This window comes from Oncorhynchus tshawytscha, linkage group LG10 (genome assembly GCF_018296145.1).
Source record: "Oncorhynchus tshawytscha isolate Ot180627B linkage group LG10, Otsh_v2.0, whole genome shotgun sequence".
In the NCBI taxonomy this organism is placed as follows: Eukaryota; Metazoa; Chordata; class Actinopteri; order Salmoniformes; family Salmonidae; genus Oncorhynchus; species Oncorhynchus tshawytscha.
In genome coordinates, this window is record NC_056438.1 from 49,733,241 (window position 1) to 49,789,565 (window position 56,325).

Here is a 56,325-nt window from a genome sequence, read left to right on the forward strand (position 1 = left end):
AAAAGTCAAGATTAGAAAAGAAAGAAAAGTAGACCAGTGTCAACTATGTTCATGATTTATTTGCTGCTGAACAGGGTTATTATGCTAAAAGTCATGCTATTTAAAACCCAATTGTTATAGCATCATATCTGGTCCTCTGGGATCAAAATGACCTCAATAGGAATATTCTGACAGAGTGCGTTATGCAATGTATTCAATTTAGGAAATGAGAAATGAGGGTCAAGGTGGTTTCCTTTTGCAGAATATAAAGCAATTAATCAGTCTTAAACCCTTTGGACAAATTCTACACTTTGGGACAGGAATAAGACACAGCGGGATATATTATATCGTGCCAGAACAGTACTGGTCAATTCTACTCTGTAAGCTCTATTGAGAATGACAATATAATTTGTATCTATTGAGAAATACGTTATTGGTTTACTATTTGCCGATAGAAAAAAACAAAAAACCTAGCCAGTAAAGGACTTTCAAATTCCAAAGGGAGGTTCACATGAAATATTTGACACCAATATTACATAAACCTTATATTTTCCAAGGATATTGTCAATCTGTTGTCTTTGAAAAAAGAAATGCAAAAAATGAACCTGTAATCTCTGAGGTAAAACAAATCTGGAAAACTAGATCACAGTCTAATAATGAAATGCTGACTAGCACTTTCTTCACCTCAAAAACATCAGGATCATAATATCTGTCCCTAACAGTAACCCCTCTGAAAAGCTCTCCGCCGCTCCCGCCTCTCACGGGGAGTAGTGTTTTCACTACCACTCCCTGTTTCCTTCATCTTCACCCCAGGCAGAAATATAATTCTGACCTTCCTGCCCCCCCCCCTTACACCGTTGTGAAATGCTGTGCTGGAAAAGGTGCTCCAAATGAGATTTGCACAGGCACTTGACTCATCCAATCCAAGCTTACTCTGTAGTTGTGGGGGTGGGGACCCTGTGGGCTGCTGGTGCTTACAGAGAGTTGTGAAACTCTTAGCTGCTTGCACTGCGCTACAGACAGACAGACAGACAGACAGACAGACAGACAGACAGACAGACAGACAGACAGACAGACAGACAGACAGACAGACAGACAGACAGACAGACAGACAGACAGACAGACACAGAGAGACAGAGACACAGAGACAGAGACAGAGACAGAGAGACAGAGACAGAGAGAGAGAGAGAGAGAGAGAGAGAGAGAGAGAGAGAGAGAGAGAGAGAGACTATGTGATGATGGACTGAGCCCCCCCTTCACTAGTATTTGGAGCTGAACCACTGTACCAGCCAATACTGCAACACCTGACTGAAGACAGGCTCTCAAAGTCACTGGCATCTGACAGAAAACCCTCCCTACCACACAAAGAAAGGAAGGAAGAAAACAACAATAAGAAGACAGATAAGAACAAAAGCCAGAGTGTGACTTCAAATCAAAGCAAGTGTGTTAAGTGAGAAGACTTGTTCCATCCTGCCACAGCAATGGCAGACAGTGTGATTGAGGAGTCAGACTACTACCCTGGGAAGGATGAATTGGACTGGGGATATCAAGAAGGTAAGAGATTTGGAGCTTTTAGTATACACTTTGTTTCCTTTCACTCTTTTTGTCGCGCGAAACAGAGCTCAGAAAAATAACATGTTCTTCCCCATTTTGGCACCAAACACATGCATTGATATGGGAATGCAGTACTCTCTTCACAGATATAAACAGATATATACTCTTCTCTCTGTTTCTCTCTCTCTCTCTCTCTCTCTCTCTCACACATACAGTAGGTAAAGAACTTAAAGAAGGTAGGGTCATTTGATCAATGCACTCCTTTTTGGGGTAACTTGATCATGCAAATTAGCTGTCTAGAACTGAACTTGAGATTCTGGAGTCACACCAATGATTTGGTATTCTAAGAGAGTAGTGGTCTAGCTACCATGCTTTCATGGTTTTGAGCTTTACCAGCTCCTGTCCAGGGCTCCATTGTGTGCTTTGTGTGTCTCAAATTTGCCTCTGGGCTCTTAGGGTAATAGTCAAGGTTTCCAGTAACTGGGAAAAGAACACGAGAGATTGTAACATCTAAGTCAAGAGCTGACCTTTTAGTGACTCTAATAGTCATATTGTCATTGGTGTTGACTTGAGAAAACATTTGTTTATCTTGTTGGTAGGGGATAAAGTCATCGGGACTTGTCTGTAGCGGTAACACATTAGCCGCTTCATTTACTAACTCCTGGCCTGGCTTCAGAAAGCATGTCTTTTGTGCTATGTGCTCCCTCTGCGATTCAAAGCCATGGTTTCATCATCTTAATTACAAGGCTAAGTACGTGTGTCGGAGGTCAGACAGTTCAGAGTGGGTCTGTATTTAGATTGGGTCATGAATGTATGAAGGGAGAGCTTTGATCCCGTTTATGTCCCTCATCATGGGACTAGAGGGAGAGAAACTGTAGAATCAAATCAAGTGTATTTGTCACTTGCGCCGAATACAACAGGACCTTACAGTGAAATGCTTACTTACAGGCTCTAACCAATAGTGCAAAAAAGGTATTAGGTGAACAATAGGTAGGTAAAGAAATACAAACAACAGTAAAAAAGACAGGCTATATACAGTAGTGAGGCTATAACAGTAGCGAGGCTACATACAGTAGTGAGGCTATAACAGTAGCGAGGCTATATACAGACACCGGTTAGTCAGGCTGATTGAGGTAGTATGTACATGTAGATATGGTTAAAGTGACTATGCATATATGATGAACAGAGAGTAGGAGCAGCGTAAAAGTGGGGTTGGTGGGTGGTGGGACACAATGCAGATAGCCCGGTTCGCCAATGTGCGGGAGCAGTGGTTGGTCGGCCCAGTTGAGGTAGTATCTACATGAGTGTATACAGTGGGGCAAAAAAGTATTTAGTCAGCCACCAATTGTGCAAGTTCTCCCACTTAAAAAGATGAGAGAAGCCTGTAATTTTCATCATAGGTACACTTCAACTATGACAGACAAAATGAGAAAAATAATCCAGAAAATCACATTGTAGGATGTTTAGTGAATTTATTTGCAAATTATGGTGGAAAATAAGTATTTGCTGGTAAATTGGATACGTTGTAGTAACATCGTTGTGTGATAGACGGGATACTCTGTCTGTTCCTTCCCAACCCTCGTTTGCATCTGCTGTTGCTAACTCAAAGGCTAGGAGGTATCACTTCTGTAGTGAATAAGAGTTCAAAGTTCATACCATTCACAACCGAAGCTCAAGCTGATGTTGGCTTCGTTCTGTAGTTATTATCTGAACCATTCTGACATCGGACCGTCGTCCTCACGTCCTCGGAAGGAGGTTATATTGTCGTCAAGGCATTATATAGGAAGGGAGAGGAGGGCGTGTTTGAAAAGTTTTATAGCCTATGTCCCTTCACAGGGGTGGGCCACTGATTGAGCAGAGCCCTATCTTATGAAAACCCAAATCTCACATTTTAGAAGCTAAAATCACATTTCATCCCATCACAAATCATTTCATATTCAAACATTTAAATTTGAACAACAATTCCATGTGAATCCGATAACTCTGATGTGTAGACTTTCCACTGTAGAGTTTATGTCATCTTATCATTGATGAGTATGTCTCAGATGTCCACCGAACTGACATCATATTCATTAAGTACCACCGCATATGTTCAATTGGTCAGATTACCAGAATATAGTTCATTTCCCCCCACCTTCTGATGTTCCCAGAATCTCTATGTTAACCAAGGGTTTTGCAAATATAACATCAGTAGGGTAGAGAGAGGAAAAAGGGGGAAAGAGGTATTTATGACTGTCATAAACCTACCCCCAGGCCAACGTCATGACAACACCAAGGAACTTGAAGCTCTCAACCTGCTCCACTACAGCCCTTCGATGAGAACGGGGGCATGCTCAGTCCTACTTTTCCTGTAGTCCACAATCATCTCCTTTGTCTTGGTTAAGTTGAGGGATAGGTTGTTATTCTGGCATCACCTGGCCAGGTCTCTGGCCTCCTCCCTATAGGCTGTCTCGTCATTGTTGGTGATCAGGCCTACCACTGTTGTGTCGTCTGCAAACTTAATGATGGTGTTGGAGTCATGCCTGGCCATGCAATCGTGGATGAACAGGGAGTACAGGAGGGGACTGAGCATGCACCCATGGAGAGCTCCAGTGTTGAGGATCAGCGTGGCAGATGTGTTGCTACCTACCCTCACCACCTGGGGGCAGCCTGTCAGGAAGTCCAGGATCCAGTTGCAGAGGGAGGTGTTTAGTCCCAGGATCAGCTTAGTGATGAGCTTTGAGGGTACTATGGTGTTGAACGCTGAGCTGTAGTCAATGAATAGCATTCTCACATAAGTGTTCCTTTTGTCCAGGTGGGATAGGGCAGTGTGGAGTGCAATAGAGATTGCATCACCTGTGGATCTGTTTGGGCAGTATGCAAATTGAAGTGGGTCCAGGGTTTCTGGGATAATGGTGTTGATATGAGCCATTACCAACCTTTCAAAGCACTTCATGGCTACGGATGTGAGTGCTACGGGTCTGTAGTCATTTAGGCAGGTTGCTTTTGTGTTCTTGGGCACAGGGACTATGGTGGTCTGCTTGAAACATGTTGGTATTACAGACTGAATCAGGAACATGTTGAAAATGTCAGTGAATACACCTGCCAGTTGGTCAGCACATGCCCGGAGCACACGTCTTGGTAATCCGTCTGGCCCCGCAGCCTTGTGTATGTTGACCTGTTTAAAGGTCTTACTCACGTCGGCTACGGAGAGTGTGAACACACAGTCGTCCGGAACAGCTGATGCTCTCATGAATGCCTTAGTGTTGCTTGCCTAGAAGCGAGCATAGAAGTGATTTAGCTGGTCTGGTAGGCTCGTGTCACTGGGCAGCTCGCAGCTGTGCTTCCCTTTGTAGTCTGTAATAGTTTGCAAGAAGGGTGTGTCCCTGACAGATTTGATCTCCTCTGATTCGATTAATTGCATTTTGCACTCTCTCTGCACATACAGCAGTGATATGAAATAACTATGAAATAATTCAGGGCATGGTATGGAAAGACCAGAGACCAGAGACAGCTAGCTAACAGAGTGCTCTTACAGAGTGTGAAAAGATGTGAGAATTTGATAATGAGGATTTTTTTCACAAACCATTTACACACAGAATGGAGAGATGTGGGACTAACAGTGTGTAATAAATAGAGGGGAAAAAGAGAGGAAAGAAAGTGTGAGAGGTGGGAAGAAGCACAAACTAGAGCGTCCTTGTGTCCCTCTGGTGACAGTTATTCTTGATACTGACTGCTCAGCGCAGTGACACTGAGGAATTGGTGAACTCTTTAACTCCAGTGTGTGTGGTTGCGTGTGCATGCGTGTGTCGCTGTGTGTGTGTGTGTGTGCATGTGCACACATTAGTGCGTCCTCACTTATACACTTTGTTTATACTGCTTGTGTATTCAAAGGCTGGATTTACACTACACTAGACATACTCCATCACCACTTTGTGACTTCACCACACACTGCATGAAGGCCTCTGCATGGAGATCTCAGTGCATGCCAGAGCCCAGAAGTTGTAACTTTACGCAAGCATCAGTGACGTTGAGTGTAAGTCTAAGTTGTGCGTGTGTTCAGGTGTAGAGTGGGGTTTGCTGTTCCCTGATGCCAATGGGGAGTACCAGTCACCCATCAACCTGAACTCCCGTGAGGCGCGTTATGACCCCTTGCTCCTGAACGTGGGGCTAACACCCAACTACGTTGTGTGTCGGGACTGTGAGGTCATCAACGATGGACACACCGTACGCATCATGCTGAGGTCCAAATCAGGTGCAGAACACACATCCAAAAAGTTCATTTAACATTACCATGGTGCACAAAAACAATTCATGGGTGGAATTTTTGTCAACCCTCCACTATAGTAATGATCTTGAATGCACTTTTTCAACGATATTAGCCGTGACCCCTGAAAGTTGAGTCAATGACTGTGTGCTGCAAGGGACATACACATACACTTCAGAGTTTAATCAGAATTCAAGCCTACGTTCAAAACGCAAGATCATCTGATGTGGTCTGCATTTCCTGTGTCTGCTCTCCCATGATGCTCTGGGTTTCCTGTCTGCAGTGGTAACTGGTGGACCGTTGCAAATTGATCATGAGTACGAGCTGCATGAGGTGCGCTTCCACTGGGGCAAAGAGAACCAGCGGGGCTCAGAACACACAGTCAACTTTAAGGCCTTCCCCATGGAGGTATGGGTCTCGGCCAAACATACACACACACGCACACGCACACGCACACACACACACACTGTCCGCTTCAAGGCCCTGACCATGTGTATTTAAGTTGGAGGCCACTGTTACAAATCAAATCAAATTTTATTTGTCACATACACATGTTTAGCAGATATTGTTGCGGGTGTAGCGAAATGCTTGTGCTTCTAGTTCTGACAGTTCAGCAATATCTAACAAGTAATATCTAACAATTTCACAACATATACCCAATACACACAAATCTAAGTAAAGGAATGGAATTAAGAATATATAAATATTTGGACGAGCAATATCAGAGCGGCATAGACTAAGATACAGTAGAAAAGTACAGAATGCAGTATATACAGTTGAAGTCGGAGGTTTACATACACTTATGATGGAATCATTACAACTCGTTTTTCAACCACTCCACAAATAGTTTTGGCATGTCGGTTAGGACATCTACTTTGTGCATGACACAGGTAATTTTTCCAACAATTGTTTACAGACAGATTATTTCACTTATAATTCACTGTATCACATTTCCAGTGGGTCAGTTGTTTACATGCACTAAGTTGACTGTACCTTTAAACATCTTGGAAAATTCCAGAAAATTATGTCATGGCTTTAAAAGCTTCTAATAGGCTAATTGACATCATTTGAGTCAATTGGAGATGTACCCGTGGATGTATTTCAAGGCCTTCGGTCTCAACGTAGACTTTGATCTGAAGCCATTCTTGTAATTATTGTGACTTTTGCCATTGTAATTGTTTGTAAGCTTGTGTAGTCTAAAATGAATCTATGATCGTATGCTATCCAATTGTTTTTTGTATGCTGTTCTTTGTATGCCATTTTAATATTTGAGAATTAACCAATGATATTAGACCACACTTGGCCATGATTACAGACACCTGTGTGTCTTTGAACACTATATAAACGAGTCATCCCGCAGTGTTTGTGATTATACCCTGATGAAGACAGCTTGGCTGTCGCAACATTGGACATTACATTTTTGCATCTGAGCTCCTAGTGTGCGGCTCTCCTTTATTTTCAAGTTTTCTACTCCGCTAGCCAGCACCTTGCCTAAATAGGTGTGCATTTATTTTTCTTCTAGGTTGTATTTCAAGGCGTACCTTCAAACTCAGTGCCTCTTTGCTTGACATCATGGGAAAAATCAAAAGAAATCAGCCAAGACCTCAGAAAAAAAATTGGAGACCTCCACAAGTCTGATTCATCATTGGGAGCAAGGAACCACGCTCATCTGCACAAACAATAGTACACAAGTATAAACACCATGGTACCACGCAGCCGTCATACTGCTCAGTAAGGAGACGCGTTCTGTCTCCTAGAGATGAATGTACTTTGGTGCGAAAGTGCAAATCAACAACAGCAAATGACATTGTGAAGATACTGGAGGAAACAGTTACAAAAGTATCTATATCCACAGTAAAACAAGTCCTATATAGACATAACCTGAAAGACCGCTCAGCAAGGAAGAAGCCACTGCTCCAAAACCGCCATAAAATAGCCAGACTATGGTTTGCAACTGCACATGGGGACAAAGATCGTACTTTTTGGAGAAATGTCCTCTGGTCTGATGAAACAAAAATAGAACTGTTTGGCCATGATGACAATCAGTATGTTTGAAGGAAAAAGGAGGAGGCTTGCAACCCATTGAACACCATCCCAACTGTGAAGCATGGGGATGGCAGCATCATGTTGTGGGGGTGCTTTGCTGCAGGAGGGACTGGTGTGCTTCAAAAATAGATGGCATCATGAGGAAGGGAAAATTATGTGGATATATTGGAGCATCTCAAGACATCAGTCAGGAAGTTAAAGCTTGTTCGCAAATGGGTCTTCCAAATGGACAATGACCACAAGCATACTTCCAAAGTTGTGGCAAAATGGCTTAAGGACAACAAAGTCAAGGTATTGGAGCGGGCATCACAAAGCACTGACCTCAATCCCATAGGAAATTTGTGGGCAGAACTGAAAAAGTGTGTGCGAGCAAGGTGGCCTAGAAACCTAACTCTGTTACATCAAATCAAATCAAATGTATTTATATAGCCCTTCGTACATCAGCTTATATCTCAAAGTGCTGTACATAAACCCAACCTAAAACCCCAAACAGCAAGCAATGCAGGTGTAGAAGCACGGTGGCTAGGAAAAACTCTCTAGAAAGGCCAAAACCTAGGAAGAAACCTAGAGAGGAACCAGGTTATGTGGGGTGGCCAGTCCTCTTCTGGCTGTGCCGGGTGGAGATTATAACAGAACATGGCCAAGATGTTCAAATGTTCCTAAATTACCAGCATGGTCCAATAATAATAAGGCAGAACAGTTGAAACTGGAGCAGCAGCACGGCCAGGTGGACTGGGGACAGCAAGGAGTCATCATGTCAGGCAGTCCTGAGGCATGGTCCTAGGGCTCAGGTCCTCAGAGAGAGAGAAAGAAAGATAGAAAGAGAGAATTAGAGAGAGCACACTTAAATTCACACAGGACACCGAATAGGACAGGAGAAGTACTCCAGATATAACAAACTGACCCTAGCCCCCCGACACATAAACTACTGCAGCATAAATACTGGAGGCTGAGACAGGAGGGGTCAGGAGACACTGTAGCCCCATCCGAGGACATCCCCGGACAGGGCCAAACAGGAAGGATATAACCCCACCCACTTTGCCAAAGCACAGCCCCCACACCACTAGAGGGATATCTTCAACCACCAACTTACCATCCTGAGACAAGGCTGAGTATAGCCCACAAAGATCTCCGCCACGGCACAACCCAAGGGGGAGGCGCCAGCACAGACAGGATGATCACATCAGTGACTCAACCCACTCAGGTGATGCACTCCTCCCAGGGACGGTATGAGAGAGCCCCAGTAAAGCCAGTGATTCAGGCCCTGTAATAGGGTTAGAGGCAGAGAATCCCAGTAGAAAGAGGGGAACCGGCCAGGCAGAGACAGCAAGAGCGGTTCGTTGCTCCAGAGCCTTTCCGTTCACCTTCCCACTCCTGGGCCAGACTACACTCAATCATATGACCCACTGAAGAGATGAGTCTTCAGTAAAGACTTAGGTTGAGACCGAGTTTGCGTCTCTGACATGGGTAGGCAGACCGTTCCATAAAAATGGAGCTCTATAGGAGAAAGCCCTGCCTCCAGCTGTTTGCTTAGAAATTCTAGGGACAATTAGGAGGCCTGCGTCTTGTGACCGTAGCATACGTGTAGGTATGTACGGCAGGACCAAATCAGAGAGATAGGTATGAGCAAGCCCATGTAATGCTTTGTAAGTTAGCAGTAAAACCTTGAAATCAGCCCTTGCTTTGACAGGAAGCCAGTGTAGGGAGGATAGCACTGGAGTAATATGATAAAATTTTTGGGGGGTTCTAGTCAGGATTCTAGCAGCCGTATTTAGCACTAACTGAAGTTTATTTAGTGCTTTATCCGGCTAGCCGGAAAGTAGAGCATTGCAGTAGTCTAACCTAGAAGTGACAAAAGCATGGATTAATTTTTCTGCATCATTTTTGGACAGAAATGTTCTGATTTTTGCAATGTTACATAGATGGAAAAAAGCTGTCCTTGAAATGGTCTTGATATGTTCTTCAAAAGAGAGATCAGGGTCCAGAGTAACGCCGAGGTCCTTCACAGTTTTATTTGAGACGACTGTACAACCATTAAGATTAATTGTCAGATTCAACAGAAGATCTCTTTGTTTCTTGGGACCTAGAACAAGCATTTCTGTTTTGTCCGAGTTTAAAAGTAGAAAGTTTGCAGCCATCCACTTCCTTATGTCTGAAACACATGCTTCTAGCGAGGGCAATTTTGGGGCTTCACCATGTTTCATTGAAATGTACAGCTGTGTGTCATCCGCATAGCAGTGAAAGTTAACATTATGTATTCGAATGACATCCCCAAGAGGTAAAATATATAGTGAAAACAATAGTGGGCCCAAAATGGAACCTTGAGGAACACCGAAATTTACAGTTGATTTGTCAGAGGACAAACCATTCACAGAGACAAACTGATATCTTTCCGACAGATAAGATCTAAACCAGGCCAGAGCTTGTCCGTGTAGACCAATTTGGGTTTCCAATCTCTCCAAAAGAATGTAGTGATCGATGGTATCAAAAGCAGCACTAAGGTCTAGGAGCACGAGGACAGATGCAGAGCCTCAGTCTGATGCCATTAAAAGGTCATTTACCACCTTCACAAGTGCAGTCTCAGTGCTATGATGGGGTCTAAAACCAGACTGAAGCATTTCGTATACATTGTTTGTCTTCAGGAAGGCAGTGAGTTGCTGCACAACAGCCTTTTCTAAAAATTTTGAGAGGAATGGAAGATTCGATATAGGCAGATAGTTTTTTATATTTTCTGGGTCAAGGTTTGGCTTTTTCAAGAGAGGCTTTATTACTGCCACTTTTAGTGAGTTTGGTACACATCCGGTGGATAGAGAGCCGTTTATTATGTTCAACATAGGAGGGCCAAGCACAGGAAGCAGCTCTTTCAGTAGTTTAGTTGGAATAGGGTCCAGTATGCAGCTTGAAGGTTTAGAAGCCATGATTATTTTCATCATTGTGTCAAGAGATATAGTACTAAAACACTTGAGCGTCTCTCTTGATCCTAGGTCCTGGCAGAGTTGTGCAGACTCAGGACAACTGAGCTTTGAAGGAATACGCAGATTTAAAGAGGAGTCCGTAATTTGCTTTCTAATAATCATGATCTTATCCTCAAAGAAGTTCATGAATTTATCACTGCTAAAGTGAAAGCCATCCTCTCTTGGGGAATGCTGCTTTTTAGTTAGCTTTGCGACAGTATCAAAAAGGAATTTCGGATTGTTCTTATTTTCCTCAATTAAGTTAGAAAAATAGGATGATCGAGCAGCAGTAAGGGCTCTTCGGTACTGCACGGTACTGTCTTTCCAAGCTAGTCGGAAGACTTCCAGTTTGGTGTGGCGCCATTTCCGTTCCAATTTTACACCAGCTCTGTCAGGAGCAATGGGCCAAAATTCACCCAACTTATTGCGGGAAGCTTGTGGAAGTCTACGCGAAATGTTGGACCCAAGTTAATCAATTTAAAGGCAATGCTACCAAATACCAATTGAGTGCATGTAAACTTCTGACCCACTGGGAATGTGATGAAAGAAATAAAAGCTGAAATAAATCATTCTCTCTACTATTATTCTGACATTTCACATTCTTAAAATAAAGTGGTGATCCTAACTGACCTAAACAGGGAATTGTTACGTGGATTAAAAGTCAGGAATTGTGAAAAACTGAGTTTAGGTGTATGTAAACTTCTGACTTCAACTGTACATATGAAATGAGTAACGCAAGTTATGTAAACATTATTAAAGTGACTAGTGTTCCATTTATTAAAGTGCACAATGATTTCAGTCTGTGTATGTAGGCATCAGCCTCTCTGTGCTAGTGATGGCTATTTAACAGTCTGATGGCCTTGAGAACGAGGGACTTGTTATGTTCACATAAAAACAGGTTACTTCGGGTCAGGGCTTTTAAAGCTCATTACTTTGTTTCATATATTTACACATCACTCAGGCCATTGACCCGTTTGAAAGGGCCTGAAGAGGTTATGCCACTGGTGGTTTGGCTTTAAAAGCTTTCCTCTCTATCAAAGGTGTTTTGTGCTCTAATTTCAAACTGTAGAGTGCCCTTACGTCCCTTACACCTGCTCTGTCTCGGCCCTGTCTTCTGCAGCCTCCCTCTGCCCATCGTTCTTTCATTTACTTTCTTTCATTTTCTTTCATTTTCTATCTTTACCTGAATATCTTTCTTTCTTTACTTTCTTTGGTTAATATTTTTTTGTGATCAGCTCCACTATAATATGGTACAATACAATACATGTGCTTCCCCCCCAGCTCCATCTGATCCACTGGAACACAACCTTGTTCAACAGTGTGGAGGAAGCCCTGGGTAAGAAGAACGGAGTTCTCATCATCGCTCTGTTTGTGCAGGTATTGTTTGCTTTGGTCTCAGTCTATAGTCACATGAGAATCCCCTCTTCTCATGCTCTGTATGGTTTTGTTAGGCACTTGGATTTTTTATTACTGTATTTTGTACCATATCATATTCATATCAGCTTTGACACTAAATATACTTTTTTTATTGTACTGAGAAAAAACACCACATTGAAATAACCATGATAACGTTTGACTGATATGAACTAGCTTGAGGCAATGACTGAATATATGAATGGTCAAACACTTAGTGGTGTAAAGTGTAAAGTAAAAATATTTTCGAAGTACTACTTAAGTATTTTGGGTACTTTACTTTACAATTTATATTTTTGACAATTTTTACTTCACTTCATTCTTTAAAAGGACCCCCCCCCCATTTTAATCTAAAATGACATACCCAAATCTAACTGTCTGTAGGTCCTGAGGCAAGGATATGCATATTCTTGATACCATTTGAAACACTTTGACGTTTGTGGAAATATGAAATTAGTGTAGTAGAATATAACACATTAGATCTGGTAAAGCATAATACACTGATCCCGTAGAGGTTAAGATAATATGTACTTTTTACTCCCATACATTTTCTCTGACACCCAAAAGTCCTTGTTACACTTTGAATGCTTAGCAGGACAGGAAAATTGTTTAATTCACACACTTATCAAGAGAACACGTTGTCATCCCTACTGCCTCTGATCAGGCGGACTTACAAAACACAAATGCTTCGGTTGTGAATGATGTCTAAGTGTTGGAGTGTATCCTTAAATAAATAATACTAATACCAATACTAATAATAATAAATACAATTGTGCAGTCTGGTTTGGGATACTTTGGGATTTTGGCAATAAAGCCCTTTATTTACTTCCCCAGAGTCAGATTAACTTGTGAATACCATTCGTATGTCTCTGCGAGCGATTTGAAGGAAGTTGCTAACTAGCACTAGCACAATTGCTAACTAGTGTTAGAACTAGATACCCATAGACTTCCAGTCATTGAGCTAATGTTAGTTAGCACTGGCTCGTGAAACTAACTCTACCTTCCTTCATACAGGACACAGAGACATAAAAATGGTAACCAGAAGTTCATCTGACTCCGGGGAAGTAGATAATGGACCTAATTGCCCAAATCTCAAAGTATCCCTTTAATATAAGGAATTTGAAAGTATTTATTGCATTTACTTTTGACACTTAAGTATATTTTAGCATTGAGTTTGACTTTTCATAAGTATATTTAAAGCCAGATACTTCTAGACTTTTACTGAAGTAGTATTTTACTGGGTGACTTTCACTTTTAGTTAGTCATTTTTATTAAAGTATCTTTACTTTTACTCATGTATGATAATTGAGTACTTTTCCACCATTTTCACATCCTTTCAGGAGGCTCCAAACATGTCAACAGCACCCTGTTAAGATGTGTTAACATCATAACATTACATTGATCTGTTAGGACCATCTTTCATGACTTCTTTTTGACTTGATGCCATTGACATTGTTTCCTTCAGATAGGGAAGGAGCATCTGGGGTTGAAGGCCATAACAGAAGTGCTGCAGGACCTACAATACAAGGTAAGATCTTGGCACCCACATTGTTGACCAAGTCATCTTGTTATGGTGATGATGTTATGGTTATGAGTTGTCATGGTGATGAGAGGGAAGAGGTTATGAGAAATTACTGACATGACCTAAGGGGGTAGATACCCAATGCTTAACTGAGAGATCGAGGAAGACAGACAGTACATAGACAATCAAACTTGGCAGTTAACAGAAAATCAGTGGAGGTGCAACGATTGGAGCAGGCAGAAATTGATTAATGTATTGATTTTTCAATTAAACCTGATGCAATCAATGCTCCAGATTGACTTGAAACCGTCTGAAACATTTCAGATTAGACAGGTGAAGTGTTGATGCAGAATGTGAAGAAGGAGCTCCAGTAGTAAAGACGATCTGCAATAATACAGTCATGACAAACATGGTGGCGAAATAAACAGTGCATTACAAACGAAGCAGGTCAACAAATATTTGAGTGTGTTGACCTATCTGTACAGGGGAAGACCAAGATCATACCGTGCTTCAATCCCAACACACTACTTCCTGGTGAGTCCTTCTTCTAATTGTGTATGATTCCTGCTTGCGTGTATGGTGTGACACAATATTGGATGAGGACATGGTATGTGTTTGTTACTCCCTCCAGACCCTCTCCTGAGAGATTACTGGGTGTATGAGGGCTCCCTGACCACCCCTCCATGTAGTGAGAGCGTCACCTGGATCCTGTACCGCTACCCACTCACCATCTCACAGTTACAGGTAGGCCATCTCACACAATGGTCTGGCTCAATTAATCAATCAAATGTATTTTATACAGCCCATTTTACATCAGCAGTTTTCACAAAGTGATTTACAGATACCCATCCTAAAACCCCAAAGAGCAAGCATTGCATATGCAGAAGCACAATGGCTAGGGAAAACTCCCTACCCTGTTGAAAACCCCAACTGTAGACCAGCAGAATTTTCAAGCTGGTCAGTGCTGGTCTGACCAGTATGGTCCAGCTGGCCGAACAGAATGGTCTAGCTGTCAAACTGGTCTGAACAGCATGGTCTAGCTGGCCGAACAGAATGGTCTAGCTGTCAAACTGGTCTGACCAGCATAGTCTAGCAAGCAAAACCACAACCATAAAGATCATATTTTCCAGCATGCTCTATTGCAGTTCCCTATGGGTTTTTTTTACCCCTTTTTCATGGTATCCAATTGGTAGTTACAGTCTTGTCTTGGAGAGGCGAAGGTCGAGAGCTGTACGTCCTCCGAAACACGACCCAGCTAAGCCACACTGCCCACTTAACCTGGAAGCCAGCCGCACCAATATGTTGGAGGAAACATCGTACACCTGGCGACCGTGTCAGCGTGCGTGCGCCTGGCCCGCCACAGGAGTGGCTTGAGCGCGATGGGACTAGCACATCCCAGCCGGCCAAACCCTCCCCTAACCCGGACGACGCTTGGCCAATTGTGGGCTGCCTCATGGGTCTCCCGGTCGCGGCCAGCTGCGACAGAGCCTGGACTGGAACTAGGATCTCTAGTGGCACAGCTAGTAACTGTGATGCAGTGTCTTAGACTACTGCACCACACAGGAGGCCCTGCAGTTCAATATTTTTAATTGTTTGTTTCAATATCTGTGTTTTTGTATGTACATTGACTGATTAATTCATCTTATGCAACACAAAGATAAATTGAATTTTTCTCAAGTAATCCAATCTGAATAAGTAGTTGGAATTAGTCGTCTGAATTCAGATTGTGGATGGATGAACATTCATAATGTGACTTCCAGTCCTGATGTGGCCACTTTATTAGGGAAAAACTAGGCCTTCGTTTGTGATATATGTAATGTATTGTCTTAAGTGATTAAACCTGCAATATGTAACTTTTTGGGTAACCTAAAATTTACATAGAAATGTGTGTGTTAGATCTGTCATTCTCATTGAAAGGAAGTAAGAAGCCGTAGATTTGTTCTATGTGGGCGCTATTTATATGCCTGCCGTCCTTCGGTTTTGTATACCAGCCTCAAACAACTGAAAATTCCATATTTTTGGTTATGAAAAATATATTTCACAGTAGATGGTAAAATGATTCTTACTAGTTTTGTCACATAAACAGAAATGAGGGAAACTATTAGAATTTTAGCAACCAGGAAATGGCGGAGCGATTTCGTCATAGTACATCTTTAAGCACTTTGATGCTTGTTTTGTTGGTAACCAGCATATGCTGGTACTTATGATGATATGCTGGTTGCCAGCATCACCAGCATACCAGTATAAGCTGGTCATCAGTTTATACTGGTATGAAGGCTGGTCACCAGCAAAACCAGCACTAGTCACCAGCATATGCTGGTCTATGCTGTTTTTTTTCAGCAGGAACCTAGTAAGAAACTATCTAGAGAGATACCAGACCTTTTCTGTCTGTACTGGGTGATGCTTTTAGAGTGCATGTGGCCATTAAGGCCAGATAATTTTTCAAGACTTTCAAACATTCATAGATGACCAGCAGGGGCAAATAATAAAGAATGTATTCATGTTGGCTTCTAGACCCTTGCCCCAGGTCTTACCCCTAGGTCTTATCCCTTCACATGTCAATGGTGATGGCACCTGCTAGCCCTCCAAGTGGCCATATTGCTTTCAAACCAGCTCTACTTCCATAGATCTTGAGGTTGCTCTAGCTACCTGCATTGAAGTGTGTGTTCTGCTAGAAGGTCAAATACAGTGATTGATTTGGCACTTATAAGACCATATTTATGAAGCAAGGTCCCAACCTCTGATTCAACAGCATTGCACAATACAGTTTGTCCTCCAAGTCAGCCCACTTTCTACAGAGGCTTTGATTCTGAGCAAGCCTTTCATGTAAAGGCCAGACACCTCCCTTTGAGAGGACGGAAAGGTTATGGTGGAGAGCAAAGGCATGAATTGAAATATCAAAAAGCGAAAAAAAACAGAGCGATTAATGAATTGTTCATAAGTATTGAGCGACCAATTATTCACATACAGTAAATAACACAGGACAGCTCATAGAGATCCTGTAATTCAGTGTTCTATGAACTCTGGAGGGCAGTTACCCAATATGCAGCCTGTTTAGGAACACCTTTAAACCTGTGCTGTGATGGTAGATCATTGTTCAATGGAATATTCTATAGAGATTTTCCCATCTCCCAGCTGTAGCATTGCTTTATAACTGTTGACTATTGACTAAAAGCACTTTGAAAAGTACTACATGTTCCTTATGTGTACCATCTAAGGAAGCCAGAACAAATAAAACGCCTTTCACTACATTTTATTGATAGTAAATGAGTCATCAGTATTGATCGATTAATCTGATAATGGTTGTTAATGGCTCTGTTTATGTAGACAGCTCTATGAAACTCTACTGTTGTCAAGGCTGTGCCTCATAAAACCCTATATTACTGAATCCATCTGTCTTGTTTGTTTCGGGCAAACACTATCCTCCTGCATTGGCAAAGTCTGACTGACCATCCAACCAGATAACTATTAGCTTAGGGCTAGGTGTCCAGTCCAGTACCCAATGAAAATCTTAACGGAGAACGTCTGTCATTTTACTGCTACACACACAAGACCAGACTCAGCTGGAAAGAGGTCTGTAAAACAGACCAGGACAGGAAGAAATGAGCTCTTAGCCTAAGCATACAGTAGAATGCCAACATGCACAGAACACTGAAAACACTAAATAAGATCAGATATAAGATATACAGTGCATTCGGAAAGCATTCAGACCCTTTGACTTTTTCCACAATTTGTTACGATACAGTCTTACTCTAAAATCGATTCAATTATTTTTTTCCCCCTCATCAATCTGCACACAATACCCCATAATCACAGTGAAAACAGGCTTATAGAAATGTTAGCAAATTTATACAAAAACAGAAATACATTATTTTCATAAGTATTCAGACCCTTTTTTACGAGACTCAAAATTGAGCTCAGGTGCATCCTGTTTCCATTGATCATCCTTGAGATGTTTCTACAACATGAATGGAGTCTACCTGTGGTGATTTGGAAAGGCACACACTTGTCTACATAAGGTCCCATAGTTGACAGTGCATGTCAGAGCAAAAACCAAGCCATAAGATGGACCAAGAACACAGTGGCCTCCAACATTCTTAAATGTAAGAAGTTAGGAACCACCAAGACGCTTCCTAGAGCTGGCCGCCCGGCCAAACTGAGCAATCGGGGGAGAAGGCCCTTGGTCAGGGAGGTGACCAAGAACCTGATGGTCACTCTAACATAGCTCCAGAGTTCATCTGTGGAGATGGGCAAACCTTCCAGAAGGACAACTATCTCTGCAGCAATCCACCAATCAGGCTTTTATGGTAGAGTGGCCAGACAGAAGCCACTCCTCAGTAAAAGGCACATGAAGGCCCACTTGGAGTTTGCCAAAAGTCACCCTAAAGACACTCAGACCATGAGAAACAAGATTCTCGGGTCTGATGAAACCAAGATTGAACTCTTAGGCCTGAATGCCAAGTGTCACATCTGGAGGAAACCTGGCACCATCCCTACGGTGAAGCATGGTGGTGGCAGCATCATGCTAAGGGGATGTTTTTCAGTGGCAGGGACTGGGAGACTAGTCAGGATCGAGGACTAGATGAACAGAGTGAAGTACAGAGCGATCCTTGATGAAAACCTGCTCCAGAGTTCTCAGGACCTCAGACTGTGGCCAAGGATCACCTTCCAACAGGACAATGATCCAAAGCACACAGCCAAGACAACGCAGGAGTGGCTTTGGGACAAGTCTCTTGAGTGGCCCAGCCAGAGCCTGGACTGGAACCGATCGAACATCTCTGGACAGACCTCAAAATATCTGTGCAGTGATGCTCCCCATCCAACCTGACAGAGCTTGAGAGGATCTGCAGAGAAGAATGGGAGAAACTCTCCAAATACAGGTGTGTCAAGCTTGTAGCGTCATACCCAACAAGACTCAAGGCTGTAATCGCTGCCAAAGGTTCTTCAACAAAGTACTGAGTAAAGGGTCTGAATACTAATGTAAATGTCATATTTCCTTTTTATTACATTTTTTATAAATTCACAAAAAAAATCTAATCTGTTTATGCTTTGTCATTATGGGTATTGTGTGAAGTTTGATGACGGATAAAAACAATTTAATCAATTTTAGAATTTATAGAATTAAAGTAACAAAATGTGAAAAAAGTGAAGTAGTCTGAATACTTTCTGAATGCACTCTACTTTATTAGTCCACACAAGATGGACATATGCCTTATGTTTTTATCCACATTAGGTTTGTAAAGGCTGGAGCAGAGGGCAACCGCAGAGTGCAGCTAGACAGAACATTGATCGAAACTAGCCGGAATACTTATCTTAATTAATCCATCACCACTCTTTACCTTTGCCATTCTTTTCATCAACTCTCCCAGATAGAGGAGTTCAGGAGGCTCAGGTCCCATCTGAAAGGTGCTGATCTACCTGAGGGGAATGACGGGATGCTGGGAGACAACTTCCGCCCCTCTCAGCCCCTCAGCGACAGGACCGTCCGGGCTGCCTTCCAGTGACACCCCCCTTCCCTCCACGGGGGATCTTTAGCTCCACGTTTAACAGGTAAATGTCAACCATCTAAATACCAAGTACATCATTTTTAAATACACTACATGACCAAAAGTATGTGGACACCTGCTTGTCGAACATCTCATTCCAAAATCATGGAGTTGGTCTCCCCTTTACTGCTATAACAGCCACCACTCTTCTGGGAAGGCTTTCCACTAGATGTTGGAACATTGCTGCGGGGACTTGCTTCCATTCAGCCACAAGATAATTAGTGAGGTCTGGCACTGTCGGCGTTCCAATTTATCCAAAGGTATTCAATGGAGTTGAGATCAGAGTTCTGTGCAGACCAGTCAAGTTCTTCCACAACAAAATATTTCTGTATGGACCTCGCTTTGTGCACGGGGGCATTGTCCTGCTGAAACAGGAAAGGGCCTTCCCCAAAGTGTTGCCACAAAGTTGGAAGCACAGAATGGTCTAGAATATCATTGTAAGCTGGAGTGTTAAGATTTCCCTTCACTGGAACTAAGGGGCCTAGCCCGAACCATGACAAACAGCCCCAGACCATTATTCCTCTTCCACCAAACTTTACAGTTGGCACTATGCATTGGGGCAGGTAGCGTTCTCCTGGCATCCGCCAAACCCAGATTTGTCTTGTTTCCACTGCTCCAGAGCTTTACTCCACTCCAGCTGACGCTTGGCATTGCGCATGGTGATCTTAGGCTTGTGTGTGGCTGCTTGGCCATGGAAACCCATTTTATGAAGCTCCCAATGAACAGTTATTGTGCTGACATTGCTTCCAGATGCAGTTTGGAACTCGGTAATGAGTGTTGCAACCGAGGGCAGACGATTTTTAAGCACTACGCACTTCAGCACTCTCCGGGCCCATTCTCTGAGCTTTTGTGGCCTACCACTTTGTGGCTGAGTTGTTGTTGCTGCTAGATGTTTCCACTCCACAATAACAGCACTTACAGTTGACCGGGGCAGCTCTAGCAGGGCAGCAATTTGATAAAATGACTTGTTAGCAAGCCGGCATCCTATGACAGTGTCACGTTGAATGTCACTAAGCTCTTCAGTGAAGCCATTCTACTGCCAATGTTTGTCTATGGAGATTGCATGGCGGTGTGCTCAATTTTATACACCTGTCAGCAACAGGTGTGGCTGATATAGCCAAGTCCACTAATTTGAAGGTGTCTACATACTTTTGTGTATATAGAGTGTACTTTATATATGTATAGATATTTTCAAAAGTGTTTTTGACATCTGTGGGACTACTAGATACCATCGCTCTTCACAACCACAAACCAGGTTCAAACCTGACGGGAAGTAATTTATACCACAACAACAAAAATAACCATGTTTCAAATTAAATCGGAGCTATATTGTCATGCCCTGGAAGTCATAGTTTATTGGAAATAGGCAAGGCATTTCCCAGAGGTAAAATAATAATGGCACCACTAAACACAGGAGCAGTGTCAGAGCTATAGTAATAATGAGCTAACCCAGTTCTTCTACTAATCTAGGACTAGCTGTGGCGTTGTGTGTGTGTGTGGAGCGGAGGGATATCTATTTTAGAGCTCGCAATGGGAACACCTGGGAAACAACTGGAAAAGTACTCATTTTGAGTGGCTGGATTTGGATGTGCTCAACCGAGGGCACAGGGACAAAGTGTGGCTTGGCCTCAACTGCATTGCGCAAATACTGTAAGTGAAAGAACATGACTGTATCAGAGAGCCAAGGGACACTTGTTTGGTAGTTTGACAGATGTTTTAGTAGCTACTGGCTAAGTATAACAAACTGTGTGGAAATGGTTGTACGATAGTTGAGTAAAAGTAAAGATACGTTAATAGAAAATGACTCAAGTAAAAAAGTCACATAGTAAAATACTACTTGAGTAAAAGTCTAAAAGTATCTGGTTTTAAATGTATTTATCACGCCCTGCCCTGACCTTAGAGCTTTTTATTTCTCTATTTTGGTTTGGTCAGGGTGTGATTTAGGTGGGAATTCTATGTTCATTTTTCTATGTTTTGTATTTCTTTGTTTTGGCCCGGTATGGTTCTCAATCAGGGACAGCTGTCTATCGTTGTCTCTGATTGGGAACCATACATAGGTAGCTTTTTCCCACCTGTGTTTGGTGGGTAGTTGTTTTCTGTTTAGTGTTCGGCACCTGACAGGACTGTTTCGGGTTTCGTTTCTCACTTTGTTATTTTGTTCTAGTGTACAGTGTTAATAAAAATCATGAACACTTACCACGCTGCGCTTTGGTCCGATCCTTCTTCATCAGACGACCGTTACAGTACTTAACTACAGTGGTGGAAAAAGTACTCATATCATACTTGAGAAAAAGTGAAAGTAAATGGAAAACTCAAATTCCTTATATTAAGCAAAGCAGATAGCACAATTTTCTTGTTTTTGTTAATTTACGGACAGACCGGGGCACACTCCAACACTCAGACATAAATGACAAACAGTATTTGTGTCTAGTGAGTCCGCCAGATCAGAGGCAGTAGGGATGATAACACGTTATATTGATGTGTGTGAATTGCACCATATTGCTGTCCTGCCTGATTTAAACAAAAAAACTTTTGGGTGCCAGGGAAAATGTAAGGGAGTAAAAAGTTTAAAATATATTTTCTTTAGGAATGTTTTGGAGTAAAAGTTATAAAAAATATAAATAGTGAAGTACAGATACTTCCAAAAAACTATTTAAGTAGTACTTTATTGTATTCATACTTAAGTACTTTACACCACTGGGAAACAGTGTAGCTACAGAGAGAAATGCAGGAGAGATAGTGGAGTATTGTCTCTTTGGTAAGGGATATTACCTGACCATACCTGAGAGGGGCCTTGAAAAGGAGGAATAGAGGAAGAAGAAGGAAGGATAGAGAAAGGGGGTTCTGAAGGGATAGAGAAATGGGTTTCAGAAGGGATAGAGAAAGGGGGTTCTGAAGGGATAGAGAAAGAGGGTTCTGAAGGGATAGAGAAAGGGGGTTCTGGCAGGATAGAGAAAGGGGGTTCTGAAGGGATAGAGAAAGGGGGTTCTGAAGGGGACCTGACTGTTGACTCAAATTGCACAATTCAGCAATACCTTACATTACATTACCAAACCATTACTTGTTAATCATAAGGTAATAATGCATGTAATTACATTGTAGCACATTTGTAAATGCAGGTAGTTAAAAGGGTCTGCCAATTGTCAATACTGTTTACCATGGAAATACAAAAAGTTTGACAGTACTGCATAATTGCATGTACTAACTTAGCTTGATAAAATTACATCAAATAAATTGCATAAGTGATTTTCTATACATATTTTGTATAGACCATTCATTACATTTTTTCCTATTTAACTCAAAACAACCACACAGTATACCAAACTATACATGCGCCCAATGGGCCACAACAAATAAAATACAAAAAACAATAACCAACTAGAAAAACCAGCATATCAAGCAAAAACATAAATACACTAACAAAATACATAGGTGGAGATTGTATCTTCTGATAAGTGATGTTTTATGTCCATGATATTCCTTTGTGCCTTTAAGAAAAAACAAGAAATGTTCCCATATCTTTTTGGAGTCTGTATTATTTTTGTCTTTGCTAACATTTACATTTGAGTCATTTAGCAGGCACTCTTATCCTGAGCGACTAGGGTTAAGTGCCTTGCTTGAGCAAGGCACTTTGAGGGCACATAAACCGTTTTCCCCCCCACCTAATCGGCTCGGTACTGGCCCAACGCTCTTAACCTCTAGGCTACCTGCCGCAATGTTGTTTTTATCAACAGATTCGAAATGTTATTGACCCAGTTGGTAATCTGGTATTGTCACATCTGCTCCTGCAACACCCTCTACTGCTCATCCTGTGTCTCCTTGACCTGCCGCCACTCCCCCAGTACTCTTTCTCTCTCTCTCTCTCTCTCTCTCTCTCTCTCTCTCTCTCTCTCTGTGTGTATGTGATTGTGTGGGCGGAGACAAGTGTGCTGGAGTCAGAGCAGATCCCCACCAGCTGCAACCTGTTCCATAATCAAGACCTCTCCAAATACTCAACCCTGCCACTTCCACGCTGCCAGATCGTAATCTCTGCTCAGTCAGTCTATGTTTCTAGCCGTTTGTTACTATTCAGATCCTGTTGTGCCTGTTTTCCTTGCCTGACGCTGTTTTCCTCTCCACTACAGTTCTGCCCGCTGTGACTCTCGTCCCTGTCTCCAGTCCCACGTCTTGTCATTCTACTACTCTGTCCTGGATTCCCCACTCTACTACCCCCTTGGAATCCCCGCCGGACCGGCTTACCCTGTCTCAACCCCTCTCGCTCCAGCCTCCGCACCCTCATCTGGTTTCCAGCAACCCGCCCGAGCTTCCCATGACCTGCACTCCATCTCCCCCCTGTGTTTCAATAAATACCTTGGTTATTTCATCCCAGTCTCCTCGTCGGAGTCTGCTACTGGGTTTCACTCCGCGTAACAGGTATAAGGATTCATAAGGATTATGTGACATAAAGTGTGCCTGAAAATTTTATTTCTAGCTCTGTAACCATCATAGCGCATATACAGGAAACAGGATAATAGTTTGTGGATTTAAGAGTGGAAAATATTAATATTAATATTGCACAATGTCAAACAACTCTAACCCAAAACATAGGACTTATAAAAATAACCCTTTGCTCCTCTACCCACTACCTCTGTGGCCAAACCCAGTCGTAGCAGCGACATGATTGCTGGAATGTTCCATCTGCAAAATATTCCCTTTTTTTATTTTCATAGTGAGAAAGAGAGTGAAAGGAGGGGAGAGGGAGAATGGCCTTGTTGAATCAGCTGGAAGTTATGTTACATTAAAACCCCTGGACTGGTAGCTACAGATTGTAACACCAGATTTGGACCACTATATTGGTAGTTACAGTGTCTGTACAAAATGTTGCTGTACATTTTTCAACTAACCTGGTGTTTGCGATACTATCTTCGTCCTCGAATCGTGGAAACAGGCGTTTCATAAAATGGCTGTGTCCAGTTTCAGGGAGTCAATTTGGAATCGATAAAATGCTCTGTTAAAATAAATTAATGTTTGTTTGGTCCATGAAGTAATCCAACAATGTGTACACCACCATCTTGTCTTTTTCAAATCTTCTCTCATTGATTGAGACAGGGTGGTCTACCCTAAAGGGCCGCATGCCAGGATGACAGAAGCCTGTCTCGATTAATGAGAGAAGATTTGTAAAAAGAAGATGACGGCACACACATTGTCGCCAATACCAGGTTAGCTAAAAAATGCCAACATTTTGTAGAGCCACACCTGTAACTACCAGTATAATGGTCCACATTTCTGTGGTTAAGTCACATTATCTGGTGTTACAATTTATAGCTACTGGACTTGGAGGGAGCTCACAAAGGCACGATTTTACTCTGTTGATTAAGGCAGTGCTGACAGACCAACCAGCTGGCTTCACCTGTGACCTGGAACATAGCCATTCGCTGTTGGCTGGTACAAGATGTATCCATGCTCTGGAAGGAGAGACATGATTGGCTCTGATCCAATATCCTCACTAACAGTAGTATACTAGATGGAAGCACTGGATTGGGCATGCATTCTTACTGGTGTGATAGTGGGGCTATTGGTGGAATGTAGTCCTTGTGATAGGATTTGTGCAGGCTTCATGCAGGTATGCATACTTAGCTTGGGGCATGTAATTGTACTGTACTGTCATGCAGGTTGTGTAATAAGTAGAAAAATGTGAATGAACTAACACCTGTTCCTAGGGATTTTCAAAATATTGAAAATAAATGTACAGTACGTTACTTTAAAAAAAGATGCTGTTAAAACCGCACTGTCTATCAAAATAGGAAACACTCTAACAAGCAGAAACATATGTAGTTCTGTATAATATTCATGGGCAGGTCAGGTTTAATGCCATATAATCTCAGATGTCTCATAGGCTGATATTTGTTGAGATATTTCCGTCAGCTTCTGGCTCCTGTCCTCGCAGTATCAAACACAGTGTTTTTGTGCTTTTCGATATCTGCTTATCTAGCAATAGGAAGCATGGCAATAGACGATTAGACCACAGTGTGCCCTTTCTTGTAAAAACAAAGGAGACATCCATCAAAGGTAAATGACCTTTTAAGGGCTATAGACAACACAGTACAGCCCAGGGTTATAGGCTATGAAAATGAAACAATGAAGACTTGAATTTTGTTGTGATTTTTTTGGGACATTTTAAGGTTCTGTAGTTCTTGTACTGACTAATGTGATAATGATGATGATGATGATAAAGATGACTCTTACTGTCACTTAACAATAAAGGTCAAACTGTTAGTAGTAATACATGTGTCACTGGTGTTATTTCAACTATCTAACCAATTCAATTTACCATCACACCACTGAAAGAGATCACTACCATTTAATATGGGTAGGTATATGATTAACTTAATCTTAAATTGAATTTTCATTAGCAGTCCCTGCCACACTATACCATGTATACATCAGGCCCTACTGTACTAGTGTCCGTCTCCAGCATTCCCTGAGGAAGAAACCAAGGGTGTGTTCGTAAATTCAATCTGGAGAGCCAGAGTGTGCTCAGAGTGTGCTCTGTGTGTTTGAAAATTCAGAGCATTGTGTTTTGCTTGCCACACGCTCAGAGCGCACACTGGACGCTCTGGCCGAGGAGTTGGATTGATCCGAGCGTTCTGACCTCACAACAGAAGTCAAGCACCCAAGCTAACTGGCTAACATTGGCTAACTTGCTAGCTACTTCTAGACAGAACACCTCACTCTGACCATTTTACTCGCCCTAGCAGAGCTGGTTAGGCTGTTCTTATGTTATCCAGAGCATTGGTGACGGTAACTGTGCTGCTGGCAACAATTTAATTAAGCTTTTTCGCCGAGGTTTACTGACACCTTCCATATTCAAGGGGTGTTGAGTGTTCATAAATTCCTCAGTTATTCTGCACTCTGCACACTCTGAAATCAGAGTAGATAGCCAGAGTAAATTTATGAACGCACCCCGAACTGGATCGGTGACATAACAGCCAGTTAATGACATCACACTTACAGCTGGAGGCCATGTTTACACCAGGATGTGCCTGTTACACGGGCCATAATGAATAGAGTCACTTAAAACAACAACAGGCTTATCCAACCTACCACACCCACCTATCTAATACACAGCTAATCTGCCCATAGGGAGCTCTCTTCTCACAGTGCAACAGTACAACAGAGACCCACCCATATTATTAGTATAAGCCATAAACATACTGGAATACAATACAGGAGAGCGCTTAGAAGTTCCTATGCCAAAAGGTCTTGTTTAATTAAAAAGCATTGCAAGTCGGGCCAGGAGTTTTTCCTGACAATGTGACCTGGGCCAGGAGTTTTTCATGGCCAAGAATAACTAGAAACATGACCAGTATGTTTTACTGTTTTGTGGCCTTGAAGAGTGGAGTAGACTGGAATCACTGCAAAGAAATACAAAACATTCATAAAAATTTTGGGGTTATTCATAAAAAGGATAATGCTATTTATATATGTTTCACCTGTCATAAAATAGATGCATTATAATTAATGACATAACTACTACATAGTTATAAGAGCAACTTAATATAAAGTCTGATGGTTTGAGCAGGAAGCCATGTACAGCTGCGCTATGCTGGAGCATCTATGGTAGGAATGTGAATGAGACCAAACAGGTCTTACAGCGCCCTCCTCTGTCTGAATGACTAATGGCAGCACCGAAACCTAGCCACTTACACCTCATACCATGTCTCATACACTGATAATGACTTACATAGCACTGGAGAAAACACGACACCTGAAAGGTCATTGACAAAGGGGGTCAGCGAGACAACTGTAGTCACATACAGTAGGCTAGTTGGGTGAGTCGCAGTACAAAGACATGTAATTGACCCACATGTACTATCATGACTTTATCTCTTGCACAGTCCTGTGTTGTTGTGATGTTTCCTACCTATTGGTCCAACTGTCTTAAGATTTAAGCTTTCATTCTTTAGAAAGCGTGGAGTTAGTTGTGTGCATGCACCATTCACAGCAAATGCCTCCCTAGCAGTTTCCTTACAAATGTATCTGAGTTGCGGTTATTCAGTGAAACAGCAGGGGGCACTCTAATCCAATGCTGTGAGAACCTGGTACGGAGAGGGAGAGGCAGGGAGAGAGAGAAGTAACCGGGAATGTTCCAACGGGGGAATGTTCCGGGCCACAGGGCATCTAACTGTTTGATCAGGCGTGGCCTTTCACGGACCGAGAGAGAATATCAGCGATAACGGAACATCTCGTCTGACATTTCTATTATTTCGTTTCCATGACTCTCACAGAGGAGGGAGGATAGAAAAAGCGACATTATTCTATGATCAAGAGCACCGAAAGAGAGTGAGAGAGGAGAAGGGACACAGAGGGAAAAGAGAGTGAACAGAAATTGAGCCTTACTGTTGTAAAATGTGCCTCATGCATCCTCAAGAGAGTGCAAATGTCTATTGTCCTCGTCCTTTGATTTTTACCAAGTTGGAGTGGAGCAGCGTGAAATGGATCCTCTTCAGATAACATTGTATAGTACATTTCACTTTCCCATCAGTAGTTGCTCTCACGGGCAGGGAAAAAGTTATTCTGGCTAGTTGCATCCATATTTAAATTCCAACTACTCCCAAAGTCCTGTTCAGATTCATGGTAGAAAGAAACAGAAATGTACTGATGCAGTACATCATAGTCAATATGAGAGATTAATCAAATCCAATCACATCAAACTTTATTTGTCACATGCCCCGACTACAACAAGTGTAGACTTGTTATGCTTACTTACAAGCCCTTAACCGACAGTGCAGTTCAAGAAAAGTTAAGAAAATATTTACCAAGTAGACTAAAATAAAAAGTAATAATTAAAAGTAACACAATAAGAATAAGAATAACAAAGCTATATTCAGGGGGCACCGGTACCGAGTCAGGCTGCGGGGGTACAGGTTAGCTGAGGTAATTTGTACATGTAGGTAGGGGTGAAGTGACTATGCATAGATAATAAACAGCTAGGAGCAGCAGTATACAAAAGGATGTGGGGGGTCAATGTACATTGTCCAGTGGCCATTTTATTAATTGTTCAGCAGTCTTACGGCTTGGGGGTAGAAGTTGTTGAGGAGCCTTTGGGTCTAGACTTGGCGCTACCAATACCGCTTGCCGTGCGGTAGCAGAGAAAACAGTCTATAACTTCGGTGACTGGACTCTCTGACAATTTTATGGGCGTTCCTCTAACACTGCCTATTGAATATGTCCTGGATGGCAGGAAGCTTGGCCCCAGTGATGTACTGGGCCGTTGGCACTACCCTCTGTAGCGCTTTACGGTCAGATAACGAGCAGTTGCCATACCAGGCATACCAGCCCCGTTGATGTTAATGGTGGCCTGGTTCAGCCCATCTTTCCTGTAGTCCATGATCAGCTCTTTTGTCTTGCTCACATTGAGGTTGTTGTCCTGGCACCACACTGCCAGTTCTCTGACCTCCTCCCTATAGGCCATCTCATTGTTGTAGGTGATCAGGCCTACCACTGTTGTGTCATCAGCAAACTTAATAATGGTGTTGGAGTTGTGTTTGGCCACGCAGTCATGGGTGAACAGGGAATACAGGAGGGGACTAAGTACACACCCCTGAGGGGCCCCAGTGTTGAGGATCAGCGTGGCAGGCATGTTGTTGCCTACACTTACCACCTATGGGTGGCCCATCAGGAAGTCCAGGGTCAGTTGCCGAGGGAGGTGTTTAGTCCCAGAGTCCTTAGCTTAGTGATGAGCTTAGTGGGCACCATGGTGTTGAACGCTGAGCTGTAGTCAGTGAACAGCATTCTCACATAGGTGTTCCTTTCATCCAGGTGAGAAAGTGCAGTGTGGAGTGCGATTGAGATTGCATCATCTGTGGATCTGTTAGGGCGGTATGCGAATTGGAGTGGGTCTAGGGTGTCCGGGAGGATGGTGTTGATGTGAGCAATGACCAGCCTTTCAAAGCACTTCATGGCTATTGACGTGAGTGCCATGGGGCAGTAATCGTTTAGGCAGGTTACCTTCACTTCCTTGGGCACAAGGACTATGGTGGTCTGCTTGAAACATGTAGGTATTACAGACACGGTCAGGGAGAGGTTAAATATGTCAGTGAAGACACTTGACAGTTGGTCCGCGCATGCTTTGAGAATACATCCTGATAATCCGTCTGGCCCAACGGCTTTGTGAATGTTGTCCTGTTTAAAGCTTTTGTTCACATCGGCTACTGAGAGCGTATTCAGACAATCATCCTGAACAGCAGGTGCTCTCATGCATGCTTCAGTGTTTCTTGCCTCGAAGCGAGCATAAAAGGCATTTAGCTCATCTGGTAGGCTCGCGTCACTGGGCAGCTCGCGTCTGGGTTTCCCTTTGTATTACGGAATAGTTTTCAAGCCCTGCCACATCCGACAAGCATCAGAGCCAGTATAGTAGGATTCAATCTTAATCTTGTATTGACACTTTGCTTGTTTGATGGTTCGTCTGAAGGCATAGTGGGATTTCTTATAAGCGTCCGGATTAGTCTCCCGCTCCTTGAAAGCGGCAGCTCTAGCCATTAGCTCAATGCGGATGTTGCCTGTAATCCATGGCTTCTGGTTGCGATATGCATGTACAGTCACTGTGTGGACGATGTCGTCGATGCACTTACTTATTGATGAAGACGATGACTGAGGTGGTATACTGCTCAATGCCACTGGATGAATCCTGGAACACTTTCCAGTCTGTGCTATCAAAACAGTCCTGTAGTGTAGCATCCACGTCATCTGACCACTTCCGTATTGAGCGAGTCACTGGTACTTCCTGCTTTAGTTTTTGCTTGAAAGCAGGACTCAGGAGGATATAATTGTGGTCAGATTTGCCAAATGGGGGGCGGGGGAGAGCTTGGTATGCATTTCTGCATGTGGAGTAAAGGTGGTCTAGGATTTTTTCCCCCCTGGTTGCACATGTGACATGCTGGCAAAACTTTGGTAAAACTGATTTAAGTTTGCCTGCATGGTTGTCCTCGTCCACTAGGAGCGCCGCTTCTGGGTGAGCATTTTCTTCTTTGCTTATGGCCTTATAGAGTTGGTTGAGAGCGGTCTTAGTGCCAGCATTGGTCTGTGATGATAAATAGACGGCTACAAATAATATAGATGAGATCTCTCTTGGTAGATAGTGTGGTCTACAGCTTATCATAAGGTACTCTACCTCAGGTGAGCAAATCCTCAAGACTTTTTTATATTAGACATCGCGCACAAGCTGTTATTGACAAATAGACACACACCCCCACCACTCGTCTTACCAGAGGTAGCTTTTCCAGTGCATGGAAAATCCCGCTAGCTCTATATTGTCAGTATCGTCATTCAGCCACGTCTAGGTGAAATATAAGATGTTACAGTTTTTGATGTCCCGTTGGTAGGATAATCTTAATCGTAGGTCATCAATCTTATTTTTCAATGATTGCACGTTAGCAAGAAGAACGGATGGCAGTGGGAGTTTATTCGCTAGCCTACGGATTCTCAGAAGGCTGCCCGATCTGCTGCCTCTATTCTTGCGTCTTTTCTTCCAAAGAAGAAGCCCATTGTATTTTGACCTACATATGTGGTATCTCAATTTGATCACTATTTTGTTGCTGAGAATTTTCCTACACGGCAAGAAATGCGAACTTGTAGTGTATTTTAGTTTTTAAAAGCTTCTAAAGTTTGTCATTTCCACTTTGAAATTTCAGACCTGATTTGGCCTAACAAAAATGCATCAACATCTAAAATAAAAATTCCATTAATTATAATCCACATAATAATTCACATTTCCGTGTTGCTGCGGGATTATTTTCCTGCTGTAGCATACTGGCTCAAATTAAGATCCTACATCTCTATAAATATCTCCCTTCCCTTTCAGAGTAAAAGAGAAAGGCACAAACTAAAACCTTAAAGCTGAACCATAGAATCCTCCATATCCTCCCAGTTGTCCACCTCAGCATTCTCTCACGGCGTCTAAAAGATTTATCTCATAGCAGGAGATGATGTTTGACACAGATGTACTGACCATAGCCCAGCAATGGGCTCTTCTATTGTTCTGCATCCATTCAAAGGTTTATTGATGTCCCTCCTAACGTGACCCTTTGATTCGAGCCGTTCGGACAATAGAGCCAGAAGCCCAAACAGATGGGCAGGTTTCTACACACAGGGGAGGAGACACTGACCTTGGTAAGCTATAGCTGCCATAACGTTACTCTAACATTATTCTGTATCCAGCCACTCACATCACAGCAAACCTTAACACCATATGATGCAAAATGCATAATACCAGCTGTATTTCTGTATATTGACAGTTATATCCTTGACAACTTGATTGCTGACATGCAAAACATGTTGGGAGGCATATCAACAATGGACTAATGGAACAAATACCAAAATGTAGTTGTGGGGTGGAGTTTTCCTTTAACCAAGGGTAGTAATGACAATGTAATGACAGGTACTCTGTGAGAGGGTGAATGAGTGTAGATATCTATAGGTATCTCAGAGACTGGTAATAGCTGCTAGACTGTGGTTGTGTTTTTCTGTGTTTGTGCTCTCAGTGGGTATTTACGACTGAATTGGTTCTGTGTGTGTGTGTCTGTTGTGTGTATGTGTGAGTGTGTGTGTCTCTGTGTACATGCGTGCGTGCCTTACCTGAGCACGTACCCCAGGTACCTTCCCCTGTACAGCAGCGTTTCACTATACTGTATAGCAGAGTTTTACTGCAGCCACTGAGGTGTGAGTGGAGTGGGCCATTCCTGGGGTGCAGCGGAGCATCGTAAGGACAGATTGGAGCTGATGTGTGATTGTGTGAGGGCAGGGACCCAGAAAATGGACGGTTATTGAGCCCATGCTATGGGGAGGGTTCAGTGTCCCATTCAAACCCTGGCTTTTGCACAAGTATACTCATGGATACTGATGGTGGAACACAAAAATGGGAAGAGATTTGATAAAAATACAAAATTCACTTCCTGGTTGGTGTGAGACTGAGCCACCCATGGTTGAAATTAGTGTTTGGGTGTGAATGAGGGCACAGACCATTTCATCTTTAATAGTGTCATTATCCATTTGTGTAAAGACTAATCTCTCATGGAAAGACTTCATCACATAAGAGACCTTAGACTTGTGAGAAATGATGTCTATTCATGAGGCACTCTCAGTTAACAATGGTAAGATCACGGTAAAATCATCATTGATAAAAGAGGTTGGATTGTGGCAGAGCGGTGATCTTTTTCTGACCACACTTCAAAAATAGAAAGTCTCAAAACACCATGATTGTGTAATGAAATCATGAAAAGTATCACACCTCAACTGAGATCTGGTGTTTGGAGGGTGTTTGAATTTAAACCCAGTGGAAGTGTTTTAATACACAGAATGTGTTTTAAAACAGAAATGACGTACTCTGAAACACCCAAAGTGGTTCTTCCACCTGAATTTTTGAGTTTTTAAAAGACTGAACCTTTTTGGGGTTTCAGTGCATGTAAAAAGGCTGCATCAAAAACAAAAACTGAGTTTTTCTTTCTTTCTTCAAAAATTGTTTTCACCCCCACCTTTTTTTCCTTCCCCAATTTCGTGGTATCCAATTGGTAATAGTTACAGTCTTGTCTCATCGCTGTAACTCCCGTATGGACTCAGGAGAGGCGAAGGTCAAGAGCCATGCCTCCTCCGAAACACAACACAACCTAGCCGCACTGCTTCTTGACTGCTTCTTGACACAATGCCCATCTAACCCGGAAGCCAGCTGCACCAATGTGTCAGAGGAAACACCGTACACCTGGCGACCTGGTCAGCATGCACTCCGCCTGGCCCGCCACAGGAGTCGCAAGTGCACGATGAGACAAGGATATCCCTGCTGGCCAAACGCTCCCGGACGAAGCTGGGCCAATTGCGCATTGCCCCATGGGTCTCCCGGTCGCGGCTGGGACAGAGCCTTGGCTCGAACACAGAATCTCTGGTGGCACAGCTAGCACTGCGATGCAGTGCCTTAGACCACTGCACCACCCGGGAGGCCCCAAAAATGTGTTTTTTTTCATACAATCAGCGACCCGTCATTGATGGCCTGTCATACAATCAGTGTATTGAGCCCCACATTTTTAGTAAAATATATATATATATATAAATAAATATACATATTGTTTTGGGGGGGCTTGCCTGTTTTGCATGTTATTTTGCCATTAATATATGTCACATATCAGTTTGCGAACAATGTAATTTTTTAATATATATAATTCAGTTAATAAAGCTGCATACACACATGGTCTCTTTTTGTTTTCTTGAGGAAGGCAGCTCCAAAATGCAGATGTTTCAGCCTAGCTCAGTGCTTTCTGTGGTGGTGGTGGGGCGAGACAGCAGAAAATAGGAGCATTGCGCCATGATTGGCTCAGTGTTCTGTCACTCATAGAGACAGTACGTCATCGTCAGGTTTATGCCCTTAGTTAGGGTAGACATCCCAAATTTCAGCCCAAGCATTGCAAAGCAACCACTAACGATAGCCTGGTATTCAGTGGAGTGGCTGTGTGTTTCTTTTCCCCGAGTTCCCACCATAAATCCACAGAATGACAAACTTTGATGACAAAAATTTACCCACAAAGGACCGCTGCACCACCTTCACAAGGTGAGTCCAAAAATGTTTTGTATGCTGCTGCATAAATTATGCAATATGCAAGGAAGATATGTATACTGTAGCTAAGAAAGTAATACTAAGTGTATGTTGTGTAGCAAGCTGTTAGTAGCCCATGTGCCTCACCCTTATAATTTGGTCTATTTTCACCTACGCAATACTGTTAACACATTGTTCGTGGCCCGGTGTGTGGTTGTTTGTCAACTTTTTTGTACAGCTTTGACAGTGCTACTGATAGTAGTGGTGGCGCTTGGCTTGCACGTGCAAATTCAGCACACACAACATTCTATAAGAGAATGCTATTTGACATGTCAAATTAAAAGGTTATTTAACGGGTCAAATAGTGTTATATGACGTGTATCTTTATTGACACGCAGAGACCCAAACAGCGTTCAATGTACCTCACCCTAATAATTTAGTCTATTTTCACGTTTTAATTTTGTCTACGGTTCTAACTTGGTGGTGCACATGTAGCCTTTAACCTGTTTTAGAGAAATATATGCACTGAATATCGTAAGAGCTTTCATTTGTCTGCTTATATGCCCCCTTTATTTATCCACGGTTCTAACTTGGTGTACAGGGAGAACACTGTAAGAATGGCCAAAGTTCTGAATTCTGCTGCTGTACATTTCAAAAGTGCTGAACAAATAGTTATATTGACTATGTCCATCGTCGCTCGCTCATTAATGTCTTAAACGAATTACGGATTGCCTCTTATCCGCTTGTCGTCCCCTTATGCCATCGGTTGTACATCATTTTTTTAAAGGCAGCAGATGAGGCTAAATGAAATGTTTTGCTGCCAGACAAGGCTCTGCTGAACGCCAGTTGTCGAAATGGTAAGTTATTGGGACTCTGCTGTTGGGACAGCTTTATGTAGGCCCTAACAGCTTGTGCGCACCGTTTGTCACTGTTATAGTGCAATTAATGTATTGTTTAGTGTTGTGTTGTGTAGTGGCTTTGCTGGCATGCATTTTTTTTTTGCCCCACCAAGATTTACATGCTAAAATCGCTACTGCATACAATCAATGGTTTATAAATGCAAATGGTTTTTATACTAATTATTGATTGATGATAAGACAGTATGGAGAATAGTTGTTGTGGAATTCCACCTTAATAATTTCAATGATTTATTTAGACAAATTGGAAACAGGAGGGACAGTAAGATGGTATATTTCCTTGGAACTTGACCCACTCAACCACATTGCTGAACTGTAAGAAATTATTCTGGGGTGAATTGAAATTGACTACATGTAACGCACCGGGCTTTGTCACCCCTCTCCCTACCGAAGACCGGTGTTAAATTCCAGCTGATCTGTATCCCCTCTGTCATTTCAGAACTGTCTTAATAAAGTGTCTAAATACCCCCAAAATATATTTAAAAACATTTTATGTAAGTTGTTTCAATGATTTGTTCATTTCATTCTACCAAAACCAATGTAAGAATAAATCCTACTTCATTTATTGCTCAAAATGTAAGTATCTTTCAAAGAGAGAGAAAAGTGAGTGATCAAACTCATTGGAAGTCTGGTTTTGAATTTGCATTTCCTATCTTGCCACTTCATTTTGACTTTATGATTCTTTCGCACAATGTTGCATGCATTTTTGAAGAAAGAAAAGTATGTTTTTTTATTAGTATTAAGCTTGTTGTGCATTGAGGTGTAATGGATCATGATGAACGGATATCAAAACCGAGAATTGAGGTTCAACGGGGATAGAAACCATTCGCAAACTCATGATTGCCAATGGAAGAGGCAAAGGCAGATTCCTCAGTTCTTGCAGTTCAGCCTGGACTTAGTGCTGGTGGTTTGAAATCAAATCAAATTTTATTTGTCACATACACATGGTTAGCAGATGTTAATGCGAGTGTAGCGAAATGCTTGTGCTTCTAGTTCCGACAATGCAGTAATAACCAACAAGTAATCTAACTAACAATTTCAAAACTACTGTCTTATACACAGTGTAAGGGGATAAAGAATATGTACATAAGGATATATGAATGAGTGATGGTACAGAGCAGCATAGGCAAGATACAGTAGATGGTATCGAGTACAGTATATACATATGAGATGAGTATGTAAACAAAGTGGCATAGTTAAAGTGGCTAGTGATACATGTATTACATAAGGATGCAGTAGATGATATAGAGTACAGTATATACGTATGCATATGAGATGAATAATGTAGGGTATGTAACATTATATTAGGTAGCATTGTTTAAAATGGCTAGTGATATATTTTACATCATTTCCCATCAATTCCCATTATTAAAGTGGCTGGAGTTGAGTCAGTGTCAGTGTCAGTGTGTTGGCAGCAGCCACTCAATGTTAGTGGTGGCTGTTTAACAGTCTGATGGCCTTGAGATAGAAGCTGTTTTTCAGTCTCTCGGTCCCAGCTTTGATGCACCTGTACTGACCTCGCCTTCTGGATTATAGCGGGGTGAACAGGCAGTGGCTCGGGTGGTTGTTGTCCTTGATGATCTTTATGGCCTTCATGTAACATCGGGTGGTGTAGGTGTCCTGGAGGGCAGGTAGTTTGCCCCCGGTGATGCGTTGTGCAGACCTCACTACCCTCTGGAGAGCCTTACGGTTGTGGGCGGAGCAGTTGCCGTACCAGGCGGTGATGCAGCCCGCCAGGATGCTCTAGATTGTGCATCTGTAGAAGTTTGTGAGTGCTTTTGGTGACAAGCCAAATTTCTTCAGCCTCCTGAGGTTGAAGAGGCGCTGCTGCGCCTTCTTCACGATGCTGTCTGTGTGAGTGGACCAATTCAGTTTGTCTGTGATGCGTATGCGGAGGAACTTAAAACTTGCTACCCTCTCCACTACTGTTCCATCGATGTGGATAGGGGGGTGTTCCCTCTGCTGTTTCCTGAAGTCCACAATCATCTCCTTAGTTTTGTTGACGTTGAGTGTGAGGTTATTTTCCTGACACCACACTCCGAGGGCCCTCACTTCCTCCCTGTAGGCCGTCTCGTCGTTGTTGGTAATCAAGCCTACCACTGTTGTGTCGTCCGCAAACTTGATGATTGAGTTGGAGGCGTGCGTGGCCACGCAGTCGTGGGTCAACAGGGAGTACAGGAGAGGGCTCAGAACGCACCCTTGTGGGGCCCCAGTGTTGAGGATCAGCGGGGTGGAGATGTTGTTGCCTACCCTCACCACCTGGGGGCGGCCCGTCAGGAAGTCCAGTACCCAGTTGCACAGGGCGGGGTCGAGACCCAGGGTCTTGAGCTTGATGACGAGCTTGGAGGGTACTATGGTGTTGAATGCCGAGCTGTAGTCGATGAACAGCATTCTCACATAGGTATTCCTCTTGTCCAGATGGGTTAGGGCAGTGTGCAGTGTGGTTGAGATTGCATCGTCTGTGGACCTATTTGGGCGGTAAGCAAATTGGAGTGGGTCTAGGGTGTCAGGTAGGGTGGAGGTGATATGGTCCTTGACTAGTCTCTCAAAGCACTTCATGATGACGGAAGTGAGTGCTACGGGGCGGTAGTCGTTTAGCTCAGTTACCTTAGCTTTCTTGGGAACAGGAACAATGGTGGCCCTCTTGAAGCATGTGGGAACAGCAGACTGGTATAGGGATTGATTGAATATGTCCGTAAACACACCGGCCAGCTGGTCTGCGCATGCTCTAAGGGCGCGGCTGGGGATGCCGTCTGGGCCTGCAGCCTTGCGAGAGTTAACACGTTTAAATGTCTTACTCACCTCGGCTGCAGTGAAGGAGAGTCCGCAAGTTTTCGTTGCAGGCCGTGTCAGTGGCACTGTATTGTCCTCAAAGCGGGCAAAAAAGTTATTTAGTCTGCCTGGGAGCAAGACATCCTGGTCCGTGACTGGGCTGGTTTTCTTCTTGTAGTCCGTGATTGACTGTAGACCCTGCCACATACCTCTTGTGTCTGAGCCGTTGAATTGAGATTCTACTTTGTCTCTGTACTGGCGCTTAGCTTGTTTGATAGCCTTGCGGAGGGAATAGCTGCACTGTTTGTATTCGGTCATGTTACCAGTCACCTTGCCCTGATTAAAAGCAGTGATTCGCGCTTTCAGTTTCACGCGAATGCTGCCATCAATCCACGGTTTCTGGTTAGGGAATGTTTTACTTGTTGCTATGGGAATGACATCTTCAACGCACGTTCTAATGAACTCGCACACCGAATCAGCGTATTCGTCAATGTTGTTATCTGACGCAATACGAAACATCTCCCAGTCCACGTGATGGAAGCAGTCTTGGAGTGTGGAGTCAGCTTGGTCAGACCAGCGTTGAACAGACCTCAGCGTGGGAGCTTCTTTTTTTAGTTTCTGTCTGTAGGCAGGGATCAACAAAATGGAGTCGTGGTCAGCTTTTCCGAAAGGAGGGCGGGGCAGGGCCTTATATGCGTCGCGGAAGTTAGAGTAACAATGATCCAAGGTTTTTCCACCCCTGGTTGCGCAATCGATATGCTGATAAAATTTAGGGAGTCTTGTTTTCAGATTAGCCTTGTTAAAATCCCCAGCTACAATGAATGCAGCCTCCGGATAAATGGATTCCAGTTTGCAAAGAGTCAAATAAAGTTCGTTCAGAGCCATAGATGTGTCTGCTTGGGGGGATATACACGGCTGTGATTATAATCGAAGAGAATTCTCTTGGTAGATAATGTGGTCGACATTTGATTGTGAGGAATTCTAAATCAGGTGAACAGAAGGATTTGAGTTCCTGTATGTTTCTTTCATCACACCATGTCTCGTTAGCCATAAGGCATATGCCCCCGCCCCTCTTCTTACCAGAAAGATGTTTGTTTCTGTCGGCGCGATGCGTGGAGAAACCCGCTGGCTGCACCGCCTCCGATAGCGTCTCTCCAGTGAGCCATGTTTCCGTGAAGCAAAGAACGTTACAGTCTCTGATGTCCCTCTGGAATGCTACCCTTGCTCGGATTTCATCAACCTTGTTGTCAAGAGACTGGACATTGGCAAGAAGAATGCTAGGGAGTGGTGCACGATGTGCCCGTCTCCGGAGTCTGACCAGAAGACCGCCTCGTTTCCCTCTTCCCGCCGCATAGGATCCATTCCGTTGTCCTGGTTGAAAGGCAGAACACAGGATCCGCTTCGTGAAAATCATATTCTTGGTCGTACTGATGGTGAGTTGACGCTGATTTTATATTCAGTAGTTCTTCTCGACTGTATGTAATGAAACCTAAGATGACCTGGGGTACTAATGTAAGAAATAAAACGTAAAAAAAAACAAAAAACTACATAGTTTCCTAGGAACGCGAAGCGAGGCGGCCATCTCTGTCGGCGCCGGAAGTGAACACTGTGTCTGACAGTGCCTGCAAAAATGGTATAAAATGGCAAATGATCAAATACATAAAACAATGTTAAACATCAACACATCAGGAAAACGGGTTATAATTCTACACTAGAGAGGATTCAAAATATCATAATGGTGTTTAGAAGCTATGAACAGAGGAAAGGACACCAAAAGAGAAGGTATCTAATTCTGCATGGAACAAGACTCAAACACCAACATAGTGTTTTCAATATTTTCTGTTAGTGCTCTCAGTTCCTGGCAAGGTGTTGCACAACACTTGATTTAGTGGTGTTACAACACACCATGTAATGTTTCAAAATGTCTCAGGATGATGTGTTTCAATACCAGAAAGGTTAGGGTTTCGTCTCCTTCAAGTTGGTGGCAGCTCAGTTGCCTCTAGTTTTGGTTTTACAAAGCACTTCATTTTCACAGTGCAACAGCAGCTAGGCTAGAGCCTGTCTGTTTCTGCTTAAGCCAATTCATTTGTCTATGTCATGCCTAACAAAGGTAAACACAGCTGCCCCTTATAAAACATTCCTGTCGTTCCCAAACTCACAAGTCAAACATCATGCACTATATACAATTTATTACATGTATACACTAGATGATTGACAGACCAAACAAGAAAAGGCTCAACTGCTATTTCTCTTCTCCTTTGTGAGCCATTGGTGGCTTGTCATCAATGTATTTATTAGTAATCTATTATGCTTGGGGTATGGGATACGGTTTGGCCCTATCATGCAGAAGGCGAGGTCAGTACAGGTGCATCAAAGCTGGGGCCGAGACTGAAAAACAGCTTTCATCTCAAGAGCATCAGACTGTTAAATAGCCATCACTAGCGTATTAGAGGCTGCTGCCCTATATACATATACTTGAAATCACTGACCACTATAATAATTGGAACACTAGTCACTATAATAATGTTTACATATTTTGCATTACTCATCTCATATATACTGTATTCTATCTTATTCTACTGTATTTAGTCTATGCCGCTCTGACATTGCTCATCCAAATATTTATATATTCTTGTTCTGATGTCCAGTCGTCTGGAACAGCTGATGCTCTCATGCATGGTTCAGTGTTACTTGCCTCGAAGCGAGTATAGAAGTAATTGAGCTTGTCTGCTAGGCTCGTATCACTGGGCAGCTCTCGGCTGTGCTTCCCTTTGTAGTCTGTAATAGTTTGCAAGCCATGCCTCATCCGACGAGTGTCGAAGCCGGTGTAGTATGATTTGATCTAAGTCCTGTATTGATGCTTTGCCTATTTGATAGTTGTTCCGAGGGCATAGCGGGATTTCTTATAAGCTTCCAGGTTGGACTCCCGTTTCTTGAAAGCGGCAGCTCTACCCTTTAGCTCAGTGCAGATGTTGCCTGTAATCCATGGCTTCTGTTTGGGGTATGTCTTACAGTCACTGTGGGAGCGACGTCATCGATGCACTTATTGATGAAGCCAGTGACTGATGTGGTGTACTCCTCAATGCCATCAGAAGAATCACGGAACATATTCCAGTCTGTGCTAGCAAAACAGTCCTGTAGCTTAGCATCTGCTTCACCTGACCAATTTTTTATTGACCGAGTTACTGGTGCTTCCTGCTTTAATTTTAGCTTGTAAGCAGGAATCAGGAGGATAGAATTATTGCACATTTAACAGGCTGGTAGAAATTTGGTCAAACGGATTTATGTTTCCCTTCATTAAAGTCCCCGGCCTCTAGGAGTGCCGCCTCTGGTTGAGCGTTTTCCTGTTGCTTATGCCAGTATGCAGCTCATTGAGTGCGGTCTTAGTGCCAGCATCAGTCTGTGGTGGTATATTGACAGCTATGAAAAATACAGATTAAAACTCTCTAGGTAGATAGTGTGGTCTACAGCTTATCATGAGGTACTCTACCTCAGGTGAGCAAAACCTTGAGACTTACTTAGATATCGTGCACCAACTGTTGTTTGCAAATATACATAGACCGCCACCCCTTGTCTTACCAGAGGCTGCTGCCGATACAGTTAAAATCCGCCAGCTGTACGTTATTCATGTCGTCATTCAGCCACGACTCGGTGAAACATAAGATATTACAGTTTTTTACGTTCCGTTGGTAGTTTAATCTTGCTCGTAGGTCATCCATTGTATTTTCCAATGATTGCACGTTGGCCAATAGAACAGATGGCAGTGGGGGTTTACACGCTCGCCTACGAATTCTCAGAAGGTAGCGCGACCTCCTCCCCCTTTTTCTCCGTCTTCTCCTCACACAAATGACAGGGATTTTGGCCTGTTCCCGGAAAAACAGTATATCCTTCACGTCGGACTTGTTGGACTCGTGAAATGAAAAAGCTTCTACCAGTTCATGGTGAGTAATCGCTGTTCTGATGTCCAAAAGTTACTTTCGGTCATAAGTGAAGGTAGCAGCAACAGCATGCACAAAATAAGTTACAAAAATACGTTACAAACAATGCAAAAAATGAACAAAATACCACATTTGGTTTGGAGCACGTAAAACGTCAGCCACCCTCCTCTCTGGCGCCATTCTACTACCGTTTGACAACTACATTTATTTTTGCGCTTTCTATAATAATTTCATAATGTAGACTAGCCTACCCACACAACCTACCGCACTGTATCTGTGAGCTGTTGGCTAGAACACACTTGCCAAGACCAGAGTCAAGTGCCTTCAGAAAGTATTCACACCCCTTGACTTTTTACACATTTAGAGCTTTACACACCTGGATTGTGCAACATTTGCCCATTATTCTTTTTAAAAAATTCTTCAAGTTCTGTCAAATTGGTCGTTGATCATTGCTAGACCATTTTCAGGTCTTGCCATAGATTTTCAAGCAGATTTAAGTCAAAACTGTAATTCGGCCACTCTGGATCATTCAGTGTCTTCATGGTAAGCAACTCCAGCGTAGATTTGGCCTTGTGTTTTGGGTTATTGTCCTGCTGAAAGGTCAATTAATCTCCAAATCTGGTGGAAAGCAGACTGAATCAGGTTTTCCTCTAAGATTTGCCTGTGCTCGCTAAGATTCCGTAAAAAAAAAATATCCTGAAAAACTCCCCAGTCCTTAATGATTAAAAGCATACCCATAACATGATACAGCCACCACTATGCTTATAAAATGGAGAGTGGTACTAAGTAATGTGTTGTATTGGATTTTTTGTATCCCAAAAAAAAAAAGTGAATTGCTTTGCCACATTGATTGCGGTATTCATTTAGTGCCTTGTTGCAAACAGGATGCACACACACACATTCCTTCGTCAAAAAAATGCAGCACCCCCACCACAAAACATCTTCCCGCTGCTATGAAAATGCGCATATTTTCTTTATGTATATTTTTTTTATATTTGCATGAAGATCTGTCACCAATTGGATGAAAACCTAGCTATTTAATTGTTACCCCGAAATGATTTGATATTGAGATAAAACTGTTGCATTGGACCTTTAAACACGGAACCCACATATTGATAACAGCAGTGTACTGTAGTAGTGTAACCTATAACCTCAGCTCTCATAGTTACAGTAGTGTGTTTTGTGTATTCTCAGAAGCATTGATAGTAACAGTTTATTATTTTTCATAGCAGCCAATGTTCTGTGCACTACTCCCCTGGTTCCCTGCAGTCTGGGCTCTACAGTTAGCCTATACAGAGGGCTTTTTGTTCAAGTCCCGCAGGACCAATCTTATTCTATGCTATATCCTTTCCTGACTGCAAAGGTCTGTAGTACACCACCTCAGTGCAAACAAAATCTGCTTAACACAATATTATTACAGATTAACAAAATTAAATCAGATGACCCAAGGCAGTCTACTTCACTGAGGTTTATTGCATCATAATCTTACATTTTTTAAATTAAATCTTTCATTTTTCCCTGTCTCCTTCCTGCTTTTAAACGAAAGGTGATTTGATATCTCAACACATTCATTTCCCGGTTTATTGACTGTTCCACAGCTACAGAAACACATGCAGTGGAGCGTGGGATACGCTCTGGAGGACTGGGGGACTGTGGCGACAGTAAAGAACATACAAGCTACTGTTCTCTCAACAGAACACCAAGATTAGTTTTCTTGCAAGATTACAGCTGGAAACAGTGCCACACCTCGTGGGGTACACTGTAGTGACATGCGGGGAAGTCGGTGGCTAGGTAGGCAATTATCAAAGCCGGATTTACTCACAAATAAACCTTAATGAAGCCCAAGTTCACCATACAACAGATAGCTCCAACAACCAGAGTGATATTGTCTGTTAACTAAACTTGAGAAACAATTTTCACTAAAATGTAAATACCAATGTAGCCAAGATACACAAATGATAGCTTTCCGAAAGTGGCATATTGTCACGCCCTGGTCTTAGTATTTTGTGTTTTCTTTATTTATTTGGTCAGGCCAGGGTGTGACATGGGTTTATTTTGTGGTGTGTTTTTGTATTGGGGTTTCTCGTAGGTTTTGGGATTGTGGCTTAGTGGGGTTTTCTAGCAAAGTCTATGGTTGCCTGAGGCGGTTCTCAATCAGAGGCAGGTGTTTATCGTTGTCTCTGATTGGGAACCATATTTAAGGCAGCCATATTCTTTGAGTGTTTGGTGGGTGATTGTTCCTGTCTCTGTGTTTATTGTCACCAGATAGGCTGTATAGGTTTTCACGTCCCGTTTCTTGTTTTTGTATTATCGTGTTTCATCTTCATTAAAGATGTATCGTATTAACCACGCTGCATTTTGGTCCGACTCTCTTTCACCCGAAGAAAACCGTAACAGAATCACCCACCACTACAGGACCAAGCGGCGTGGTGACAGGCAGGGTTTTCAGCAGGAGCAGGAGGACCAAGCGGCGTGGTGACAGGCAGCGGCAGCAGGAGCTACGAAGTTTGGAGTAACGACTTGGGAGGAAATAGACAGGTGGGCGGTCGACCCAGAGAGCGTGCCGGAGCCCGCCTGGGATTCGCTGGAGCAGTGCGAAGAGGGTTATAGGAGAATGGAGTTGAAGAGACAAGCACGGCGGCGCAGAAGGAAGCCCGAGAGTCAGCTCCAAAAACTTCTTGGGGGGGGGCTCAGGGAGAGTGTGGCAGAGTCAGGGTTCAGACCTGAGCCAACTCCCCCTGTTTATCGTGAGGAGCAGCGATCACAGGACTTCTGGACTTGGGAGGAGATATTGGACGGAAAAGGACCCTGGACACAGCCTGGAGAATATCGCCATCCCAAGGAAGAACTGGAGGCTGCGAAAGCGGAGAGGCGCTGGTATGAGGAGGCAGCACTGCGACGCGGATGGAAGCCCGAGAATCAGCCCCAAAAATGTATTGGGGGGGGCTCAGGGAGAGTGTGGCAAAATCAAATCAAATCATCAAATCAAATCAAATTTTATTTGTCACATGCAGATGTTAATGCGAGTGTAGCGAAATGCTTGTGCTTCTAGTTCCGACAATGCAGTAATAACCAACAAGTAATATAACTAACAATTCCAAAACTACTGTCTTATACACAGTGTAAGGGGATAAAGAATATGTACATAAGGATATATGAATGAGTGATGGTACAGAGCAGCATAGGCAAGATACAGTAGATGGTATCGAGTACAGTATATACATATGAGATGAGTATGTAAACAAAGTGTTATAGTTAAAGTGGCTAGTGATACATGTATTACATAAGGATGCAGTCGATGATATAGAGTACAGTATATACGTATGCATATGAGATGAATAATGTAGGGTAAGTAACATTATATAAGGTAGCATTGTTTAAAGTGGCTAGTGATATATTTACATCATTTCCAAACAATTCCCATTATTAAAGTGGCTGGAGTTGAGTCAGTGTCAGTGTCAGTGTGTTGGCAGCAGCCACTCAATGTTAGTGGTGGCTGTTTAACAGTCTGATGGCCTTGAGATAGAAGCTATTTTTCAGTCTCTCGGTCCCAGCTTTGATGCACCTGTACTGACCTCGCCTTCTGGATGATAGCGGGGTGAACAGGCAGTGGCTCGGGTGGTTGATGTCCTTGATGATCTTTATGGCCTTCCTGTAACATCGGGTGGTGTAGGTGTCCTGGAGGGCAGGTAGTTTGCCCCCGGTGATGCGTTGTGCAGACCTCACTACACTCTGGAGAGCCTTACGGTTGTGGGCGGAGCAGTTGCCGTACCAGGCGGTGATACAGCCCGCCAGGATGCTCTCGATTGTGCATCTGTAGAAGTTTGTGAGTGCTTTTGGTGACAAGCCGAATTTCTTCAGCCTCCTGAGGTTGAAGAGGCGCTGCTGCGCCTTCTTCACGATGCTGTCTGTGTGAGTGGACCAATTCAGTTTGTCTGTGATGTGTATGCCGAGGAACTTAAAACTTGCTACCCTCTCCACTACTGTTCCATCGATGTGGATAGGGGGTGTTCCCTCTGCTGTTTCCTGAAGTCCACAATCATCTCCTTAGTTTTGTTGACGTTGAGTGTGAGGTTATTTTCCTGACACCACACTCCGAGGGCCCTCACCTCCTCCCTGTAGGCCGTCTCGTCGTTGTTGGTAATCAAGCCTACCACTGTTGTGTCGTCCGCAAACTTGATGATTGAGTTGGAGGCGTGCGTGGCCACGCAGTCGTGGGTGAACAGGGAGTACAGGAGAGGGCTCAGAACGCACCCTTGTGGGGACCCAGTGTTGAGGATCAGCGGGGAGGAGATGTTGTTGCCTACCCTCACCACCTGGGGGCGGCCCGTCAGGAAGTCCAGCACCCAGTTGCACAGGGCGGGGTCGAGACCCAGGGTTGTTGAATGCCGAGCTGTAGTCGATGAACAGCATTCTCACATAGGTATTCCTCTTGTCCAGATGGGTTAGGGCAGTGTGCAGTGTGGTTGAGATTGCATCGTCTGTGGACCTATTTGGGCAGTAAGCAAATTGGAGTGGGTCTAGGGTGTCAGGTAGGGTGGAGGTGATATGGTCCTTGACTAGTCTCTCAAAGCACTTCATGATGACGGAAGTGAGTGCTATGGGGCGGTAGTCGTTTAGCTCAGTTACCTTAGCTTTCTTGGGAACAGGAACAATGGTGGCCCTCTTGAAGCATGTGGGAACAGCAGACTGGTATAGGGATTGATTGAAAATGTCCGTAAACACACCGGCCAGCTGGTCTGCGCATGCTCTGAGGGCGCGGCTGGGGATGCCGTCTGGGCCTGCAGCCTTGCGAGGGTTAACACGTTTAAATGTCTTACTCACCTCGGCTGCAGTGAAGGAGAGACCACATGTTTTCGTTGCAGGCCGTGTCAGTGGCACTGTATTGTCCTCAAAGCGGGCAAAAAAGTTATTTAGTCTGCCTGGGAGCAAGACATCCTGGTCCGTGAATGGGCTGGATTTCTTCCTGTAGTCCGTGATTGACTGTAGACCCTGCCACATGCCTCTTGTGTCTGAGCCGTTAAATTGAGATTCTACTTTGTCTCTGTACTGACGCTTAGCTTGTTTGATAGCCTTGCGGAGGGAATAGCTGCACTGTTTGTATTCGGTCATGTTACCAGACACCTTGCCCTGATTAAAAGCAGTGGTTCGCGCTTTCAGTTTCACGCGAATGCTGCCATCAATCCACGGTTTCTGGTTAGGGAATGTTTTAATCGTTGCTATGGGAAGGACATCTTCAACGCACGTTCTAATGAACTCACACACCGAATCAGCGTATTCGTCAATATTGTTATCTGACGCAATACAAAACATATCCCAGTCCACGTGATGGAAGCAGTCTTGGAGTGTGGAGTCAGCTTGGTCGGACCAGCGATGGACAGACCTTAGCGTGGGAGCCTCTTGTTTTAGTTTCTGTCTGTAGGCAGGGATCAACAAAATGGAGTCGTGGTCAGCTTTTCCGAAAGGGGGGCGGGGCAGGGCCTTATATGCGTCGCGGAAGTTAGAGTAACAATGATCCAAGGTCTTTCCACCCCTGGTTGCGCAATCGATATGCTGATCAAATTTAGGGAGTCTTGTTTTCAGATTAGCCTTGTTAAAATCCCCAGCTACAATGAATGCAGCCTCCGGATAAATGGTTTCCAGTTTGCAAAGAGTCAAATAAAGTTTGTTCAGAGCCATCGATGTGTCTGCTTGGGGGGGGGATATATACAGCTGTGATTATAATCGAAGAGAATTCTCTTGGTAGATAATGCGGTCTACATTTGATTGTGAGGAATTCTAAATCAGGTGAACAGAAGGATTTGAGTTCCTGTATGTTTCTTTCATCACACCATGTCTCGTTAGCCATAAGGCATACGCCACCGCCCCTCTTCTTACCAGAAAGATGTTTGTTTCTGTCGGCGTGATGCGTGGAGAAACCCGTTGGCTGCACCGCCTTAGATAGCGTCTCTCCAGTGAGCCATGTTTCCGTGAAGCAAAGAACGTTACAGTCTCTGATGTCCCTCTGGAATGCTACCCTCGCTCGGATTTCATCAACCTTGTTGTCAAGAGACTGGACATTGGCAAGAAGAATGCTAGGGAGTGGTGCACGGTGTGCCCGTCTCCGGAGTCTGACCAGAAGACCGCCTCGTTTCCCTCTTTTTCGGAGTCGTTTTTTTGGGTCGCCGGCTGGGATCCACTCCGTTGTCCTGTTTGTAAGGCAGAACACAGGATCCGCGTCGCGAAAAACATATTCTTGGTCGTACTGATGGTGAGTTGACGCTGATCTTATATTCAGTAGTTCTTCTCGGCGTCAGGAGGTGGAGTCAGGGTTCAGACCTGAGCCAACTCCCCCTGTTTATCGTGAGTAGCCAAGGAGGAGACCAGAACCAGAGCCGGTGTTGGAGGTGAGTGAAGCAGAGACTGTGAAGGAGTTAATGGGGAAAGTGGAGGAGAGAGTTATGAGGGAGTTGCTAGCTTAGTGCTTTAGGTACGATATTCGCCCGACGGAGACGGAGCTTGTCGGGGATTTGATGGCACCTGGGTCAGCGCTCCATACTCGTCCTGAGGTGCGTGTTAGTCGGCTGGTGAAGATTGTGCCCGCCTCACGCACCAGGCCTCCTGTGCACCTCCCTAGCCTTGCACTTCCTGTGCCAGTCCTGCTCTCAGGCTCTCCAGTACGCCTTCACGGTCCGGTCAATCTTGTGCCACCTCCACACACCAGTCCTCCGGTGGCAGCTCGCCGCACCAGGCTTCCTGTGCGTGTTCTCGACCCAGTACCACCAGTGCCAGCACCACGCACCAGGCCTTCAGTGCGCCCCGCCTGTTTAGCGCTGCCAGAGCCTTTCTCCTCTACAGCGCTGCTGGAGTCTCCTGCCTGTCTAGCGCTATCAGAGCCTTCCTCCTCTCCAGCGCTGCTGGAGTCTCCCGCTTGTTTAGCGCAGCCAGAGCTGCCAGTCTGCATGGAGCAGCCGGAGCTGCCAGTCTGCATGGAGCAGCCGGAGCTGCCAGTCTGCATGGAGCAGCCGGAGCTGCCAGTCTGCATGGAGCAGCCGGAGCTGCCAGTCTGCATGGAGCAGCCAGAGCTGCCAGTCTGCATGGAGCAGCCAGAGCCAGTCAGCCAGGATCCGCCAGTCAGCCAGGATCCGCCAGTCAGCCAGGATCTTCCAGATCCGCCAGTCAGCCATGATCTTCCAGAACCGCCAGTCAGCCAGGATCTGCCAGAACCACCAGCTAGCCAGGATCTGCCAGAGCCAACTACCTGCCTGAGCTTCCTCTCAGTACTGGGCTTCCTCTCAGTACTGGGCTTCCTCACGGTACTAGGCATCCTCTCGGTACTGGGCTTCCTCTCAGTACTGAGCTTCCCCTCAGTGCCGAGCTACCCCTCAGTCCCGAGCTTCCCCTCAGTCCCGAGCTTCCCCTCAGTCCCGAACTTCCCCTCAGTCCCGAGCTTCTACCTCAGTCCCGAGCTGCCCCTCAGTCCAGTGGGGTCCTTGGTGAGGGTTATTAGGCTAAGGTCGGCGGCGAGGGTCGCCAATCAAAGGACGCGTTACAGGGGACTAAGACTTGGTTGGAGTGGGGTCCACGTCCCGAGGGGGGTTCTGTCACGCCCTGGTCTTAGTATTTTGTGTTTTCTTTATTTATTTGGTCAGGCCAGGGTGTGACATGGGTTTATTTTGTGGTGTGTCTTTATATTGGGGTTTTTCGTAGGTTTTGCGATTGTGGCTTAGTGGGGTTTTCTAGCGAAGTCTATGGTTGCCTGAGGCGGTTCTCAATCAGAGGCAGGTGATTATCGTTGTCTCTGATTGGGAACCATATTTAAGGCAGCCATATTCTTTGAGTGTTTGGTGGGTGATTGTTCCTGTCTCTGTGTTTATTGTCACCAGATAGGCTGTATAGGTTTTCACGTCCCGTTTCTTGTTTTTGTATTATCGTGTTTCATCTTCATTAAAGATGTATCGTATTAACCACGCTGCATTTTGGTCCGACTCTCTTTCGACGGAAGAAAACTGTAACACATATTTCATATAATCCAACAAAATGATACACTGCTCAACTCAAGTCAGCCATAGAGCAGTTACAACTAATAGGCGGCACTAAAATATATGGACACGTTTCATCCGAATCATTTGCAACGCAAACTCCATAGCTTTTCACAATGGATTTACAATTCCTCCAATCCACTGTGAGCAGTGTGGGCAAACACAGACATATTCATATGTACAATATTATTGCACACACACATATATAATAAATACAGTTCTAGGGAAAGTCCATATCAACAATCAAAATTACTCAAAAATGCAGTACAAAATGTTTACAAAATGTTTAAAAAACTCTCATCAAAACAAAACCAGCAAATTGCAAAGGAAAATGCATTTAGGCCTACCTTTACTTGTAAATTAAGTCCATTCGTCTGTCTTTTACGGCTTCAATCAAATCATTCTGTATTCTGTTTGATGTACCGAGACAAGGTTGAAGTGTCCATGTGTCTAGCTAACCTTTCGCCTTTTTCAGCAACTCCACAAAGTTCAGTTGTCACGTTTACATGAGCTTGTTGCCTTCTTTGAGGTGCAGAACCACAAAATGGCCCCGATAGAGAGGGCAGCCGTGCTTCTAGCCCCTCGGCAACTTTGCAGTATTTTGTTTTTTTTAAAATGTGTTATTTCTTATGTTATTAGGCCAGAATTTTATTTGTGTTATTACATACAGCCGGGAAGAACTTTTGGATATCAGAGTAGTGGTAACTCACCAGCATTACCAGCATTACGGCCAGGAATAAGACTTTCCCGAATCGGATCCTTTGTTCGTACCCCCCAGGGCAATTGAATTGTTTCCAGAGGCTGACCCAAAACATCGCAGGCGGAAAAGAGGTACTAGGAGTGGACTTCTAGTCCGACTCAGGAGGCGCGCACACCACCCACCACTTCCGAGTATTTTACTCGCAAATGTTCAGTCTCTGGATAATAAAGTTGATGAGTTGAGGGCGAGGATTTCCTTCCAGGGAGACATCAGGAATTGTAACATACTCTGTTTCATGGAAACATGGCTCTCTCCTAGATGTACTGTCTGAGTCCGTACAGCCAGGTGGGATCTCAGTTCATTGCACAGACAGGAATAAATATCTCTCTGGGAAGAAGAAGGGCTGTTGTGTATGTTTCATGATTAACTACTCATTGTGTGATTTTCACTACCAAAATTCTATCAATACATTGACTGTAGTACTCGCGCTGCCTAAACACTCGATAACTGCTACTTCAACTTCCCAGGATGCCTACAAGGCCCTGCCCGCCCTCCCTTCGGCAAATCTGATCATGACTCCATTTTGCTCCTCCCTTCCTATAGGCTGAAACTCAAACAGGAAGTACCCGTACTAAGGACTATTCAATGCTGGTCTGACCAATCGGAATCCACGCTTCAAAAATGTTTTGACCATGTGGACTGGGACATGTTCTGGGTAGCCTCTGATAAAAACATTGATGAATATAATGATATGGCGACTGAGTTTATCAGGAAGTGTATAGTGGCTGTTGTACCCACTGTGACCATTAAAACCTACCCTAACCAGAAACCATGGATAGATGGCAGCATTCGTGCAAAACTGAAAGCGTGAACTACCACATTTAACCATGGCAAAGTGACTGGGAATATGGCAGAATACAAACAGAGTAGTTATTCCCTATGTAAGGCAATCAAACAGGCAAAATGTCAGGATAGAAACAAAGTGGATTTGCAATTCAGCGGCTCAGACACGAGACGTATGCGGCAGGGTCTGCATACAATCACGGACTACAAAAGGAAAAGCAGCGACGTCGCAGGCATCAACGTCTTGCTCTCGGACAAGCTAAAACACCTTCTTAGCCCGCTTTGAGGATAACACAGTGCCACCGATGCAGCCAGCTACCAAGTACTGTGGGCTCTCCTTCTCCGTGGCTGACGTGAGTAAGACATTTAAGCCTGTTAACCCTCGCAAGGCTGCCGGCCCAGACGGCATCCCTAGCCGCGTCCTCAGAGAGTAACGGCAGATTTCCTCCTCTTCGCCTGAAGCAGGGATCGGACCAAAACGCAGCGTGGTAAGTGTCCATATCGTTTATTATAAAACATAAACTGAACACTAAGAACTACAAAAGAATAAATGTGAACATGAACGAAAACCAAACCGAAACAGTCCCGTGTGGTGACAAACACAGACACGGAAACAAACACCCACCAACCAACAGTGAAACCCAGGCTACCTACAACTAACGACACCTGCCTCTGTTTGAGAACCATACTAGGCCGAAACAGAAACCTAATCATAGAAACAAAAAACATAGACTGCCCACCCCAACTCACGCCCTGACCATACTAAATGAAGACAAAACAAAGGAAAATAAAGGTCAGAACGTGACACAGAGCATGCGCAGACCAGCTGGATGGTGTGTTAATGGACATATTCAATCAATCCTTATCCCACTCTGCTGTCCCCACATGCTTCATGATGGCAACCATTGTTCCTGTACCCAAGAAAGCAAAGGTAACTGAACTTAATGACTATCGCCCCGTAGCACTCACTTCTGTCATAATAAAGAGCTTTGAGAGACAGGTCCAGGATCATATCACCTCTACCCTACCTGACACCCTAAACCTAAACCCTAAAGCCTACAGGGAGGAGGTGAGGGCTCTGGGAGTGTGGTGCCAGGAAAATAACCTCTCACTTAACATCTACAAAACAAAGGAGATGATCATGGACTTCAGGAAACAGCAGAGGGAGCACCCCCCTATCCACATCAAAGGAACCGCAGTGGAAAAGGTGGAAAGCTTCAAGTTCCTAGGCGTACACATCACTGACAAACTGAAATGGTCCACCTACACAGACAGTGTGGTGAAGAAGGTGCAACAGCGCCTCTTCAACCTCAGGAAGCTGAAGAAATTTGGCTTGGCACCTAAAACCCTCACAAACTTTTACAGATGCACATTTGAGAGCATCCTGTCAGGCTGTATCACCGCCTGATACGGCAACTGCACTGCCTGCACCAGCAGGGCTCTCCAGATGGTGGTGCGGTCTGCCCAAGCCATCACCAGGGGCAAACTACTTGCCCTCCAGGACACCTACAGCACCCGATGTCACAGGAAGGCCAAAAGGATCATCAAGGACAACAACCAGCAGAGCCACTGCCTGTTCACCCCGCTATCATCCAGAAGGTGAGGCCAGTACTGGTGCCTCAATGCTGAGACCAAGAGACAGCTTCTATCTCAAGGCCATCAGACCGTTAAATATCCATTACCAGCCACTCTGACATTGCTCGTCCATTTATTTATATATTCTTTATTCCATTCCTTTACTTAGATTTGTGTATATTGTGTGTATTGTTGTGAAATTGTTAGATATTACTTGTTAGATATTACCGCACTGTTGGAGCTAGAAACACAAGCATTTCGCTACACCTGCAATAACATCTGCTAAACACGTGTATGTAAAATTCTATTTGATTTGATTTGAGTATAGCATCCATTTTGTCAGGTTGTTTTTGCTAGCTAGCTTTGTTCCCTTAGTGCCAATTATAGTCTACATAAAGTGCCAATTATGTAGGTACGCCCCAAATATGCAGAGCTTATCCCAGGCTTACCCACACAACATGCTTAGGCAATACGCATGCTTAAAATATGAAATTGTCTCAATGCAACAAATTAAGCTGCTCAAAGCAGCAAGGCCTATGATGACCCTGTCCATATTTCCTGAGGTGTCGCCCATCTTCCCCATTATCCGCAGTGCATTTATACCTGTGTTCTCTGTTTGTCTGTCGCCAGTTCGTTTTGTTCGTCAAGCCTACCAGCGTTTTCCCCTTGCTCTTGTCTGTTTCTAGTTCCTGTTTTCTAGTTTTCCCGGTTTTGACTTCTCTGCCTGACCTGACCCTGAGCCTGCCTGCCGTTCTGTGCATTTTGGACTCTGATCTGGATTACTGACCTCTGCCTGCCCTTGACCTGTCGTTTTGCCTGCCCCCTGTTCTAGTAATAAACTTTTGTTACTTCAACGCTGTCTGCATCTGGGTCTTCCCTGAAACGTGATAATTAAACTAATAGCGGTGATGGCCACAGACGCATGGTTGTCTGTACCTGAAAATAGGAGGTTCTACTGTGGTCAAGAGGTTTTATGATATCAATGCACATTGCACAAATGTGTGAAACCCTATGACTCTGCAACCCATTATCATTCAGGCAGGTGATTCTCTCTGATCAAATGTGGTTGTGTTTAATCTTGCATCCTACTCATTTCAGTGTACTACATAGTCTGTGTCAAAAACCAATGTCTATGTGGCCAAAACAGGTTGTATTTTAAAGTCTATGTGGGTAAAACAGGTTGTATTTTAAAGTCTATGTGGCCAAAACAGGTTGTATTTTAAAGTCTATGTGTGTAAAACAGGTTGTATTTTAAAGTCTATGTGGGTAAAACAGGTTGTATTTTAAAGTCTATGTGGGTAAAACAGGTTGTATTTTAAAGTCTATGTGGGTAAAACAGGTTGTATTTTAAAGTCTATGTGGGTAAAACAGGTTGTATTTTAAAGTCTATGTGGCCAAAACAGGTTGTATTTTAAAGTCTATGTGGCCAAAACAGGTTGTATTTTAAAGTCTATGTGGGTAAAACAGGTTGTATTTTAAAGTCTATGTGGGTAAAACAGGTTGTATTTTAAAGTCTATGTGGGTAAAACAGGTTGTATTTTAAAGTCTATGTGGGTAAAACAGGTTGTATTTTAAAGTCTATGTGGGTAAAACAGGTTGTATTTTAAAGTCTATGTGGGTAAAACAGGTTGTATTTTAAAGTCTATGTGGGTAAAACAGGTTGTATTTTAAAGTCTATGTGGGTAAAACAGGTTGTATTTTAAAGTCTAAAAACAGGTTGTATTTTAAAGTCTATGTGGCCAAAACAGGTTGTATTTTAAAGTCTATGTGTAAAACAGGTTGTATTTTAAAGTCTATGTGGGTAAAACAGGTTGTATTTTAAAGTCTATGTGGGTAAAACAGGTTGTATTTTAAAGTCTATGTGGGTAAAACAGGTTGTATTTTAAAGTCTAAAAACAGGTTGTATTTTAAAGTCTATGTGGGTAAAACAGGTTGTATTTTAAAGTCTATGTGGGTAAAACAGGTTGTATTTTAAAGTCTGTGGGTAAAACAGGTTGTATTTTAAAGTCTATGTGGGTAAAACAGGTTGTATTTTAAAGTCTATGTGGGTAAAACAGGTTGTATTTTAAAGTCTATGTGGCCAAAACAGGTTGTATTTTAAAGTCTATGTGGCCAAAACAGGTTGTATTTTAAAGTCTATGTGGCCAAAACAGGTTGTATTTTAAAGTCTGTGGGTAAAACAGGTTGTATTTTAAAGTCTGTGGCCAAAACAGGTTGTATTTTAAAGTCTGTGGCCAAAACAGGTTGTATTTTAAAGTCTATGTGGGTAAAACAGGTTGTATTTTAAAGTCTATGTGGCTAAAACAGGTTGTATTTTAAAGTCTATGTGGGTAAAACAGGTTGTATTTTAAAGTCTATGTGGGTAAAACAGGTTGTATTTTAAAGTCTATGTGGCCAAAACAGGTTGTATTTTAAAGTCTATGTGGCCAAAACAGGTTGTATTTTAAAGTCTATGTGGGTAAAACAGGTTGTATTTTAAAGTCTATGTGGGTAAAACAGGTTGTATTTTAAAGTCTATGTGGGTAAAACAGGTTGTATTTTAAAGTCTATGTGGCCAAAACAGGTTGTATTTTAAAGTCTATGTGGCCAAAACAGGTTGTATTTTAAAGTCTGTGGGTAAAACAGGTTGTATTTTAAAGTCTGCCAAAACAGGTTGTATTTTAAAGTCTGTGGGTAAAACAGGTTGTATTTTAAAGTCTGGGGTAAAACAGGTTGTATTTTAAAGTCTATGTGGGTAAAACAGGTTGTATTTTAAAGTCTATGTGGCCAAAACAGGTTGTATTTTTAAGTCTGTGTGTTTCTGCTTTTCTACACTTTAAAAAAGAGTTCCAAAAGGGTTCTTCATCTATCCCCATAGGATAACCCTTTTTGGTTCCAGGTAGATCAATTTGTTAGTTCCAGGTAGAACTATTTTAGGTTCCATGTAGAACCAAACTGGTTCTACAAAATGTTATCCTATCAGGACAGCCAAATAACAATTTTAGGTTCTAGGAGTGAATCAGCAGCCAGTGTGAGAGAAATAAACCTGATAAACCTGTACAGTGTTGCATGAAAACATCACAAGCGAATTAGGGCCAATTTGACCTGCCTACAACCAGCCTCTCCTCAGGGTCATTACCCAACAACCTCCACATCAACCTCAATCCATCCCCTGATTTGTCTCTGAAAAATTTCCCCCACGAAAAGAACAAAATTAAGTTTGTATTAGAGATGATGGATAGCAACAATTTGCCATTAATTACAGTGGAGGGGAAAGGAGAACGAAATAAATAAAAAATTTAAAAAAGAAAGAAAGAAAAGAAAGAAAGAAAGCTGAAAAAGAAAGATAGCAGCTGATGGTGGTGGGGTTTTGCTGAGAATGTTTTCCGGGTAGTATTAGTGTAAGCTGGGGCCTGAATACTGCCTTTGAAGGATTGGGGGAACGGGAACTCTGTCTCTGGCAAAGGTCCTAGAATCACAAAGGTAGAGGAGAGGCTGGTGAGGTCATGTGGTTGTCCACAGTAATTGCCCGGTTCACAGAGGTATGCAGCCAGGCCACATTTGGCCCTTTTATTTTGAGCTTTATGACAGATGGAAGCGGAGCCATGGCTTGTGGTGTTGCCAGTGCACTTTACCATCGGGAGTCCTGGAGCTGGAACTATTGAAATAGGCAGTGATGTGGGGTATGCTTATATGTAGCCTATACATGGACGAATGCTAACTTGAGAGACTAACGTTAACTCAAGGCGTGCGATTCTTC

General features: G+C 43.4%; 1 protein-coding gene across 4 annotated transcripts; it reads left to right on the forward strand.

Annotated features, from left to right (window-relative positions):
* Positions 1 to 1,141: 1,141 nt before the first annotated feature.
* On the forward strand, positions 1,142 to 25,522 carry ca8 (carbonic anhydrase VIII). Of its 4 annotated transcripts, none has more exons than XM_024435443.2 (10): positions 1,142 to 1,533; positions 1,749 to 1,769; positions 5,576 to 5,767; positions 6,063 to 6,187; positions 12,061 to 12,156; positions 13,658 to 13,720; positions 14,200 to 14,248; positions 14,346 to 14,458; positions 19,084 to 19,264; positions 23,385 to 25,522. In XM_024435443.2, exons 1-9 carry the CDS (start codon positions 1,461 to 1,463, stop codon positions 19,216 to 19,218), a joined length of 867 nt encoding a protein of 288 aa, XP_024291211.1. In that variant the 5' UTR covers positions 1,142 to 1,460; the 3' UTR covers positions 19,219 to 19,264; positions 23,385 to 25,522. The 4 variants fall into 4 exon arrangements, with proteins under 4 accessions (XP_024291211.1, XP_024291213.1, XP_024291212.1 ...); XM_024435445.2 differs by lacking the exon at positions 23,385 to 25,522 and adding an exon at positions 23,181 to 23,221; XM_024435444.2 differs by lacking the exon at positions 23,385 to 25,522 and adding an exon at positions 20,731 to 21,103.
* The last annotated feature ends 30,803 nt before the right edge of the window (positions 25,523 to 56,325 follow it).

What these genes read in the sequence shown, in the direction of transcription:
- ca8 (XM_024435443.2), top strand. Translation starts at nt 1,461, where the DNA reads ATGGCAGACAGTGTGATTGAGGAGTCAGACTACTACCCTGGGAAGGAT. An exon ending in GGACTGGGGATATCAAGAAG is followed by an intron (nt 1,534 to 1,748) that starts GTAAGAGATTTG and finishes TCACACATACAG; the next exon opens with TAGGTAAAGAACTTAAAGAA. An exon ending in TGCAGGACCTACAATACAAG is followed by an intron (nt 13,721 to 14,199) that starts GTAAGATCTTGG and finishes CTATCTGTACAG; the next exon opens with GGGAAGACCAAGATCATACC.